Below are 72,089 nucleotides of genomic sequence, written 5' to 3'. Positions count from 1 at the left end.
TCATATATTCAATTTCTCGATCAAATCCAACCATCCATGATGATTGATTTTTCAATTTAACATTTTCTCCAACAAAAATAACAAAATTTCCGGCAGTTTATTGGTCAATTCAAACTTGTTTCCCTTGGAAGCAGAAAATCACCTCGGAAACGATTTTCGAAAGCTGCCATTTAGAAGGAATGTTACGTTACCTCTAGCTTAAAGGTGAAAAGTAATTTGCGACGAGTTGCAAGCACGTGTTTCCTGGATGTCGGATGTCAAATGTCAACAGACAGCCGAGGTCACCATCGATCGCAAGTAAACCGCGATACACCCTCAACGTGGTAGGACTTCAGCGAGCCACGTGTTTCTGCCGCAGTGGAATATAGAAATAAAAGGCCATCCACTGCAGTGCGATCCTGGGACTTAATAAGGAATTACCTTTTTTGAATGACGTTATTCTCTCCTTTAATTTTTTTTAACATCCCAATTTGTAAAATGCTTTTGCGGTTGGATCTAAAGTTAACATTAAAAAAAAAATGGGTTCTTTACCCCAGACAAATTAGATTCAGTTATTAAGTTACATTAAAGCCATGACGGTAACGAACTTGGTAATGTGAGACCGTTTTTCTGGCTATTTTCGCCTTCATTAAAATATTCAATTTTTTCCCCCCAGCACAGCCAGAAAATTCATTACACCACTTCATCTGCTCGATCTCGTTGCGTACCTCGTTTGTTCATTAAAAACTTTCTCCGGCACTTCAGTTTTTTTTTAGCCTTGCCTACAGCACCATCCATTTTGAAACATTTTTCATTCTTTCGTCACACTCGCATGAGCAATTTACAGCGTTTTCGAAGAAGTACGTGCGTTGCCGCGTAGTCATACGGGGAGAAAACGCGTGACTTGGATGTGTGTGTGAGGGAGAGAGCAGATATCATTTTCTTTCCGGGCGACAGAAAGTCACATTTTAGTCCCGAGATGAAAAGGCAAAAGTGTGTCGCGATGCGAGCGCGTAGAAAAAACCATGTATTACAAAATAAGGACCCATTTAAATGCTAATTAACGCATAAGCAAGGCGGGATGCTTTCGCCCACGGTTGCCATAATGGGCATAATTTAAGATAAGAGAAAATCAAAAATTTCTCCCCATGCCTCGGAGGAGAGCACATTTTTCCACGCGCCAGAGAAAAGGATGGGCAGGAAGAAGCCATTTGATCGAGAGTTCGGAGAGACAGATGCACGGCAGGGGGGGGGGGGGGGGGGCTGGGAGAGGAGTTCGGGCTGTTCGTTCTTCGTTGCTTCCTTTTGTTTCCCTGCGAGCAAAAATCTACGACTGTTTCCCCGAAAGCAAAACTCACAGAAGTGAACCGGCATGTTTAATTAATTAATATCATCAACCGTCCGTTTGTCCTTGGGTCTCTCACTCTCGGGAGCGTGTGTATTTTCTTTTCTTTTCCCATTTCCCCGTTTTTTTCTTCGTCCGCATCCCTCACCCCCCGAGACACCCAGTACCGCGGAGGGACTGAACTAATTGCTCGACAAATAGAACCGGGACGAAAATCGTTTGCAAACAATTGCCCCGACTCTAATGAGAAAAATTGTACCAAATTCGGGGTAAATATTCCGGCAGGTGAAAAAGGGACCATCGGCGGGGCAGGTGAGATACCGATTACGATCCGTTTTTCTTCGTTTCCCGTCGCTAACAATAGTGTCTTATGCAATCATGTCTCCGATTTCACCTCTGGCATTATGGGCGTTATCAACTTTGGGAAGGAAGCTTTCGTTTTTTTTTGTTGTTTTTCCGAGTTGCAAGCTGTTCCTAAACTACAAACAGTTGTGTAATATACCCCTTTGCCCCTTTGAATCGGTGTGTTTCGAATTCCACGAAAGTTTACGATTGCTTTTCTTCTTCAATACTTTTATTAAACATTGCTCTGTTTATCATATAAGTGACCGAGTCGCCGTCTATTGTGTGGTTATTTTAAGGTAAGGTAAAATGAAATTAAACTAACCAGATTTACCAAAAGGGCGAGCAAAACAGTAGGAAATGCAAAACAGAACTCTGGGAAGATTTTTTTTCTCTAGAGGAAAAAGCTGTTTTAAGCAGCTTTAAAGAAATGGAGCGCGAGTCAAACGAAAACATAATAAAAGGATCCACCACGCCTCGGTACCTCAAAAGCACGACGGCTAGATAGCAGGCAAACGGAGGAGGGACATGCATAAGAACGTCGTTTCGCCGACCGTTCCCGGGTCCAAATGTGCCTTATGCGCGCGGGCGTCATCATATTTTATCTTATCGCAACGTTGTCCTTTTCCTTCCTGAGCCACCGTTTAGCTTCTGGCTTCTGGATGCCGAAAAACGACGCCTTGCAATGGATGCCGTCTTGCCGAACAAAGGAGGCGAGGCTTAGATGTTCGGATCCTCGCTTTCCGCGATCGAATCCGTCCGTCGATCTCTCCAACCGTCAACAAGGTAACGTGATGCTCCTTTGGGGATCCTGGATAAAAGGAGCTTTAGAAAGTGTGTGACACGTAGGAAAAAAAAACACAGTGAAGCGTACACTCACAAATACGAGCCTTCAAAGTCAGCGAAGCAAACGTTTGTTTCGCCTTTGGTTCCTTATCCTTGCTTCCCTTTATGGAGCTTCTTCCGGACGCTTGTTCTTTCTGGTAGATTTAAGTGCGTTTTTTCCTTGCGCCGTTCTTTTTCCTTGCGATGCAACTGGGCTGTTTCTTCTCGTGTTTCACCCGTGCTTTGCAACACTTCTCAACACTTTCCATTCTTCGGCACCAGTCAAGCATAACGAGGCAAAGCAGGCAGCTTCTCGCAAAGTGTGTTTTCATACCGGGCTGGTTCGTTGCTTGTTGATGGCTGCAAAAATAAAACACCCTAAAATAAGAGCCAGCCAACTTTTTCCCTTTTTTTCTATTGTTTCGAAGCTAACTTTCTACGATTTTGGCAGCTGTATTTGTTCCATTTTATTCGGGCATTTTTTCGTGCCTTGCGAATGCTTCACAAGTTAAGCAGGTTTTTTGATAACCTCCTTCGGTACGTGTTGTTTGTGTCAAATTTTATTGTCCTATCGATTGAGCGGAAACGAAAAGGGGTTTGCAAAAAAAAAAAACAAACAAAGAAAAGTAGAGGAAAAGCGAGCAAACACAGCCACACAAACGAGGAAGCGTCTGACAATGGGAATGCAGCTACGAGATTCCATTGCACGGAACGACGATTTTGGGTCAAATTCTTTGTTTGCACCACCTTATTTTTTGCTTCCTTCCTCTTTCCACCTCGCAGGTCATTGTCTAGCGGAGCGAATTTTTCCATGCATCCGCCGGGACACGCTGCTAGGAGAAAAGGCTGCCTTTAGTTTTTCTCACGCGTTCCAAAAGTCGGTAGTCCTATTGTCCAAAACTGGCTGGTTGAGAGAATGCTCGAGGAGGAATATATTATTCGTTTTTTGGCATCTCTTATTAACCGTTTTTATGAAAAAAAAAATTGCGAACAGCATATCTTTCCTTGCGATAACATAATATAAGGATAAATGGTGCTTAGAGGGAAAAATAGAGAAACAGACAGATTAAGGATGAAGAGAGTCTAAAGAATGAAACATTTTAGAGTACGCTACAGATTGGCAAGCTTTTGCTATACGCTGCATCGTTGCATCAGAGGTCGTATTCGCGTGTATGTGTGCATGTAAGTGCTATCAAAGTTTTACTGAATGCATCCAACAACCAGACGGCACACGAGGGTGCAGAAGCGCGAGCGTGCTTCGGGCAAAGTAAAACTATCCTAGTTCTCCACACCAAAGGCAATGTTTCGCCAACGAAAGAAAATTCCACCCCCATGATTGCCCCCTCCTTTGTATCCTCTTCCTCGCGTTCGTTCCCGGTGCAGTGCAGTCTGTAAACATCGCGGTCGAACGGCACGACAAGGCGTCTCCATTCGCAGCGTACCGAGAATTGCATGTTTACGAAGCATTTTGACCCTTGAGCCCACGAGTGCCGCGTTTTCCCTTCTTCAATGGGCCCTCGATAGCGTACACTTGCCTTTTCCTTCCGTTCGGCCGTCTGTCTCTTGCTCGGTCCCTTTCTCCCTGCGCATCTCTTGGTGGGTCCTTGAGAAAACCACATCGTTCACACGAGTGTGTCACATTTTCGGTGGAGTTGGTGGGGCGCAAACATAATATTACTGTTGGGGCCGTCAAACCTGTACTTGGCCTACACTCGGGCGTTCCACGTGCCACTGCGCTTTGACTTTGGAGCTGACGGCTAAGCCGTTGATCCTACCTTTTGGGAAGACCGCGGGGTTTGAAGTGCTGGAAAGTAACTGCTTCCTTGCTTGAGTTGAAGAATACATTTGTCATGGGAAGTGGAAAATTGACCGCCTTCTATGTCTACCATTCGTCCTTTCGGTGAGGATTTTCCAGCTTCCCTTCATCAACAGTGACATTGCGACTGGTTCATCTCTCGCGGTTTCGACGATGCTGATTGTCACCGTGGTGGAAAACCGTCCACCATTTTACGTGCTCCGCGTGACGGACAAGCTAAATTAAGAAAACGCTGTCGGGCATCCTCCCTACCCACCTCCCCACGCTCTTCCCGTAGTTTACTCCGACCGTCGGGCGCCCTATTTGACGACTTCCTTGCAGCATGAGTGGCAAAGTTGTGTCTTTATTGTTTTTGGCTGCTGGGAAAATTTGATATAACATTTTTTTCGTTTCCTCTTACATTCTTCTTTTTCGCCACCAACACGTCAGCAGTCTCTTCCGCGACTTGTGTGGTTTTGCCTTTGGCGACCGCACACCCACAGGGTTCGTGAAAATCGTGTGGAAATTGCCACTCACGCCATGACGCTGCGTGCAGTTTGTGCTGTTGATTATCTGCCCATAACAAAAAAAACCGAAATGAAATCCCATACACAGACACACATACCCGGGGTGAGATTAGCGTCCGGTCCGAAATTGTCGCCCGACGTTGATGAACGCAATTAATCGTCACCGGAGGCTGTCCGAGCACGAAGTAATGTTGGCGAGTACTTTATTCGCGCGGCGGTTTAAGGGGTTTTGACTATGGTGACTATTTTTAGCACCGCACTATTTTGACGGACGGATTAGCCGCCCGGAAGGCTGTGCGTCAAACGCTTGGTGACTTGTTTTGCTGCTTTCTGCTAGTTTAGCACGCGCTTTCGAGTGCCGGAATGGTATTATGATTTTTTTGAATCAACGAAAGTGTGCAATTTCTTTCTCAAATTATATCGTATCTACAATAAGGGTAAATCTTGAGCCTCGGATTTCATTGTATTCATCGATTTTATACAACAATCAATCTGGTCTGGCAATATTACGAATGTTGTTTCCGATACAGGAAGCTACCGTTATCCAACTGACGTTTGGCATATTTGTCATTTTTGCTGAAGCAATTAATTATTTAATTAATTATTGGTACTTGTCCGCCACTTTGAACTTCACAAGACAAGATAAAAGCATATGCGCAGTATACAAATAGATTACATTCTAACGGTAAAATTATGACAAACTTTATGATGACAAAACGAAGAGCCTCGCTGATAATATGTGACGACACATTAAAATCAATTAAAGCGTATTGCTGATTGAAGCTACGAGCCATGGCAGCCTTCGGCCCATTGGCTGCATAGTGACTGTTGTATCTCTCAGTTTCTAATAAATTGTTGGATCTGCAGCTTAATCTAATAGTTATATGAAAACGTAACTTGGACAAGTTAATATTGAGTTAATTATTTAAAACAAGTTATTACTGTGTAATTATTGAGTTAATTTAATCGAATAAGTTAATCGAATTACGATCCTTGAAAAACCAGTTCATGAAAAATAATTAACTTTTCAAGACGTGAACATTCAACTTTAGTTTGAAAATATGAATAAATTTTAGCGGCAAAGAAAACTACTTTTCTTGCTATTGTGAAACTTTATTCTTAGAATTCTGTTCGGTGGGAAAACATCGGAAATCCATCCGGTGAAGGATAAAAACCACTTCAATAATATTAACTACTGTTAAGTAAGGTATGTGACTTTGGAAACTTTGCACACCATCGCACAAAACTTCGTAATGCTTTTGCAAACTAATCAAATTAATCATATTTTCCTAGAGAAACACACAACTGTCTTTGGCGGAACTAAACTCACGCCATTCCTTTTCCTGGACGTTTGATTAGCTGTGGCCCACGCCCGGGCCATGATTCATCGACGATCGTGTGCAGCGTGCACTTTTCCTTTCCCCAACCCCCACCCAGTGTCCCTTGTACGTCACGCATAGATGCTGTTGGTGGTGTTGGCGGTTGGGCTTCGACGTGCTTTCGACGATGATGGTGCCACTGCAAGATACTTCCACGTTCTGCCCACGATCTTTGATTTATAAACATGTTTATAAACAACTTCACAACGTCCGCTAGCGAGGTCCTCGCTATTTTGTTCGCTTCGGTTCGCGCAGAATGCTTCCTGGATGTGTTTGGTGCGTCGCCAGGCGGGCGTGTATGCTTTGCATTCAAAGAAAAGGCCCCAAGTAACAGAGCGATGCACCGCGTCCACGGGAAAACTGTTTGCCACCAGCGGAAAAGCACCCGAAGGGAAGCGTGTGGGTGGTTGGTGAGTGGCAGGGAAGTTGCGTGTCGTTCCCGCGTAGTAACAAATTGCACGACATTCGATCCATTTTCGCGCGCACTCGCGCCAACGCTCCTTGGAGCGCACGTGCCATCTTTTCCGTCGCATGTTTTCCACACTTAGTTCACTTTTATGTGTACCTCTTTTCTTGCTCATCACCGTCTTCGCGGGCTTCGTAACCTTCGTCACGGCAAAAGCCCTGCCCAACGATGAGGGCCACCCGCGCCCCACGATGAAATGTGAGCTGCTTTGCATACTGATGTTTAATTCATTAAACGATGCGCTTTCTGCAGCGAAGGGCGGAGGGAAAACTGGCGGGAAATAAAAATAACAACCGGTTCAACCATTTGCATGGTTATGGGCCGCTTCTGCCGATGGCTTTTTGATTTGTTTGTCGCCATTCCGGGCCCAGGCCGGTGGTCGGCCCCGTGCGCTGATGCTCCACCATTATTTTTAAGGCCTTTTTCCGACCGTTCCGGCCGTTCCCGGTGCAGTTCCGAGGGGGGAAGCGCTCATCCCGTGGGAGGGTGGAAAAAATGGGACTAGACCGGAACCGACCGGATGGGTCCTTGTTTCCCGGGCCGTTAAGCGTAAGCCCGCCGACACGCGAAAACCTCGAAGAAAAACTCGCGCTATCACACCCGGGCCAGTGTTATGTAAAATAAATACCGCACGATGCAGCTTTCCGCTTCTCGATTCGTTAAGTTTCGCTGAAACGGAGCGCGGTGTGTATAAAAAAAAGAAGGGCAAAACATCATACAAACAACAACAAATACAGCGGTCACATATTCCCGTGATCGAAGGTGGACTGGGACGGGATTAAACATCAGCTGCATGCAACATAAAACACAACGATCCGGTGGTGGCTAACAACAATAACGAGGTGCACCGGGATCTCACCCATTGTGTGTGTTTTTATTCGATCGTGTATGCTTCACACACTAGCGACCGGGCCAGCGTTGTGGTGAATGTTGTTGAAAAGTGGCTATTCATGCCATTTCTTTCGAGGTTCCGTGGTTGCAGTGATTGGGATTTTGGTTTTAATTTCACGCCCGGTTATTTTAAACATGTTTCACTAAATCATAAGGTAGCTTTTGAATTTTAGTTCGTGCATTTTGCTACGCGGTTTATTTTTTTACCTATTATTACCTACGTTGTTATGCATGGTTATATTACTTATGCCACCTCATGAACATTTTAAACTTAATTTCAAGGTAGTAATAAGATACTTCAGTACTTTTTATTGTTTTACCACGTGGTGCAAATTTAGTAATCCTAAATTCATGGAATTGCCCTATCATTGCAAAACAAACACAACCCACAATTCGGTCTCAAACTTTACTCCAACTTTGGCCCACTGCCTTTTGTTCAACATTCCATAGCTTGTCGAGCAGCTTAAAAATCGGTTCAAGTTTCCCTGCCCCGAGGGTTGCTTTTGTGGCGATGATCGAATTTGCGTTTACCACGCCTAGCACGTTGTGCCACACTTTTATAAGCTGTTAATTTGGAGCCATTGAATTGTGTATTGCATTACACGGTGCGAAAATTGAATTTGTTCTTGCAGGAAATTGTTCGTACCTTATTTTTTATTTTTGTTTGCTTGTTTGCGCAGGACAAGACATCAAACCGGAGGAGGGGGGGGGGGGGGGGTAGCGACCGTTCGAGAGGGTGATTCCGGTAAAAGGGAAAAGTTTTCGGTTGAATATTGTGCAATAAAAGCTGAATACCGAGCGGCGGACGGTGAAGGAAGATTGCCTGTGACGTCTGCATCAACTTTGTCGTACGTCTTTTTTGTACGGTCCTGCCTGCCAAAGGTGCCTCCGGGAAAAAGTATTGCGCGAATGCCTCGCATACGCCAGGCGAGGATGGGTGGAAAAATAAAAGCTAATACTCTTGCCCGAACTCGTGGGATATCGAGAGAAGCAGCGACGTTGTCTTCGCAACGCATCCCATCCATTGCAGTTTTCCCCGACATTTTGCATGCGGCTGACATCACCCGCGGGCTTCGAGGATGGCATTAATGCCAAGCTTTTCGCCGAGGCGGTGCCCACGCAAGCTGCGGTGACGGTGCATCCGTCCATCCGAGCTCGATGCAGTTCGGTGCCGCGTGCAGGGAATTTCTAACACCCGAGCCACACTCACGTCCTCATCGCCAGGCGGAAGAGCAATGCCTGCAGCAATTGAGCGATCCTATCGGTGACGCCATCGGCGGCGTTCCAAGGACTGCTAAGGGGGTGTGCGTATGGCATCTGGCTGTCAACTGCATCTGCATCTGCATCGGAAGATGCCGCAGAAGATCCCACCAGCAAGCCTGGACTGAAATGAAACTGGAAAGCGCTCGTAGTTAGTAGGAACGCGATTCGTTGGCGCTGTAATCGAATCCACTTTGGCGTTCGCCATTTGCGGGAAGCTGTTCTCTGTCTCCTTCAAGGTTTACTGGTTCAAGGACTAGAGCGCTCAGTTTGGGTTGGGTGTGATTGTTTTCTTCTGAGGATTGCGGAACGATTGACGTTCACTCTCAATGGGATTTTTGAAAAGAACTCCCTAGATTTCCCTTACTGCAATAAAGGATAGCTAGTCGCATTGTTCTTCAGTTGCGAAAATATTTTCCCCAGAGTGTCCGAACACTTTAAACACGCGTGCACATTGATCAGCGCCATATTTAAGCCTGGGACTAAACCCTTTCGGTTGCCGCCTCGCTGTCGTCCGGCGACCTTATTTGCATACAAATGAATTATACGCAACAAACATTAAATTAACTCTCGCGTATGTAGGAGTTTGTGTATGTGTGTGTGGGAGGGTGTGTGTTGGCCAAAATTGATGGCCACCTGCGGTCTGAAAACTTCGGCTCTACCCCCACTATCGATCGGGCCTTCGGCTCGTGTTACAAAGCTATCCCAAATGCTGAACGAAATTGTTCGGTTTTGGCCCCTTTGTCGTGTCACCTGGCCAATAATCTAATTTTATACCTCGGATATCCTCGAACCGAAACGAAACCTGTGGATGTTCAACACAGACGGTTTCTACACGCATTTCCTTGTTAGTTTCCTTCAGCAAATTCGAGTTTGCTTTTCATTTCCCTTCTGGAATGCGCGGGTTCATACTAATCTACAGATGTTACCCGGTTTGCATTTTCCATGTACCGTCATAAGGATAAAGAAGCACCATGTTGTTGCATAAAACATTACATAACGAGGGTTACAAAGGGGGCACGTTTTCGCGTTTTTATGCTACCTTTTCACCGGGGATTTCGGGTCAATTTTACAAGCACCACAAATGCTTTCACCGGAGTGGTTCAATCGAAACCAACCAAAAATCGCATCTGCTAGTTCAACTGGTGTTAGTTTTAGTTGTGAAAAACATACATCCAAATGTTTTTGGTTGTTATTATTTGGAATCCCCTTCCAAATGCACCCATATTGATCGGTGTGATAGCGTTAGACACAGTTTGTCCAGCGATTTGCTCGTTCTTCCTACACTCAAACACTCCCACCGAAACCCATTTTCTATGCTCCACCGGAGGTGTTGGTGGAACTTGAATAATTTTCCCATAAAACCAACACTTCGAATCATTGGCGTGTCGAATCACGGGTTGGGTCGAAGCTGGGAGAACTTATGCTAGTCCACCGAAGGATCATACTTTTTGCTGCATCCTCGATGGCTTTCTTTCCCGTTCTATCCTGCTTTCTAAACGTGATGCATACATACCCTGAAGCGGCTAGCAAAGGTCATAGTTATCCATACGTTCTATGGGTTGTAGTATTGTACGAGAACTGAAATCGATCAGCACCTTTTACCCTTGCATGCGTAAACATAGATGGCGCTCAAAGGAATAGAAGTCGGGAATGAAAATTACTTGCCGCTGTGAAATCATTCGAATTGCAATCAAAATCATCCACTGCTTGTACAATGTGTGTGTGTGTATGTACGAGTTCAATTGGTTTGGAATCACCCGGTACTCGAAATCGATTCGCCTCTGATTGCTTCGGTTTTGTGCAGATTTTATGACGGAGGATTTATCTGCGCAATCAACGGAGCCAACCGGGCCAAAAAGAAGCGACAGACAGACGGAAATAAATCGTCGGCAGCAAGTGGCAGATAGCACATAAAATGTGCCGAGCCTAAACCAGCCCGGGGCAGGAGCTCGGCTCAACAGTGTGTCACGTGGTGCGATGGAGGCGCCCGGTGGTTCATCCCCAGCGTTTCGTTTTATTTTATGTCGCAGCTTCTCCGTCGCCCCTCAGGGCCAGGTGGCCGTTTGTCTTGGCCCTCCTCACCCACACCGGGCTGATAAAGTTGCTATGAAAAATTCAATAAACGATTTTGATTACCTTCAAATCACCCGGAACGTGCAATCGTACCTTTCGATCTTGGAGGTCGCGGGAAGCATTTTTTTTCTCCCTCTCCATACGCCAAAATCGTGTTGAGGTGAGTACGGTGTGGTTAAAAATCGGTCCCTTTTGGCTGGGTTTTCGATGATGAAGGTGCTGGGATATGCTGTTTCACGCCCCTCTCTCAAGGAAGCGAGCGGTAGGATGTTTAGGACCTGATGCGTCAAAACGGTCGGCGAACCTGCGAAGCCGTAAAGCAGTAAACACTCTCTCCTTCGCCATCCAGTGAAAAGTGAGCCACGCGTTGACTCACCTCATTCCTCGGTTGCCTTGTTATGTCAGTCGACCGTGCAGTGGAGGTGGATGTTGGTAAACATAAATCACTCAACCGTTAAAATTATGGCAAAATTATTCCTCAATAATCTACGTTTCGTCGAGCTCGTCTGGCTCGATCCTATCGCGTCGGGAAAAGGATGGAAAAGGGTGATGATCCGTGGAGATGTCGCATGCACAACGTACGGACACGTACACTTTTCTTGTTTGCCCCGGGAAGCTCCCCAGGGGACCACCTGCTGGGTCAGTGTCGGGCCCATGCCGACGGCGAGCTGCTTTACATCGTCCTAATGATGATACCGCCGACCGCCATATACTCTCCCGTTCGATTTCGGGGGCTCGATAATCCCTAAGCTAAGCCAGCCGAAAGATACGAGAAGCTTATCCGTGCGACGAACTCGCCCACAGATGCCGGCATATTACGAGCATCCGAGTCCAAGATGGTTCGGGATAATGCTAATGCTTGAAGGTTGGAGCACAACCTTGAACGAGCCTCTTCCCAATGCCGCCAAAGTGCTTCCAGTGGCTTCAATCGGTTATTAATGTGCGTTGGTGCAGAGATTCCTGTGCTTGAGACACAGCTGCCGGCAAACAGTGGGGAAGCCCCAACGACGACAAAGTCGACGACGACGACGACAACGACGGAAATAATTGCTCATGCGGAAGCCACCGAAGGGATTCGTAAAATGCAAAACGCGCGTTACATGGCGCTGCCTGACTGTCGTAGGTTTCGATCGGCTCAATTATTTCACAATTTGTTACTCAATTGATTGCTCGTTTCGGTTCGCTTTAACAACAGGTCGGTGTGTTGTTGGAGAACGAGGGAAAATATGGCATCCTTGGAAAGTCGTGCCATTCTTTTATGAAGCTTTACGCCATGCGAGGGAAAAAATATTGACTGGCTTGAAACGAAATTGAAACTCGATTGTTCTCTTGTTCTACATTGTACTGACATTGGCATCAACATTATTATTGTTTACTTATTGAAATTGTGATTTATTCAACAAATGTGCTTCTCTTGTTATTTAATTAAATTACTAAATTTTCTTTTTTTTATTTTTGATAGCCGTGTAAAAGTCTGTATTAGTTGGAAATCATTGTTTTACGTCAATAAAAGCGCCATAATGAATATATATTTTTCGCTGTACTGTACACTTGATTAGGATCATGTTTGAAGTATGCTAAGAATATTTAACAAGGAATCTTTAATTTAAAAGAGAACATGTTCAAATAGCTCCATGTGTGGGAAAAGTCTTTTTACAGTTTTTTACTTACGCCAATCAATGCGAAAAATGTCATTTACATAACTTAGACAAAAAGAAATGGGAAATGTCTCATGGAGCGAAGCATCCTAGCGTGGCCATTTCAGCCGGAAGGACTACTCCACCTTCCCGGAATGCGAGTTGTCTTGCGTAACGCATCCCAATCGAGCCTTTCAATCAGGCCCTGGCCCGTACCTGTAACGATCAATGAACCGTGGTACCGTGGAATCAGCACCGCCTCCCCTTGCGGCACCCGCCACGCCCGAAGGCTATCGGTATAATCCGTTTTCCCGATTTCCGGCACTGCACTGGCATCATCCGGTAAATATCCGACCGGAAATGAATTGATCTGCCCGACGGGGGTTGCATATGTGTACGAGTCTGGAAAGTTTCGACCCAACGGTCGTTCGAATCGCATCCAATGATCGACCAAGCAGACGGACGGCTTCCTCCGGTGCGGATCTCGCGTGGGAAGAATATTTTTTGCTACTTGCTGTGTTTGTTGTTGTTGATTCCTTCCTTTCCGCTCGATAAGCGAAGAGAAATATGTGTCTATCAATCCCGTGCAGCGTGTCATGATATCATGCAGGAATTGTAGTCCTTGTGGGGTTATTTTTTAAAGGCGCAATTTCTCGGAATCGGAAGTGAGTGCAAGATAACATCGAATCGAATGTCACTCAAGCATCGAAATGGGTGAATATTATAGACTCATAAAGATACTTTTAAACTTCTTTTTTTTAGCGAATCATTTCAAGACTACTTTTGAAATTCATAAATTCACGCATATAATATCCTCTTAGATGATCCCAGATGAAATCCCCAAAAGGTTGTTTAACTAGCTATGTCTATTTTGTATAAAAAAAACTACCGCAAGTTGTATGGTGAAAATAAAAATTCACCCACAAAACACTGTTTTTTCAAAACGACGTTTTTTGCAGAAGCCACCATGTAACGATGTCGTTAAGAATCGTTTAAAAATTGGCAACAAACAGAATTTTTTATTAAACAACGCTCGATCAACACAAAAAGATCTCAAAATCCGCCGTCTGTTGACGTTTCCTATTATTTCTCGGTTTGCATTTTCCGCCGTCAGCCGTCCAGCGTTCGTTGTCGACAGGAAGTCAAGTTTATACGTATGTATAATAAAAATTACAAACAAAAATTTCCTGTGTCTTTTGTGTCGGGGTTAACTTGGGCCCGATTATACACGGTCTGGAAGCACTCGGATTGTGTTTTTTCGGAACGAGAGAATAAAATAAACATCCCCAACGGCCCGGTTCGCGGTTTGTGTTTGCGCAAATGGTTTCACCTTTTGGACGCTGAAATGTTCCTTCCTTGAGAGCGCCTAAAGTAAACGTCCCACGGGTTTGAGGCTGACCCGGACCCGAACGTCCACGATTGAGTGGAATAAAAATCAAAAGAATCGTGGTGTAAAAATATTACACCCCCCCTGGAAACCCCGACTGCGAAGGGGACGATGTTGTTTGGGACCATTTTAGTACACCCCAGCTGGATCCCATTCCGAACGGAACGGCCATCGGAATGATGATGATCGGTTATGGGCCCTCCCTGGGGGAGGAAAAACGGTCACACAAACCGGATATCACATCCGACCGGGATGAGCCCGCAAACAATGGCAAACGAAATGAGGACGAGCTTTTCCCGTGCTGAATTTTCAGTTTTTGTTTTTCATACTAGTGGCATACGAAAATCTGCAATGCTTTAACGGATCACTTCCCGTAAAAACAATTCCAAATGTTCCCTAACATGGCGATGAGATTGGCCACCAGATCATATGCGATGGCGTAAAAGCGAAAGCGACAAACAATCACCCGCGCAAGTAGTATTTTTTTTTGTTCTCCTCCAATTTTCCCCAACAGTTTTTCTCACCCATTCCTGTTTATTTTCTCTATTTTTTTTTTTTGCTTTTCGCTCGACATGTCGTTGGCGACATTCCAGCTCCGACGAGCATCCGCAAGATAGCAGCGATTAATTATTTTTGATAAAAAGCATAAAAACGCGATGCAGCGAAACTTTTCCGCTCCCATTACTGCGTATATGTGTATATCTTTGTGTGTACGTTTGTGTGTGCGCCAAGGAAGCAAATGGTGTGGAATTTGGGACACGTGGTTTTTTTTTACTCAACTACTTTTTGCTAAGCTCGAGCGAGCAAAACATATTTCACAATTGAATTGCAGGTCGTTAAGCGCCAGATGATGGATGATTTCGTTTGACGGGAAGTAGGGGAGAAAAACTTTTCACGACGGCATGCGAGCTGTTTTTGCGCAGTTATTACGCCAAAACAGGAAACCCATCCGGGGCTGTTTTACGACAGCGATTGCCAAAGTGTCCTAATTTTCAAAACAATTTCGAGCACGACGGCTACAAAAAACCCATCACTCGGAAAATCCTATTTATTTCAAACATCATCATGGCAGATTGATTGCTATTTAGTTGGTTTTTGATTGGTATTTTAACGTAATGCAACGAAAGTTCTAATCTTCTGTAATGACTCCGCTAACTGGATTCTAATTGACCTTAATTGGAATGCAAGTGAAATTATTTCAATCCGTGATAATGCAATCACTCGCCAAGCGTACCTCGATCCTCATTGTTCTCCTATTTTCATGCTGTGTAACCCACACGCATAAATTAGCATGCCCTAGCACACATCTCTGATGCTCGTTTTAATTTAATTCCCAACAATTAGGTCAATGGGTGTTACGGAGGTGGATAACAAAATGCAACATTAAAGTCCTGGAAACTGGTCGTTTTAAACACCGGTTCCGAGCCACTACAATCACTGGAGCAATAACTAATCAAATCACTTGAAAAACAAATACCTTCACAGAGAGATTAGTTCAACAGCTGAATCGGGTGCAGTTCGATAAAGGAGAAAGGCGACCGTAAACTATTTCTTCTCTTCGAAAGGAGAGGAATGAGGTGGGACGGAAACCAAGTGGGAGATCGAGGGGGAACACTTCTGCCACTGTCGCTGACAGTTTGAAGAATTGCCACGCCTTCCGACTGTGACCACACTAAGGTTCGGAGGGTGCTGAAAGTTTCACGTCACAAAGTGTTAAGTCGCTGTGAAACGGTCCCGCATGTGCTTTCAGGAGTAGAGGGAAAAGGCGGCGGGATTATGCACCACTTCGAACACGTTCACTCTCGATTAAGTTGGCTGCACTTTTGTTGAATTAATCTCTGCAAGAAGCCATTCTTCTCGAATGACCTGCCAATGGGTGAGGGAAAGTGATAAAACTTCTCGTCTGCTCCAGTTCATGCGGAAACTTTGCACTTTAAGCCATAGGCACTGATACTCTGCTACATTAGTATGTTGAAGTTTGCAAGAGTAAACCACATTTTATCACAGGAAGATTTTGTGTATGAGCAAAATGAGCGACTCGAACATTACATGGATTTCAACACAACTGTTTGGTGAATGAATAAATATATTTATACGGCTGATATGCGAGGTCACCGAAATTTTTTGGAATTAATTTCCATATTATCCAGATGCAAAACCGCGCCCCCAGCAGTACGGAAAGGGTTTCTCGAGAAATGAGGTAAAACATAAAAAAGCAACTCCCCTCCCTTCGAAAAGATACCCGAGCCCAAAGGAAAACGAAAACAACCCCTAATGCTTCCGTCGCACTGTCCGTTGAGAAAATGGCAGCTTCCACTGAGATGCCCCTGTTTGTTTTTTGCAAGCACACAATGAAAACAAAGCAGGCGCACACACGTACTCAAAGTGGTTGGTGTTGGTAACCCTTTTTTCTCTTCCGACTGGCGCCTCAAGAAAAACAAGATGGTCAACCAAAGTAGCCATATCTCTTTCGTCCCAGTTTTACGAGCCCGGCAAGTAGGAACATTTCACGACGGGGTAGTAAATAGTTAGCTGAATCCACCGGTTTTAGACCGCTCTTGGGTAAATTTTTATGCGTTCGGCAAAACGCGGAGGAAGGGGAGGAAAATAGGAATTTTCGTTCGTCCACAAATTCTCTACAAAGGGCGCGTTTTTATGCGCCAAGGGTGCGCGTAAATCGTTGAATATTAATGCTGACGCGAAGGCTGAGATTGCGCGGAATGTGAACATTCATCTGCTTAAAGCAGTGTTTGGTAAGCAAAAACATGTTCGTTCCCCTAGGACCTCTTCTGGTACCCCAGCGGGCCGTCCGTGTTCGTCCCATCTTAAAGTGGAAAGTTTAAAGTAAATCATCATTGCGGCTTATCGCCGGTCTATCGAAAAGCGGTTTTGCGTTGTGGCAGGCGCGTGCCCCGCTAGACAGGGACCTTAATCTTAACCACGGTTTAATCACGATCGTAAGATGTATTTATCCCGTTTCTTTTGGCAAAATGTGTATCAGGTTGAGAATGTTGTTCCAACAGGCGCGTGATGCTCGTTATCGCAGGTTGTTCCTTTCGGCAATTATCGCTTTCTCGGCACGTACCTTTCCTCGGGCTGCCGCCGGTGAAGTGCTTCCTTTCAAAACATCGAGTAGTCTCTGGAAAAAAAACAAGCGATACAACACTCCACATCAGCCACAGCGCAAATATTTCACCTCGCTGAGGATGGATTTATTTACAATTTCATTTTGGCGCTATATTTACGCGGGGTGATGAAAAAGATTTCTTTTTACCTGCGAAACCGATAAGGTGCTGCGAAACGGACGATGGTGAACCCCAAAGAGCTGCTCATCATTACACGCAACGTGCCAACCAGGTGTATCTAATCCCGTTTTCCACGAAATCGTGTTCCTTTCACCGGTTCGTGGGCTCCGTTTCAAAACTCTGGGCTGAGGGAGATCGGAGGTATCGCGAGAGAGGGAGGAAGGGCGAGGGGGTTTGTGTAACCATTTTTATTTTCCTGACCAGCGAGAGATTTTCACATCATCCTACTTTTTCCGGTTTTTTCCACTTCACCCACTCATCAACTCAATAACTTTGCGCTTCATTTGATATTTTGAACCTCCTTCATCTCTCTTTCTCTGTCTCTCTTTTGCTTCTTTCCACACTTTCCAGGACGAAACACGTTCGGATGAATATCCCGCGGCGACGGCATCGGTTGCTACAAATTGCCACGGTCCCGTGAATCGACACTCTCGTTCGGTTTTTCATCTGTACACGCGTGGCGCGTCTACAAGTTGTTGACAAATTGGAAACCCGCATTTCGGCGCTTGCGGTGGCCTCTTTTGCCCCTGCACTCCAAGGTCTAGTCCGGGTCTAGCGCGTATCGCCCGTAACGCCTTGACCCGGCTCGGAGTGCGTAGAAGCTTTATGCTAACACCGCGGGAGATGCTGGTGGTGACACGCACCGGAAAAGTGTACCATTAGGCCTTGAGGGTGTGCGCGCGTGAAAAATTGCTACCCTCAGCAAAGTCCGGGTTTCCATCGTCCCAGTCGGTCGGCAGCTGCCTCGACGAGCACGTGCGTTTCCGTTCAACAGTTGGTCTGGTCGCGTCTCCGGAGCGAACGGTTTTCCCGACCACACCAAGAGGAGCCCAGCTTCCCGTACGAGCGGAGGGGGAGAGACGGTGGCGACGGGACGCGTCTTTCTTGCCCACCGACCCGAAACCCGATGAAATGAGCCGCTATGTGGACCTACATGATGGCAGCGGCCCGAGGTGACCGGGCAATGTCATCGATATCGTCACGTCATCAGAGCAATCGGAATGAGTTTGATTCACCAAGGTAAGCCGGCCTAGTGGTTTTTATTTGTCGCTGCGTGAGTGCTGGGGCGAGTTGCGTTACCATGTTTCCTTTTATGTCCAGCACAACTGCTCACGCACGCCATGCTGATTGATCTCGCTACCGCCTCCCTCTCTTTCTCTCCATCTCGTGCTAACTCTATCTTGTACCGATTTTTGCAGCATTTACCACTTCAATCGAGTGCAACGACCACTGTACAACACGACGCACCGGGCACCACAGCTCTCCAATGGACCAGTCAGCATCAGTACGACTCCGTTCGGGAGCAACACGATCTACCAGAGCTACATGCCGCAGACCGCATCGCTCGACAGCTTCAACAGTGTGGCCACGAACCCCAGCTTCTCGACCACGGGCGAACCGACGCCACCGCCGACGGTCGGAGCGGCGGCCCCGGTCCCTCCCGGGCCCGCCACGGTCGCCGGGACGCTGCCGTTCACGACGCGCAACCGGCCCGAGGTAGCCACCGACCATCCGGCCGGCGCCACACCGAAGAACAACCATCTAAGTCAAGCTGTGATAGAAAGTGAGCGGAACGACTTTCAGGTGAGTGAAGTGCTTGTGTGTGTGTGAAGTTCTATGGCTCGTTGAATGTGTTCGGCAATTCAGCTTTTGTTTACTTCGTGATAAGAATCGATGTATCGATGAGGCTTACTTTCGTTTGCTATTCATCAACTTTGGGATTTCATTCGAATCTTTCAAAGTGATTTCGAAGTTTTCGATTTTCGAAACCAAAAAGTTGTTTAGTAATCTATTCGCTTAACATGCCTCTGTTAAGCTCATTAAAAGGCCTTCTCTGTTTGAGGGTTGGTATTACACTTTGAGTTTTAATATCAGGACTATCAGCATGTGAATTGTGTGACTTTTCGAAGTGCAAATGTAATCTTAATTTTCCCTGAAATTCTCGGCTGTGATGGTTTGCAAAAGTATAAGTAGCGCGTATCGTATCACTAAGGAGGCCCGTCCTAAAACTAAATGGTGTTTTGTCTAGGGAACCTTTCATGTATTTCATAGTGAAATGACATAGATCCTTTTAAAAAATGTTTCCAATCTGAGCTACATAAATTAATCTGACCTGTATAAATTAATCAGAAATTTTTCAAAAAACTTTCGTTTGCATCAGTGAGTTTTTGCTCCATTTAAGTTAAACACGTCATGTGATCTATTGATAAAGTGTTGAATTGATTGAACTGATGTATTCACGTACTCTGGTAATTAATCAGTAAATTAAGCTACTCGGATCGTTTATGTACGGTATGGCGATTCATTTGGTTAAGAATCACTGTTTCCACAAACGTTGTGTCGCAGAGTAATGACAGCAACGAAAATCCATTCATGGTAGTTAAAATGCTTTCTTATTTAATTTTCATATAAATACCGTAAAGCATTAAGTTGTCTTCTGTCATATGTACTTGGGAAAAGTTGAATTGATTTTGACGACGAAAATGTGTTAAGAAATATGTCTAAAATGTAAAAATAAGAAAATTTTTGAAGCATTTTTATTTCTTCGAGATAATCAATGCATTCAACGGGTCAACCGGGTGGCAATGTTTGTTGTTTCTTTGTATGTTTGTTAGTATGTTTTCTCCTATGTTTGTATGAAAAGGTTGATTGAAATCATGTTTGGGAATTTTCCCTTAGAAGTAAGTTTAGAACTTTAAAATGTTACCTGTTCAACCTGGATAGGAGTATGAGCTTTACAAATGCATATCAACAGACACTAGTTTACGACCTCATTACAGCTCAAATGGTTGATGTTTTTCTCAGATAAGGATGAGTAAACGCATGTTAAATTATATAATTTCTTGTAAACCCGTAACTGTCTACTTATTCAAAACACGAACACCATTATTTCGATCTCCTACCATATCGACTGCTTCGATTCACCTTCACCGTGACGCGTTGGCCGTTGCCGACCTTGCAGTGAAAGGTTAGGTAAAAGAAGTCCATCCACGCCATTACTGGCGCTACTCGACGCATTCTTCTAAGGCAAAACCAGTTGAACGCAGCGAGCTTCTACGGCCGCCTCCGTCGCCGCTAAGTAGCCTCATTGAAGCTCGAGCATCTTTGGTGTTGCTGTCAGCAGTACAGACGCACAAACCTTTAGTGCCAATAATTTACAACCAATTGACCCCCGCGTCGTCTTGAGCACGGGTTTCGTCTGGCAAGCCTAAAGCGATGCGTGCGATTGAAGGCTTTCGCGATGTGCGCTGTATGTTGATTAGTACGAGACCTCCGTGTCGGTTGCGCGAATCGGGTGTTACGCGAAGCGAATTTTGCGACAGTTTTCAGCCACACCGTGACCACACACCTTCGCGAAATGGTAGGCGAGGTTGGCCAGGGAGTGTCGGCGTAAAACACGCGCCTACCTTCGTAATAAATGCATTGATAAAAAATACATGCCCCATCAAATTCGGTCGAATCAATGCTACGGTTGTCCGTGATTCCCCACGGACGATGCATTTTGCAACCAAATGTGAGAAAAGACATAAAGAGTGAAGGAAAGAGAGAGAGGGAGGTGTGTGCAAAACTGAAGGAGTGGACAAACAACAGGCAGGTCCTGATTAGGTTTTGACCGCCGAGTAATTGGGCCCTGGCCCCTGACGGAACATGTGCGTGCGTATGCGTGTGTGTGTGTGTGTGTGTGTGTGTGTGTGTGTGTATGCATTCGCAACGGGGACAGGGTTACCGCGGGGACGGCAAGGGACGTGTTCGGCATTTGAAAATGTAAATCGTCTGATCATCATCATCATCATCACCATCGGCGGAAGCCCACCTCGTGTCGCGCGTTTGTCAAATGGTGGTTGAGTGGGTGGATGGGTGAATGGGTGCAGAAGGGGGTGGTGGGTGGTGGTAGGTGGTGTTAATTTGCAAAATGTCATTTGTGACCACACCACGCTTCGGGCGATCGGGCGAGGATAATGACCTTTTTTCGTTTTTTTTTGTTGGCACCTGAAAACGGGCGGTGTACAACGAAATGTCCCAATTAGTGCGCGTGTGTGTGTTTGTGCGGATGTTTTCGATTTCAAAGACTCTGAAAAACCATGGAAAACTAATCACAAATGTCACACGGATTATATAAAATCAATAATTCATTAAGGATGCGCTTCAGATACAGGAGGTTTGATGTAGCGCAGCATTAGAAATAAATAATGTCAAACATCGACATGAGTAATAAACAATTTATTTGAACAGTATCAATCCAAATGATACACTCTGATGTTATACTGACGTTTTATTTTAAGTCTTAAGTTCATAAAATATTAGCAACCAGCGTATTTCCCGAGCTCGAAACAACTCTCTCCTTTTTTTTATTGTGATACTAAGTTCCGCAGTCGGAAAGGATTTGTACTTTGCTTCATAAAACAAGATTCTTTCTTATTAACATCTCAACACCCGTCGTTCCTCAATGTACTCTATTGTTATCGCTCAATTTTAACCGTCATGCTGCGAGTTGTTCCGTCCTCCCTTTATCTCTCTCTCCTCCTATGTTCCTGCTCGAGCAGCACATTGAACCGAAGGTATTTATTACGCTGACGATTTTTCGTCGCTTTATCAGTGACCATAATGCATAATGAATGGTACATGCTAAGGGTGTTCGTCGCAATGGCGTAACGCTTTAACTGCTATCGCAGAAGCTGTAGAATGAAAGCCTGAGCGATATGTTTAAATAGAGGAGATGGGAAAGAGAGAAAAAGCAGTAGACAGAAAAAAAAACACTTGTCAACTGAGTCCAACAAGCGGCACCTACTTAATGGGCATAAATTACGGCAGCATAAATTGTAGCAAATTTTCATCATCATCATCATCAGCTTCATCCTGGTGGCACGTTGTCCTCGCGCCTTTTTTCCACCGCCATCGCCACAAAGAACCAACGAACATCAATTTGAAAATACCTGTAATCATCATTTGTATGGGTTTATGATAATTTTCCACTTCATGTTTTTGTATTTATATTTTTGCACCTTCTCCACCGTTCTGTACTTTTTTTTTGGCATGGTTCAGCTCTTCGGGAAACCTTTTTTTCCAAACATGACACGCATGACCTCACGGCACAAGGTGTTGATGTAAAGTGAAAAATAATGAAAGCCCACATCCACCCAGGCTGCGGACTGCTGCTTTCTTCCCGTGATCGATCGGTCCAATCCACAAACAAGAGAGAAAAACAACCAAACCAGAACCTTTGCTTCTGGTGGCATTGTGTTCGTACAATGGATGTGGTAATAAATTTTTATTATTTATGTTATGCCGATTTCCGATTTTTCGGGAGTTGTTTTTTTTCCTCACTATTACGGATCAATACATTGTTGTAACACTTGCTTCCCATTCCCGATCCTTCCTTCCGTTTGCAAATTTTACCATTCACAGTGAACTCGCCAGACAGCGAAATATGCTGGAAATCATCACCATAAACGGGGCGGAAAATAATGGCCAGCTTTTATTGGAAGCATCACATTAACAACTCGATTATCGAATATTTATGCTCCGCTGGATGGATTGGGCGTGTTGGCAAAAATGGTTGCGTAAGAACGCGTTTTCTCGAGTTGATGGCCAAACTGTATTAATGGTTTACATTATAAAAAAAAAGAATTAAAAGCGATGCTAAGTTAAGCTCATATCGCACGGTCCTCGATTGGCGTGTTCTGAACACCAGACGATCGCGAAAATTATTAATGAATCACGCGCTAATTGCGCATGCTCGTGACATCATCTCGCATCTGGTGATTTATTGTGCCCGTCCAACCCTCCCAAAAGCTGTCGTTACGGAAGGAGAAACGAAAGTGAATGAAGTGCCGAGACGATGAATGGCGAATGGTTTTTCTTTTTACCAATGTGCCACCTCTGTCGATTCCGGTGAACTGGGAAAGTCAGTTCGTTGTACGCATGATTGTTCGACAAAACAGTCACGCCGATCGAAAAGGAATTTCCCGAGTCAAATTTTCCTTCGCAGTGGCCATGATGTTGGCGGTCGGACTGATGGATACGGAATGACAGCTGCCATCAGCATTGATGAACTCGTTAACGTCTCTCGGAAGGAAGTCGAAAGCTTTCCCCTCGCCGGGATCGCTGGGAGTTGGAAAAACCCAAACGAGGGAGGAAAAATGGATCCAACTCATGGGCCTCTAGGATGCTGTTGGCTTAGAAACCGACGAGCTTTGCATGCTTTAAACGTGAAAAATAGTCAAGAAGCAATTTTCCAGAACGCGTTTATAAAACCATTTCGGGAACTCATCGATGTCATGGAATTTGGAAACTGGTTTGGTTTTTTTTCTCTTCTCCTTCTATCGTTTTAAAGAGGGAAACATTCAACTCTCAGGCCATGGACGGTGGGTTGTTTGTTTTATAGCTCTATACGCGCATAGAGAACGAGTCTGCGATAGCTAAGCTTTCGATACCGATTCGCACACCGTACTTTCCAGCGTTCAACCCGGCACTGTCCTTTTGTTTGACTTGACTTTGCAATCAAGTTTGGCGCTGGGATGGAAAAATCTTTTTCCATTCACGACCTGCATGAAGTCAACATGCCGGGAACCAATTTCCTCTCGGTGGTTTGAATGTTTTTCGAATGTATTAACAGAAGTAAAAAATAAATACCCAACAACGGTTAAGCATTCGAAAGGCTCTGTAAGAATTTGATCAAGATCTTAAGCCTCTTTCAGGAACATTTCACGATGAAGTTCAATTGGCTCGAAGTAAACATGACGAAAATAAGTCCTATATCCTGATGGAAAAGGCAATCGTATTGATCGATCGATATGAATTTGATATCACATCGCAGACATTGAGCTTAAAAACGGAGAAGTAATAGATTGAATTAACATCAGCTTCATACGATCTGCTTCAGCTTAAAAGTTGATTGTTCATTAGCAACGAATTACTTTGAATTCAATTATGTTTTACCTTTTCAGGGAGTTTGGATAGTTTGTTGTGATTGATAAGTTCTGTTTTATTTGAATTTATTGCGATTTACTAAATCGCATCATTGTGCGAAAAACTGTAAAAATTTACGACCTTTGAAAGACATGGGTTGATCTGTTGCAAAAGGTCGATGAAATCGGTAGCTTTTGAAAATGGTTTCAAATAGCCAACTTTTCCCACATTTCCACAATCTGTTTTGTTTACCTTTCAAGCCATAGCCGCCCCGGCTAAAAATAGTCATACTTTCGAAGGGTTTCTACACATTACTCCGGATATGGTTTCACGAAGACTAACCCGGCGGCGCTGCGAAGATGAGCTTTCAATAAATTTCTAAACATGTGGGAGGGATGTGTGTTTCCCGGAAAAGGCTGGAAAACTTTACACCCGCCCATGGCTTCTGGTGAAGTACCGGCGTGTAGGCAATTTGCACCCGGGGAAAAAGCTACATCCGGTCCTTCGTCGACGCCGAAGCGTTTCGCTGTTTTGCGTCCATCAGTGATGACGTGGGATAATACGTCACCTTCGTCAGTGTCCCCGCGTCTCTCCACCGTCGTACGTACGAGCAATACGCCCGCCTAACCTCTAACGACGCGTTCGAACATGGTTTGATTGAAAATGCGTCCGGAGTGTTTCTCGGGAAATTACAACCGATCGGCCTGGCGTCAAGCAGTTTGAGGCGATTGATTACCGTGCGGGCGGTATCGGCAGGAACCGAAACATGCCCGTTCCGTCACCCGTTACTCGACACCTCCCAAAGCCCCTCCAATGCAGCTGGGGAGCGGTGTTCGTTTATGTTTTTCCTACGCACCCTTTGCCACACGTGGTAGCTCTGCTGTCGAACGAGCGCTGAACGATTTCAATTTACGCGCCATTGGCAGTTTCATTCATCATATTGTTGTGGCTTCCAGCAATCCTGCTCAGCAGTACGGTGCAGACCGTCCGTGGGCGGCCGTCGGTTGTCCTTGTTCTCACTTCGAGCGACACTTTTCGCTAACCTCTCGACGGCGATCGATCGAACGTCGTGGATCGTCGTTGTGGGCGCGCTGGAAAATCGGTCGGGAAAATTGCACCAATCACGGCCATTGTTGTGTTTGGTTGTTGAAGTTGCGCCCCGCTTGAGTTTCCACATCTGTCGCATTGCCCTCGTATGAAATTAACTTTAATGATCATTTACATCTAGTGTAGTTAAATTTAAAGGAAGACATGAATAAGCATGTCATTTAACTAACCGTAAAAGTCATGCTAGTGTTTATATAAAATGTGTGTATGTTTATGAAGGCATAACAATCAACACACACTGGATGTGTTGGTACTTATCGTCCATTTGTGAAAACCTCCATCGTCAGAGCCTCGCCAGCATTAAGAAACATGGTCGTGCTCCCACAAATTGGACACAAACTAGGTTCCTTCAGTCATACTTATCGGTATGTTTATATTTGCCTTGCAACGGTATGCACTCCTACCATCCTCACTTGCACTTGGGCTCAAATTAACATCCCATTCAAAACTCATCGGGCGGAAATGCTTCCATCCCAACGAGCGACCCCATACAAAGGGAGGCATAAATTTGAGCACATCATATTCCTACACCTTTGTGTGAGGGTGTTTTTTGTTGGAATAGCACGTGGTTTATTAGGAATATTACCCTTCTAAATGCTTTCTATACATCGCACCGCAGTACGCCACCAATTGCACTTACCATTCATACGACCTGCAGATGGCAGATGTCTCAACGACGTTGCTGTCCTTGCCGGCCCTTGTGCCGTAGAAGTTCCCAACACTCGTCCCTAGTTATCGCCCACCCACCGTAATCTTTTGACATTTTCCAAACGGTCTAGGATGAGCTGAGATTTTGTAGAACCGCTTTGAAAAGGCGCTTTTGCCGACGGATGGAGGGCGGGGTAGGGTGAGGACTTTCCCAGACGAATTAGTTGCCACGGACACCAGCCCGTGTTATGTTTTCTATGGAACTCATTAACGGTTCACGTGGTTTGTGTTGGATTATTTTAATGCTCGGCTGGAGCCAGGATCTAGTTAAGTGTGTCCCCGTGGACGGTTGGCTTTTGGCCTTTGAAAGTGTAGATTCAATGGAAATCTCACGTTAATTACCGTATTTCACGAATACTGTTGTGCTGTTGTTCACCAAGATTATTTACATGGAATTGAGGATGTGCTCTACTTTATTTTAAATGAGAGCTAGAACGCAGTGATACATTTTTAAATTTTCATGCTACATGGTTTTATCTACCTTACTTTAATTTAAAGGGATTTTAGTTGTTTAAAATACTTTCCTTTTTCAACCTTCACCGCTTTTAGCATTCTTTGAAAGCTGTCATTGAATAAGAACAAAATTTAACTTAATTTGATTTAAGAAATAACACATCAAAAAAATCTACCATTAATGTTGGGAATTCGTTGGGTTCTCCAACCCTTAAAATGTAGAAAATTCTTAGTTTGAAGCATTCATCGGGTTTAGCCTTCAGTAACAAAAAACTCGAGGGAAACTTTGTTTTCGCTCATATTTCTGCAGAAACTTTCATGATAATCAATCCTTCAATCACTTGGGAATGTCCATCATATCAACTGAACCGACTTTCTGAATTCTTATTGCTATTTGTTTCCACTTCCGCCTGAATCCCCGTTGGTTAAGCATTCAACAAAAGATGAGTTATCGTTTCCGCTTTGCAAGACTGCACAATGCACCGGCACCGCCAATTACGAACAGGAGCCCGCAAACCATTGCTGCACGGAGATAATTTCCCATGCACACGCTCCAACCGACTCCAACGGTGGCTGCACTTGACGCCATTTGAGCCACGATAAGAAGCCACCGAATTTGGGACTCCTGGAGTTGGCTGACAGTATGCCGGAACGTCCCATTCCTTCACGGCGTGTCACGAGCCACCCAGGACCTAGGTTTGGGAAAGGATCCAGGAACTTCCTGCTACTCACTTCACAACTATACGTTGCCCGTCAAACGAGTGGTTTGCAAGCGACGGTCTCAATTTTCCGTGTCGCACTTTCTCGCTTTATCTTTGACTGTAGGCGAAACTGTACTTGATCCTAGCTGATGAAGATTAATGTTCCGCTGTTTGCGTTCGGTTTTGCGCCAACTGCTATCACCTTTTTTCATCCTACCCAGTAAGCTTTCCCCGTTCCGCTTCTTCGCCCGTCTACTTCTTCCGAGTGAGTGAGCGTGTGGGTGTTTTTTGCCGCAAATTGTTTGCAGGTGGTGACCATGCCATCGCAACCGAGCTGGCAAAATAAGAAAAGTGATCCGATGGCGAATGGTAAGACATTCTACGAAGGATGAACGAAGGAGAATATTGTCTTAAGGAAACGCTTTCGTTTCTTTTCCGTTTCTCTCAGCCGGCCGGTTTTCCACGAGCGCACTGTTTTCCGTCGGGCTTCGATAGTTCGTCACACTTGCGTCGCTAATCGATGAAATGTGATTGGAACGTGGAAGGAATTGGGAGCGACCGTGGCGTCACATTTTCGCGTGACGAATGCCTTACGCAAGGCGGAGGGTGGGTGCGAAAAACAACAGTAAAGCACCGGAAAAGCAAACCATGCTATTGACCGAACCAATCGATTCCGAAACGCGTCCTCAAGCGTTAATTGTGTGTGTCGTTCGACTCGGCTGGAAGCAAACAGTGGTGGATTTCCCGCGAGCTTCGGAGGGGGTTGGGAAAAATTGTCCAACCGAGTGGGGGGAGTGGAAAAGAATTGAACTGAACCGAATAACCGCCGGCCCATTACCGCGCCGTGGTTGTGCTTTCTTTTCGTCTCGATTTCCCCACCCGCACAAACGATCCTTTCAACGCACTCATCCGTTTTGGCGGTTGCTTTGCTTGGCTGTGTCCCCGTGTGTTTGTGCGCGATGGTGCGATTGTGTGATCGTTTGCGGTAAATAAACTCCCCTACCGAAAGGGCTCGGCCCAGCCGCGAGGTGCTGGTGGGTTTGTCATTGATTTTCCGGGCGCCAGAGCGGCGCGCACATTGTCGCTTTTCCGGCCGCGGTTCGCAAGGTTGGACGCGGCAGGACTTTCCCCAGACACAGGCCGTAAGCCGATTGATAGCCGGTTGAAGTGTGCGGCACTGAGTGATATAACATTCTCGCAATGCGAATGAATATTAGGAACTACTTTGCGAAGAATGAATGTTTAAACTTGACTTTGAATACATTTTATAAAAGGGTAATGAAAAATAAATCTCGAAATCAGAAATCATGATTGCTATATAAATATTTTAACCTCACAAAATAAACCCCTACTATTCAACAATCGCAAGCGAAATAAAACAAAAAGCAGCGAGCCAAAAGTTCAATCCGTTTTTAATCGATCGATTGTTTCCCGCCCATTGTCATTGAAAATTCGGTTGTCAAAGAAATAAACAAATTCAGCACTTTTTCAAACAACTGTCGGCTTTCCTCCCTACACACTTTACAATCCGCTGGCTGGCTGCCGCTGGCTTTTCTCCGGCTCAACAACGCTCCGGCACCGATCCGCCCAGTTTGATATGCTCTTGAGGTTGGGCCGAAACGCCGGTGAAAGTATTGTTCCGAGTCAGCTTCTTAACTTTCCAACGAAACCGAATCCGCTTTTCACCGCGTTGCGCCATCCTTTTATTCCCAGCCAACTGGCAAAACGGCAAAAGGAAAAGCCCCTCCAGCCAGCGGGAGTCCTGCTTGACCCAAAAAATCCTGGCAACCGGTTTTTGTGCTGCTTGCTGTTACCGAAAAGTCGCCCAAAAAGTCGCAAAGTTTCCGCCACTGTCACCGTTTATTTATCTGTCCGTCTGTCTCTTTCGGAGTTGAGTTCTTCGCCGGTTCGGGTTCTTCGGACTTCCACAAGCGCGACAAAATGCAGACCATCCTTTTCCAGGGAAAAGAAAACCCAGGCGTGAGTGAGGGAAGAAAAATTACTGAAGAAAAGTATAAAATATTATCCCATTCCGTTCGCGTTGGCCAGCGACCAGCATTTTGTGCAGTAGCCTCGACTTTCCCGAGCTGCTTCGCGCTCGTCCGTATGCGTTTCCATTCCCTCGACCGTAATCGTAAATCATTTCCAAATTTAACCGTTTCGTTCGGGCTCCGTACGCGATCGCCGATGGAAATCCTTTCGGATCGCAAGCGAGATATTTTGTTCGAACAAAATTCCCTGAAGAAGAACCGAGGGAAAATCTGCAAACTGACCTCACCACACCGACACGTGTGGGGCGTCCTGTTTCGACCTCACATCCCGTTCGGCAATGGATTCGTGAATCACTCACGAATTTCCTTCCCTACTCGCCAGCCAAGCGAACGGATCTCGCTGTTAGTTGGTCAACCTCATACGATGGAGCCGAGGTGCTTGCTCCCAAGAATGCGTCGGCTTGCTTTCCGACAACGATGTATGGGATCAATGCTACGCTCCTCTGTTTACCAGCAGTAAAGATGTCAACCGTCTCGACGTCCTTCCGGTGCCCACCGAACGCCCACGTCGACAAACCAAAGGAACGATGGTGCGCTAACAAAACTGTCCAAATTCCAATACCGTTGCTCGGTGGAATGTTTTCCCGAGCGAAGCGAAAAGAAGAGCAGAAATCCTGCCTTAAAAAGGCAGCTCAAAACCACATCGCTAAGCTCGCTAATCCCACGAAGGATCATAACCATAGAAAAAGGGGAGAGAGAGTGCGAAAGAAGGAGAGAAAAGCCACCGAAACCGATACCAAAACCAAACCCGAGGACCAACTGGGTGGAAAATTATGATCGCTACGGGTTGGAGTTGACTTGCAAACGGTTATTGCATTGGTAGGTTGGCATTAGGGACCGCTTTTCTTGCACAATCTTAAATGCATCTTAATTTAGCTCTAAGTGCCATCCACTACGCGGCGGGGAGATATCCGCGGATCAGTGTCGAAATTTCGCTCGTGATTGGACAACCGATGAGCTGTGGCATTCCTATCGGGCTTTTCCCCGAAAGGTGCCAAGCGTGAAATGGAAGGCGTTTCGAGATGATTCGAAAGCGTAAAACAAACAACCACATCAATCTAAGTTCTCCGTCGAACACTCGGAGTTTATTCGGGTTGATGAACTCCTGTAGCGAGATTCTTCGGTGTAATTAGTTTCGATGCTGTAGGTTAATCAATTTGCAGATTAATTGATGCTCCCGAAAAAGAGAAGCAGAACGGATGCCGATGCTGCCGACACGGAAGACGGAAGACGCATCCCGGGGCAAATAAATCGCACCAAAGGAAATCGGTCGGTGTCGGTGTAAATTAAACGGTTTTCACGCGTTCCTTTTTTGTCTCGCACGAGGGAAATGGTTGCCAAGCAGAAGCAGGCGAAGGCTTTTAATGAATAGAAAGCCCTGACGCTCTAACGCTGATGGAAGCCTGCAGCATGCCAGGGAAAATTACCCGTTGCTTCGGCCACCCAAACCACACACCACCCCCCGGGTAGGAAATAAAAGAAGCTCCCGTTTCTGGTGGTGATGGAAAGTTTCCTCTTATTTTGCTATTTGTTTTGGATCTGACTCTGGCTTTTACTGGGGTGTTTTTTTTTGTTTTTCCCTTTTGCTTTCCAACCCGAACCGGTTCCTAGGGCAACCGCAACCGCAAGTTGGGAGGAAAAAAAAACTTCTCGATTCAATTAGAAGTTTTGCTTCCTAACCTAAGTCACCACCTCTCCCTAGAGTGCTCGAGTAATGTTTGAAGGGGCTCCCACATGCACACACACACACATACCGAAGCGCTGACATAAGGGTCACATTTATTCAAATGGCGTCATGGGAAAGCTTTCGAAATTTTCCCACACAGACGGTTCCTGCTGGCGTCCGGTTTTGTTCGTGGTTCCCAGTTGCGATGACAGGACACGTTACGGAGGCACTTCGGTCTTGCACCATTTTACGATAACTACGCTTCGTGGGTTGCAGTTGCAGGGTGCCGGAGAAAACACGTGCACCGATATGGGCTTTGTAGATGGTTTTTGGTGGAAGTAGGGGCTGCAGGCAATGGGACATTTCATCCTCCATTGGCTACAATCAAGGATGATAAATATTAAGCCATCTCGTACGAGCCGTAATGGATTCCGATTTCTACCGACCGCTGACGATGGCGTGTGGTTTTTCGTTTCACATTTTATGCCCAACGTAGCGTCGTTACGAACCCGGAGCCCCAATTTCTTTACCTCATTTGATTGGTATTTGTTTAAAACATTTCTTAAGCAAGTCAAATCTGCTCCAAGAACAGTTGTGTGGTGTGTTTTTTGGCAATGAAGACAAAAATCAATGTTACGTTCAATCTGCCTGGAGCAAAATTGATGCCATTTTTCAATTTCAAACGTATATCAGCCCCGCTTGGTGTTTGTACCAGTCTTCTCACTTGCTCCAAATTGTTGCCAACCTCTACGCAAAGTCCTCTCATTGTGTGCATGCAATTTCGTCCCCGGTTGTGTTTCGAAAAGAGTGTTTCACCACGTTAAAACCGGGTCAGAAACCAAAGACGGCTGGGACATTCACCGGTCGATCCCGGTTTTGGACGAGTAGAATCTGGGCTGATGGATCGACCAAGTGGGCCGGCGGGAGGCTGCAGGTTTCCGGTCTCCGGCCTCGTCAAACACAAGGGCATGCATGTTTTGTTATCCTTTTTCCCGCCGACCGCCGTCCTACGGCGCAAAGGTTTCAAGGATAAACGTTAGTTGAAGGAATAAAAAAGAATACATACGCCCCTTCACCACCACTCCGGATGGAAAATTTCTCCTTGAGGGCCTGGAAGGATAAACCGGCGCGTTCGGAGTTTTGTCATTTCTGGTTCGCTTTTCATCGGCATGGCGTTGTTGTTTTTACAACCCTACGCCCTTTCTGTTCGCCATAACAAAAAAAAAAAAGACAACACCATCACACGGGCGGCCCAATGGGTAGACTCTTCCCAGTGTCAAGGCAACGGCTTTATTTGCATACACACTCCCACATACACACACAGGATGTCGCCCCGGTGACGACGCGAGACGCACACATTATTTCCATAATAATCGATGAGCACATTTTTCAGCTTCACGCGTAATAGGATTTTTCCGGTCGAGAGCCCTTTTTTCGCCGGTGAGATGCTCTGTTTTTCTTCCTACCGCGTGATCCTCTCGACTGCTGCCGGCTCCATCGTGCCAATTTGGTTCTCTTTCTTTTTATTGCCTTCCCGTCTCAGTATGAAATCAGTCGAAGCGGATAATGTTCGCTGCGGAGATAAGAAAAATCAGAAATTCAAATGATTACTGTTGGTGCTGGTGGATCTTTAAAAAGATGTGTGATATGTAACGATTTTTCACGATGGAATCAAACCTGGCGTTTTCTTTGAATGATTTTATTTTCGTTTCTGATATCAATGATTAAACCAATGTCTTTAATCAGAGTTTTTTTTTATGTTAAGCCTTAGGAATCTTGATTACCCTTCACGTGTGTCGATTTGTTTCTGTTGCTGTTTCCTTTTAAAGTTTTCTATCGTTTACATGTTTAAAGCACGAATGTGAGTATTAATACTAATGTTCCATTGTATTCTAAATTATGGATTGAATTTTAACTGTCCTGCTTCCTCCACGACCCAATCATAGCATCATGTGAACATAATGTTCTCTGAATATGGCGAGTATGTTGCTCTTTGTTATGTCACCATAAACTCATTACTAACGTTGTAGGGGAAAGTCGGGCGAAAATGAGCTACTGTGAGCAAACACATTTTTTATTTATTGGGGTATGAGCAAACACATTTTTATCGAAGAAATAAATCAAATTACATATCAGATTTAAATCTTTGATTTAAATAGTCGATACGAAGAATCACATCAATACAAATTTTCATCAAATTTCTTTGCCTCACACGTTACAATCAAACAGGTTATTATCAAGTATCGATATTTTTAGCAGCAAATAAGACAAATAAATGATTTCGCTAATTCTTGCATTCTACATAAAAATTGTTTTAACAGGCAACCACTGATGTGTTGCCAGATACCTTAATCTTCAAATCGAAATAAAGCGGCCAAACTAACAAAATAAGTTCAAGGTGACGCATTGTATGCCTCATGTAAATAATGTCGTGATCGGTATTAACGGTCGATTCCACCTCCTTTAATTTTAATCTTGCTTGTGTAATCTGTTTACTATTTTTTGTACGATATTTTGATGAGGTTGCGTGAATTTTAATATAACGTCAAAGGTTTATAATGGCTGATGAAACATCTATTTTTTTCATCATTTTTTGGATCGGGCGCACATTTGATTTATGAAATCATTGTTATTAAAATTAATCTGGATCGATTGTGCTTGGTTAATGTAACTGTGGGTCTTTAAAATTGGCTTAATCTTAAAAATATAAGATTGATTAATCAAACCGTTAGATTTCGGGGTGTTTTCGTGAATGAGCTAAAAATATTTTATTTACTTAGTGATGCATTTTACCTTATCTTCCCTTGCCTATTTTTCGTTTCGTGTCACTGTTCTTGTTGAACAAACCACTGTCCATCAGCTGCTGGTGAACGGACATCAAAACACGACGTCAAACACAACGTCCCCGGAACCAACGACCGGTTTTCGAGTGCAGTACCACGCATTGAAAATGCAACAAATTACCATTTGTTCATGTGACCCCCGTAGCATTGCACCGATCGTCAGCCGAAGCCTCGTTTTTCGCATGTCGCTTGCCGATTGGTACTATCATAAAATTTGCATCATCCCCCACCGGAGCATACCGACGCTCTGTGGCGAGCATAAATACACAAGAGCGAGGAAAAAAAGATCCCTGGTGGCCTCCGTGTTGCGCATGTTTCCTTCACGTTTTACATGACACGACGAGACACGTTTACGCCGGTCCGAGGCTGATTGGTGTGATGAATTTATCGTTGATTGCCAATCGACTACCGGGCCGGTATTATGTTGTTCCTTCACCGTGTACACTGCGTAGCAGTTGTAGGCCGATGGTCGAGGCCCGCTCGAAGGTCAACCGCGCGACCGAAAGGTAAATATTGACCATCCTGGGGAGTGGAGCGGGGGGGGGGAGGAGGTGGAACAAAAAAAAAGAAACAAAATACATAACCTTTCCCGCCCATCGAAGGGTGCGCCCGGACGCGGAGTTCGAGCGTTGGTTTCGATTTCGTCCAGTCGCCGACGGTTCTCGGTGACAATTTTCCTGATGGCACTGACACCAGCGACCGGCGCAGGTCATGCGGAAGATAATGGAAACTGTCCTTGCAGTGGTGAAAACGACAACATCACTAAACAAAACTCCTGCGAAAGATCCTTGACTTGGACGTTGGCAAGGAATAAAAAAATCCAAGTCCTTTCCGCGCCGTACATTTTCGGTTGCTGGAGGATAATTAACTTCCGGGGCCTGGTAATTTAACAGCACATTTTGTTTTATTTTGCTGCCCACCCGCACAGTTTGCATTTCCGCGGCACGCCTGACCGCAAAACCCCCCAATTAAGGACAACAAGAAAAGGATGCGACCGAACCGACGAGAGACAACGGTCAAAACACGAACGTGAACAGAGACCAGCAGTTCATTCTGTTTCCCCAGGAGTGTGTTTGAATGTGTATTTGTGTGTGTGTATTTGTGTACTACTGTAGTAGCGAAAGAGGCACCTTAGTGCACTCGGTAGCCTCTCCGGTCATTTGTGGTCATTAAAACGTCGAACTTTGCGACCAAAGCATGCTACAATATGGCGGCTACGCTGGCTCACCCGGACGAGTTGGCCGTTTGTGGCAGTAGCCGTGGTTAGGAAGGAAGAAACAGCGGGACAACAAACATAACCTTTGCCTCCTAACCTCCTTTCCGCCTCCCTAACTCTGGCTAATACCACCGTTGAAGTCGTTTGCTTTTAATTACTCCCCGGAACGTCCCTGTCCCTCGGAGCCCTGGCAGGACTTGCGTGACCATTTAGTGTTCCCTCTTCGGCCGCGCCGTGCCAAACATCGCGGTCGGTGTGGCCGAACCGATAGGGACCACCACACACAGAGCCGATTATTAATAGTTGCTGGTGCTTCATCGTATCGCCGCTAAATTGGTTCGTGCCGGTCGGAGGGAAAAGTGACCGAAGCTGACCTCAACGAAGCAGTATTTACATGTAGAAACCCTTCAACGGCATGTACTGGGATTATGGAAAAGTTAAATCAAAATGTCAAATATTATCGCAACAGCTGAAAATGTTTTAAAAAGTGCTTTCGTATAACAAAATGATTGTTTCGGATTATTTCACTCTTCGCCAGAAAGTTAAAAAAGTTATGGTTTCGTCGTGCGTACAATGTGTAGGATTTACGGAAATTATTGTTACTAAGCATTTATTTACAAATGGTTTATCGTATGATTTTTGTATCAGAGACCTCATACACACCTTAGTAGTATTTGACATAAAAAACTATGTATCTTTTTATCTATTTATAAATCTAAATAGAAAAGGAAAAGTGGTAAATAATAATTCAACAAAGTTTGTTCGTAAATTTGTTTCATTATTTGTGTTCAGTTTAGTTTATGGCATCGAAAAGACCGTGAAAATAAACCAAATTTACGGCTGACTGTTCCTCTCGATGTTTTCTGAGTAGTTTTTAGCAGATACTTTGAAAAGTTAATCTGAAGGGTTAATTTCATCACAAATATATGTGTAATATTCTGTTTCATTCGAAAATGAAGTGAAAAGTGTAAATCGTACATTAATATCGTATAACGATAATAAATCGTGGGCCATCCTGTGTAGAGCCACAACTTTCAAACCCCGTACTTTCCTTAGATTAAAAACTTATGCAGAATTTATTCATTGCAGCACATGTTTTGACTGCTTGCCAAAACAACCGTGACACCCAACAGATATGCGTGCAGTTGCGAATACATCGGAATTAATTAATTAATTAAAGCTCAATTTGTAAAAGCGTCAGCACACCGTGACGACACGGTGACACGCATGCACCAGCGAATGCAACGGCCCGATGCAACGGCGCATGATGCTCCTATCTTCCAATGCAAGTACTCGTTCACCCTCACCGAAATGTAAGACACCCGATGGATGGAAGGACCGAAATGATGTCTAATATTTTCTCTCCCCTTTCGGCGCCCCCCACCGGCCCGGTTTAATCCACCGTCTAACCATCATTTAATGGACTTATCTACCCGCATCGAGGCATCCCCTCTTTTTTTTTGTCGACGCACGGGGGAGTACGATCGACGTTAAGTTTTATTACAACTTACTGCCACCATCGCGTTATGGCGTCACATTGCGTCGCTGTTAATTATTGGACAACAACAATTCCACCTCTCGTTGGAACGCGGGTGTTCTGGCTTCTGTTGTTTTTCCCTCTCTTGGGGGGAAAGAGGGTGGGGGGATGGTGATAGAGACACCGCTACACTTAATCAATCCACAAAGCGAACGCCTAGGATCCACCTTCGTGGTAACCTTCGTCGTGTCCGTTTCATCATTACTCGATTGCTTTTTGATTTCGATCGAACTTTCTTCCCTTCTACTGTGTCCCTTCCGTCCCTTCCACCGTCGGTTTTGGGGGAAGCACATCGAACACTTCAATGGCGCACCGGGCTTCGGCAAGTCACGCGCCCCGTTCGCCATTGAACTTTTTCGCGCCCGCACTTAAGTAGGAGTGGGACAGGGGCCGGAGTGTTGTGTTCGGTACGACGGAATACAATAAACTGCGTGCCACCCCCCCACGAGGAAAAGGATGGTTTCCCGCGCTCGGAAGGCGGAGAATTCAATTTTCAGAACCTCGCTTTCGGAACGTTGAGGAGTACAGCTTTTCGCTTGCTGCTTTCGTTCTGTTAATTTGTATTTACCCCATTAACTCCCAGAAAGGAGGACATTAAAGGGGGGAAGAATAATGGAACTTCATCGCTTCGATTCGAGACCTCTATCCTTACCGACCACCTCCACCTCCACCCGAAACACCTGTTGGCGCCGACTAGCGCGACACGAATCGCGATCGTATCGTGACGAGGGGCATCCTTACCGACGGAACCTCACCCAACACCCACAAGGGCACCACTACCTAGCGTTGACCGGCGTCCATCCAAGTTCGTCGTCGTCGTCTTCAAGGAAGAATCGACTTTTGGTGGGAGATCCGTGCGTGGGCGTGGGGTGCTTCAAACAACATCCAAACATCTGAAGACGCCTCACGTCTCAGCCTTTGGTGGACGGTGGTGGGGTGGTGGCGGCGGCATCCGATGGCGTCCCACAACTACAACCGTCGAGAAACTAGTCGCTCAACCGCGGCCGAGATGCCGAGCCGGAGGTATTTGCTTAAACACCGCCGACGACGTCGGACGACGCGTTTGTTTTTCCCGGGCGACCGACGGAGCCAACTGCTTCCTCTGCCTGCGCGGAATGCAACTCATTAGTTTCACTTTCGGCGTGCACTTGACTGGATCGCTGCGGTTTTGGCGCGCATCCATTTTGTTTTGCGATTGTTAATGTTGATGTTGTAATGCGGTGAAGAGTCACATAAAAATACCAGTGCACGTCGTTCTGGGGCAGATGATTTAGTGAAGGATTAAACTCACCCACTTCGGATTAGTTCAAAATGCGCGTTAGTATCTGCTAGTGATGTGTATCGATTGGCGTGAAAGGAAGGTTTGATTTTTCATGCTTTGTCACGTGTTTATTTCCATTTGGCATTAGAAATATGTTTCATTACGAAAAGTAACTGTGTTTCAAATTTAAACATGTTTTTTTTCATGTCGCTAATCAATCGTAAAGTTGTTCAAACCTCGTGTGCTAGTTTGTTACATCCATATTTGATGAAGATGCAATCAAAAGAATGCCAACAATGTATTGCACCGGGTGTTTGAACCGGTTCGAATGAAATCACCTAAAGTGAAGTGGAAGAGCGCATCTTCAGGACCGAGCTGCAAACCGATACATGGCAAGTGGAATTAAAGAGTTTGTGGCTTTTGACAACAGATACTGCCTTTGTGCTAGCGAATGGGAATGGTTGTTTCTCATCCATTAGAACGCTCAGTGTGTATGTGTTTTTGTGTGCACATGTCAGTATCAGCTACGCTCACGTGTCCCGTTTTTTTGAAATATTGTGAAACTGGTGCAAAGTGGAAAGTGTTTTAGTGATGAAAAAAAAAGACGGAGCAAGGCGATCTAAAGCAAAAAAAGGGAAATAAAAGTCCGGCTTTGAATCAGTACACCACCCGACTGTCGAGGTTGATGGTGTTTGGGGATGCCTTCGGAAACATGCAATTTGGTAACCGGACATGGTAGGCGAGCGGCCGCAAATATATCGCGTATCGCAGCAGCCAGCGGGTTGCCTAAGTGATTGTGATTTATGGACTTTTTCTTTTGTTTTGTTTCCTCCTGGGGAGGAAATGAAAATTGAAACATTTTCCCGTTCGAGTGCCCGAAACGATCGCTTTCCGTGCCCAAAGGCTGGAGTGGGCGCGAAAAAAGTGGGTGTTAGAAACTGAAACAAAAAACAAAAAAGTGTAAATACATGAGTGCAGAGCGGAACAAATCATTTTCAAGTGAAAGCCAAACGCTGGGAAAAAGCTAAAGCACCGTTTGGTGCACCGGAAAATGTCCCGCGAAGAACATGATGTGGTAGAGCTTGTTCTTCGTTTCAGCAAATGTACGATGCAGGAAAATGATGGAGAAAATTTCATTCCGTGTTCCATTAAGTCCTCTTTCACGTAGTGTATGAGTGTGCGACTTAAAACGCAACACCGTAAGCTCGGCCAGTGTTTAAGCAAACTCGGTTAGAGGAAGGATACAATTGAAACCACAATCGTTCTACCCCATCGGATTGTGCGGAGGAAACAATACGGAGGGGAAAAAGCGCTAGTTAGCTTTTCCTGCCATTTTTCCGGGACAATTAAAATTTATGATCGTCCGTGACAGGATTTCACTCGCCGTGACAGATGTGGAAGCCATTGCTCTTCCTCGTCTCGGCGAAAGATGAAAGCAACGCGGAGTACGGTTGCGGGCTGGAAATGAGGAAGTTGTGGGTTGTGGCAAGATAGTTGCAAAATGTGACATTGCGAATGGTAGAGTTGGAGTTGAAGTTGGAATTTTCATGCGAAAAACACTCTCCCTCACACTTTCTCCTCCAAGCAACAGAAATTATTTGTTGCTAATGAATTCTATCGGAAGAAGGATTGGACTGCCTGTCGGAGCATTCCCCTTCCGGGCGGAAGCGAATGACCTGCAGCCCATAAGTCGCAAAGTGCAGCAAACAAAGTCAACTGGAGCTTCTACAGTTCCGGTAAATTTAGCCCCGTCGAGCAGAGATTCGAGCAATGTTTAATGACGATAGTTTTGCGGGCCAAGTGCAGGGATACGATTATGCGCTTAGGTAAACTTTGTTATGGCAAGTGGATTCGGTGCATAAAGTTCATCATTTTCTCAAGTGTCTCTTGGTTCACTCGCACGAGCCTTCGCCAAGCACGCTCTGCCCACTTCAGGCTCGATTTTAATCAGTTTAAACTCCAATCACGACCGTATCGTGACATAAATGGTACACGTACGTCGGCAAACATCTCACAAACGTGGTTAGACAGTCACACGTGTTTGGCAAGCGCACACACGCTAATGTGCTTCGGTTGTTGCACGCGTGCGAACGCAATGTTTGTCCGGAGACGGTCAAATGTTGGGTAAATATTAATCATTTGCAGAAGGTGTGAGTTGTTAGGGTCATCTATTTAGTTACCGCTGATAAATGATAGTGTTAAATTAGGAACACATCTTATTAGCTTGTTGTTTGAAAGGTTTTTCTACGTTGAGAAAATAGGATTTTCATAACTAAATTGATTTTTAGGTGGTACTGACTTTTGTAAGCTAGTATTTGTTATGTAAATACTAGAATTTCGTTTAAGTCAACTGCTTTCAATGGAATCATCCTGTAATGCTCGTCTACTTCTCCATTGCTCTGTCTATTTGACTTTCAAAGCTTCCAACTAATCGCACCGCAAACGAACGATGATGTCCTTTCGATGCTAAGCTACCCCAGCAGGGATCCACTTTCTTAGATTGTTTTCACTCTCACGAAATGAAAATCATAATCACCACTCCTCACTGATTACCCGGGGCCCTCTCCGGCCCCTATGTAATTATGTGCGTGAAATCAATCACCAAACGCTTGACGCACTTGTCAAATATTTGCACCTCCGGCGTGTTTATCATTTCGGCTCGGAGACGCAGCCTTATCGTGAAAAGAAAGCTTTTTCTGCCTGTGGATAAGCGTTTGCTCGCGAAATGATTTATTACAAATCGATCCGGCGGAATCAGATTCGACGAGGTGTTTCGAAAAGAAGCCGACATTGCGAGGCATGCGTGAGGAAGGCGGTGGCAAAAGTGACGTGCAAATTTGCTCAATTCGCAAGGATTAGCAAAGTAATTAATCAACCAGAGAGCCAGCAGCTCGGTACCTCCCTGTGCCGGTGCACCTTTTTACCTTCCGAAAACATCCCGCACGAACGTTATCGATGCCATCGAGAAACACCTTCGCGTATCTCCGACGGACGACGGCGCCGAGAGGTGCGGGTGGAAAAGCGCCGGGAAATCCATCTTCTCGATCTCGGCAAATAGCCCGTCGAAAGACGGATTGGCTAGTTTTCGGTGAATATGATTGTGTCAACAGTCGGCCACGGGACCAAGGTCGAAGGGGTTCCTTTCGGTGGAGATCGTTTCAATCACCTCCTTGTCGTTCTTTTCTTTCCTTTCGATGAACATTTTCCCATCGGACCTGCCAGGCTCCAGACGAACGGTTTACAGATAATCTGCTAGATTGATTGCATCGGTGTTGTGATGTAGGAAAAAGGTGGAGCACAGAAAATATTTGTGACAAACATTCGTCTTGAATACGTGTTATTTGCGGGGGTTACCGATAATGTATGATATGATCACGATTGATCATTTGATCACCAAAATTACGGAAAAATCAATCTATAAAAAAGATAAAAAAAATGTCAAAGAATTGCTATCGTCGTCCCTAATTCATGATTTCAAACATAAATATTTTTTATGATTTGAACATTTCCTAAACTCTTTCTGTTCACTATTCTCTGTATCGCTTCTTTAACCATTCAAGCGAAGAATATCATGAAGCTTAATAAGCTCCTGCATTTCAATATTGCTAGTATTTCTACAAATTGTGCCACCAACCATAAACAAAACTCGTGGGAAAAAGTTCTTTTTACTTCTTTAATAGTTTGTAGTTCCTTTCTGTGTTACCCCATTGCCTGAAGCTCGTTAGTGTTCCAGTTTGTCTTTCCATTTCCATTCCTAATCGAATTGCGAGATTCTATTCATTCTACCATCAATTGCTAGGATTTTTGTCTTCTCTTCTTCGTCTTTATTTTTGTCATTTCCTTTTCATTCATCCTTGTCGGTGGCGCCAGAACAAACTGAAACGACATGGTGTCACACTGATGACTAGAAATAACCGGACGCGCGAGAGAAAAGCATGAAAAACCCAGATATAAACAGCATCAACCACCCCCGTCTGGTCGGGTTGTACACATAATGCAACATAAATTGACAATCTCACCTTGTCGCCAACGACGACGTGCCTTGTGCTGTTTCCAATGGCAAGGACAACTGTGTGACTGCGGATTGGGGAGAAACAAGCCGTTGGAGGGCCATCGTTTCCCGGAGAATTTTTCCCCGGTAGCGCTGGGAGAAAAGGCTAATGTTGTTCGGAAGTATCCGTCTGTAGATCACCTGAATGTCTTGCGGAACCATCGAACAAGTTTTCCTCGTGGACTTGATGTACCTGGTCGTTCTTATAATTTCCATCGCAAGGAAATATTTAACCTTTGAAGAAAATCACATGGGAAAATATGATGCAAAATATTATTAATATCATGAGAAAAATATCCTTTTATCAGATGATTTTTAATTTCTTAAATCGTTCAAGTTAATCAAAAAAATTAAATAATTGCCACAATTTTTCTGATGAGTCCAAACTGTACAACACACAAATCATTCTATAAAATGTGAACATCTTTCTGACCACAATGTGTTTCCGCTATTACCCACCGCCAACCAGGTAAAACCTCGACGGTGCAATGCGCTTGATGCCGCTTATCTCTGGCCGCTCGATAAAATATGATTGAAAATGAAAAATGCAATAAAATAAAATTTTACGACCGTTTGAATCCACGCAAAACGTCAATGATGGCGTTTGATGGCGCGTCGAGCGACGTTACCCTGATGCTGCAGCACCTAGTTCTGTCCCGCGCTCCTCTCCGCACACCAGGTTCGCGCAACCCGGCCAACCATTTCCATCGGTAACCGTCACTACCGAACCGATTGAACATCGTGCGGATTGTTGCGCGGTTACTGCGAGACATTGAGCGAGTTCCCATTTTCGTTATGTCCAGCGAGATGATTTTTATGAACCGCGGATTAAGGTCGCGGATGGACGCCAACCAGTTGCATGGTTTTTGTTTGTTTCGTTATCGTGCTCCTTCACGACTCGGAGTCGGAAGCTTGTGCAAATTCATATTGTTACCTCTTTTTTTCCAATAAAACCCTCCATCAAGTGCACTGGAAAGGAAAAGAGTAACGGGGGCGGTTAAAGGGTGTGTAATAAATAAATAGATAGCCTCAAAGCGGGTGCGTTCGATTGCGGCAATCTTTGTGGTTGAGATTTCCATAGCTATGCATTTTGAATTACTTTTTTTCAAGGTTGACTCTAGCAGGGCAGGACAGTTGATGGCCAGCGCTACAAAGAGATACAAAACATCGATTTATGAGAATCTTAATGCTTATTGGCTTTTTGAAGCAGTATTTCGTTCCGCCGCATAATGTCCTGTTTAATGTTGCGTTGTGAAACGGAGCTATTACATTGTGCTCTCGATGCCGATCTATTATTATAACATGTAAAAATAAATCGATTTCAAGATCAACCTTCTTTATGTTGATGTCTGAAGTTGGTAACCAGTTGGTATCTGTTTAAAACGCAAATAAAGCACTTTAATTTGGATTGCTTGCTTCAAACAACTTATGCATATTAAAGTCTGTACACAGTTTACATATCAGAGCCTTTGATCTTCGTAGAAGCATCACTTAACGTCATCATTAGCCCGAAGGAATGTGCCGCTGGTTTTTTTCTCTGACACGCTATGCAAATTCGAACTAATGTATCACTTTTCATGTGCATTACTGAGCCTGTGGGATGTTTCTTCCTTTGGAAAGCACGAATCGTAGAGAAGAGAAATAATGCCTTCGCTGGAAAACTAGCCTTGAGGCGCACATTCAAAGGTCAATCACGCAAATTGATTAGATTTGGGTGAACCATCTAATAGCCTTATTTAAAGTCACCCGTGGTTGGTAGCGGCAGCAAGATGAAAAATGTTTTAACCTGACGTGAACCACCGAAAGTGATTTGAATTGTATTGTGCTTTAACGCATGCTACATTAATGAAAAATAGATACTTTTCCGGACAAATATATCTCATATTGAAAGAAAAATCTCCCGATTGCGGAGCGCTCCTCCACAAGTTTCTATTCAAGCTTCAACCTGTTCTTATCGTCCTACAAATACAGCGAAGGTTTGCCCTTCCTGTGACCGGGTTCATTCCATCATCAATCAGAGACGCTTTTCCCGGGGATTGCTCGGCATGTAATTAGTGTCCCTGAAAATCACCAGGGCGTTGACCGTGCTTTTGAACCCTCGTCGAATTTTTCTCCTTACGGACCTGTTTACCCGATGCCATCTGCGTCGGCCGGCCGGAGACAATTATTTTCTTTTGCGTTTCGCTTTTCACGACGCCCCGGCGTGACTGCGTCCTGCCGGGGAATTTCCTTTAAATGTTTGGGACTTTTCGTTGGATGGTTTATTTTTTATCCTGGAAGGGGTTTCCGGTGTAAACTCATTTTGGATTTTTCAAATGAACCACAGAAAAACTGTGCCGTCTTGAATGGTTGTCAGAACTCTCGGCAACTGTCGCTAGGCAACGGGCTACTGTGGATAACCTTCTCATAATTTTACTTCACGCCCAATCCATCGGTTTCAGTCGCCAAACCTCTTGGCAACCGCTGTGCTCTTCTCTTTCGTCACGTCGGACAAAAATCCCACTGCATCACTCCACAGTTTTAATAAACCATCATCATCCGAACGGACTGCCCAGCCTGGAGTGATCCTTCGAATGAAGTGAACCATTTTCTACTTCGCTTGACGTCAGTCGGCTTTTATCGTCCGGCCCGCACGAAAGCCAAATCCGTGCGCCGCACGCGAAGAAACCCACCCTTGGTGCCTTTTTTTCCGGCAGCATCCGCCCCGCAGGACCGTGGACAAGGTGGCGATGGACCGATGGTGGCATAAGCGTTCGGTTGAAATTAAACGCAAAGCGCCCGTTAGCCGTATGGTTAAGGGGTTTTTACTTTTCATCTTCTCGTCTACGGCACTTTTCCGCGAAAAAAGCGGATGATGAAAATATTTCAACATAATTACCTAATTCAACCGCGCCCGCGGTTGGGTGTAGCAAGGGGGGAAGGGTGAAAATGGACGCTTTCCTAATGGATGGCGGAATGTGTCTTGACAGCTGGAAGTACATTCTTCATTGCCGCCAGTCAGGTCCGGGTTTGAGTCAGATTTACATTATCCCGTCTGCGGCTTCTCTTTCGTCCTCTGGAAAGGAAAAACGAACATTAGAGTCCGTTTCTCTCTCTCTCTACCGTAGTCAACTTGACACAACAACTGTCAACCTGTCTGCCGAATCTTTCCGGGTTTGATTTGAATCAAATTCTTTGATCTTCTCTTCAAATGGTTGTTGTAATGATTGTTTCCCCTTGTGGCGTAAAGGAAGGAGTGCAAAGAGTGCTTGGAGTGCTTTTCCCAGTGGTTGATGTAACCTCCCTATCGACATGTTTCATGGGCAAACATTAGCACCACACCCGAAAACACGGACTCGAACGATGAAAAAAGGCAACTGTGGACACGTGTACATTAATTAGTTTTCCAATCAACACTCGCCCGTCAACATAACCAGGTTTAGTGTGTGTGTGTATGTGTGCCGTGTTCGGTGACCGCCTACCGGAAGCACAGGTAACATCAACCACCCACGCTCAGTGTGTGACCACAAAAGTGCCAAAAACAAACGCCAAGCCCGCGACGGAACGTGTGAACGGAACAAAATGGTGCAGCGGATCGACATCTCGACCATCTCGGGCGGGGAGAAAATAATGGTAGGCAAATTATCATCGTCAACAGAACGTCATCCGATCAAGGATTCTAATTAATGTGCTGTTTATTTTGTAGCTTGTGTGCATAATTTTCAAAGCACATTTTGTGATATTGAATAATGGTGGAAGGTTGGTTTTTGTAACATTTTATAGTCCTATTTAGATTTGGACCTTCACATCGTTTTCTATAAATTACTTTCGCACTAGTTTCCGACAATAAGATGTCGTGCTATAATTTATTGGAACTGTCAATAATATTGATTACTCTATTTACTCTTTTATTTATAGTACTCATTTTGCTAACAATTACTAATATTGGAAGTGTGGTTTTGTGGTCTAATTTATGTATTCATGAATATTACCTGGTTGACCATTCACCGCTTTATTTATATTATGTGCCACGACATCCCCTAGTGGGACTAAGCCTCTCTTCGAAGAGAGTTTCTATTCCCGAAAAACGATATTATATTATAAATCGGACCGCATTAGTCGTTTTAATTAACAAGTGGAATTGTGGTATTAATTTCCTTTGATCCCAGCGATGATCTAGAAAAGCTAAGCTTTGATGAATTCATTTGAAAATATGGTTAATGAGCAAATAAGGCCCCGGCAGTCGTTTTATTTAAAGTATTACATTCTAAAACAACCACTTCTTCTGAATGCCAAACTTAGAAATTTGCAATTATTACGAAGGAATAACAGAAACTTTGCAGAATTTTGAGCTGAGTTTATTTATTGATAGAAAAATAGATTTACGAAGAGTGGTAAAGCGTTCCAGGAAAACAAGTTTGCTCTTTGGGGAGCTTACGAAAAACTTATCACACCAAACACAATGTTTTCTCTACTATGTTATATTGTTTACCACCCACATTCGAATGGCAATAGAAAGACAATATTATTTAATTCATTTCCATCAAACGCTCAAATTGATCGTTTTCTCCACCTTAAGTCGCTTGAATGGGTCTACTAGCGACATCAACATAATTATGACATGCTTACATCAAAGTCCAGGTTTCGATTAGCATCGATTGAGGGAATGTTATTAAGAAAATTAGCCAACGAGCCGGAGACGACGCCCAGAGGAGGTACGATGTTATTGTTGGCCGTCCTTTTTTTTCGGGAAGGGACGGTTTATCTCGACATGAAGATGAGGGCCAATCAGTCCGTTGCGGTCTCCATTTAGCTTTCCCAGCCCACGGACTTAGTAAGGCATGGGTGGGTTGTAATCAAACGTAATTGAGCGGGCCCTAATCAGGTGGGCTGCAATTAGGAGTTATTATCCCGAGCTCAAGGAGCTCTATGAACAGATAATTAGCGGCAAGCCGGAATGTTGCCAAAAGTTAATGCGTTTCAGAAGAATCAAACAGTTGGCATGCTTTGTGTTGGTTTTAATCTATGAGCCCTTATTCGTTTAGACAATGATAAGCGAATTGGCGGAGTCGAAATAGTAAATTTCTATGAAATCATCCAAGTTTTTATGTGTTTAATGTTGAATATTTATTTACGCACTTTTACCAAACTACAATTGATGATCTAGAAAATTGTATTTGATGTGAAATAAACGACAAACCACATGCCAAATTCCGTTGACTCACCGAAGAACATACGGTGCCAGGCAAGACGTCACGAATAGTGCCAGTGTCACTCGAAGGTAATAACCTACCGGAAGCAACCATTCGATTTTAAGGGTCATCGAATAAGGCTTGTTCGCCCCTTCGCACGTGCCAAGACGTCGCCGGCGACGACGACGACGACGACGACAATGGAACAGGTGGCAGGTTTCGTCACTTCGCGTGTGGTTTGGTGAAGTTCAAGAGCACTTATTCCGAACACGTCCATCACACGGCACACCCGGCGCAGCAATGTGCGAGCGGAAGGTTCTCCGTGAAGCACCGAACGGCGGCGAACCTTTTCCACGGGACACGTACCGCGGTCGAGGAGAAATTTATGACAACCTCAGGACGCTTTCGTGTCTTCTCGACGCGCCAGGTTCGGGCGGAAGGTTCTTGAAGGACCTCGCGGGGCGGAGGATAGAATGATCGATTCGTTTTAAAAGCGAAAATGTTCGTTTGAATGAAGATGGAAATTCCAGAAGGGTTACTTAACGACGAGTCGGGTCAAGGAGTATGCGCGCCTACATTCCAGTGGAAGGTACTTCAGCTCCGTAGCTCGTCATATCAATAATAATCTTACATAAAATAGAGAAATAGAACGATTCTTTAAAAAACATTTATTGTGCCGTTCCGGACTTTCGAAGTGGTCTATTGAACAGGGAAGAACTTTCGAGGCATTGTAATGACGCAAGCGCTTCTAACTCTGAACCATGAATTTTTAAACGCATCGAAATTGTTCACCAGAAATCGGACTTAGTTTTCCGCCAAATAAAGTGTAGCGGCTGTAGAAAAGCCTATCGGACCGCCTCCATGACCGAACGTCCCAACCGCATGCTGTGCATCTTCAAACGCTTCCTTTTCCATTATGAAGCACCATAATAGCGACTCGTAGCCATCAGAAGCGATATTTTATTCAGTACGCTCGAGTGAAAACTCACCCGCCGGGGAAAACAAAAGTACACACTCACACACAAACAAGTGTCCGGAGGCGAGTTTTACGAGTGAACTGTCCGGCGGAAGTAGTAGTGGAGCGATAAATTTCATCGCCGTGCCCATTGGCCGTTCAGTTTTCCATCGACGCGATTAAATAACCACCTCCGGGAAGGGAAGGCAAACTTTTCTCCCCGCCCCATTTTCCCACCTTGGTCGTCCTTCGAAATGGGACGGAAGCCATCGATTCCTGTTTTTTTTCCTGTTCCCCATCCTCTGCGTTTTCCACGGCATTTGATATTTTATTCCGTTCGCTCTCTTTCTCTCTTCTCCACACTTCCAGGAACCGTCGTCCGGACGGCGGAGCAAACTGTCCTCCCTGCGCCGCTCGCTGAACGCGCTCCGCTGTAGGATATCGAAACGGGGCCGCTCGAAGCCGCCCGACCAATTCCTGGACAAATTTTCCGCCGCCTCCGCCACCTCCGACACCCGCTTGCACCAGGCCGGCTGCGTCGCGCCGCAGGCCGTCCCCTCCGATGGCGTCTGCAGCCGCCTGTCGGTCGATCCGTCCCTGCCGTCGCACTATCGGGTAAGTAGTAACAGAAGCCGCAGTAACTGGCACGGTTTCCTCGGTGCTAAAAGGTGATGAAAAATGGAGCAATAGAGTAGGGAAGCAATTGCTGACCCAGTCGCTCATTATTCTTCCCGTTAGGTCAGCGGTCGTTTGATTGCGATAATTTCCATTGCAGACCATCTGCGTAATTGATTTACAATTCCAGCGATTGAACTAATTTAAATTCCAATACAAACAGTTGGCGGGTTAGTAACAGCTCGATTGGTTTACGTTGCGACTTGTCTGCACCTTCAAGATTCGCTTCAAGATGAAATCGTGACTATTCCCTACGAAAAGCCGCGTTCCTGTGATCGTGAAACCCTGAAACGCTTCGATTGCGCCTCAATCTATGCAATTTGCAATTCCTCAGGGCATATGATGAAGCGTTTCGCATTTACATTTGAATCCGAATTTTCCTCGCATTTGCAATCTAAATTTCGATCATATTACGGCGGATGGAAGCAAGTGGTATTTAAGCTTGAAACATTTATTCAGGATTTCCTTCAACAATCTTAGCGACATGTTCCCGCGGGGGCACCAAAGCTCGGCCCACGCGGAAGTATTCCTCCGGCGGAACATATCAATCTTGCTCGTCCTCATAAGGTCCGTGAGCAGAAAAAAAGGACAGTAGGACAAAAAATGATGGCCATTTTTCTCCCCGTCCCACTGCACCGCACCGGATGCAATTCCACCTTCGCCAGCCTCCATCGACCGTCGCAAACAAATCACTATTAATTTTGCTGCTGGAACAGTGAAGGAAAGAAAAAGAAAAGACCCGGGAAGCTGTGGAAAAACTACCACAACCCCGTGGAGGGGATGATGTATACCGCGGATACTTTTTTGCAAGGACCATCGGCCCCGGTGGGAACACACACACACACACATAAATACACGTACGGTGAGCGGATGTTCGTCGTCGTTATGCTTACCATCGTGTACGATCCGGTACATGATTTTGATTTTCCTTGCTTTCCTTTTTTTTTCCTCGGCTCTCTTTGATCGAGCGGAACACCTTTCCGGTGCGTCCTCCAGGCGGACGTGCCGTTTCTTGTGTCATTCCAGTGTTTTCTTTTCTTTTTTGTTTTTGTTTTTCGGCCTCGGCCTTCGTCCAACTATCCGTAAAATCTCGATTTCCGGACTTCGGCAACGATGGCAATGAAAGCAAATGATGCCTTTGTATCAATTTCATGCTCGCTTGGCTGGATTGTTGGCAAGCCAACCTTTGGTGCGATCCTAGAGAGGACCGCCTTCAAGAACGTTCTCGAAATAAAAAATGACGCAAAACCTAATAAACGACAACAAAAAAAATGTGCTCCCATTAGCCCCCCGAAATGGGTGGCGAATGCTTAAAGGGGCGGGAAAGTGTAGCAAAACAAAGGACTTAAAATAAGTGAGGCAATAAATGACATAGCATTGTTGAAAGAGCAAATCGGTATATCTTTATCATAACAATCGTAAGATTATGGGCATGAGTGAATAGGAATAATATTTCTTCGCACAATTGAAATGTCTAAAACATTGTCATTGTTTGCTTATAAACATTTTCTTTTCAAAAACTGGAATCGATTTTCAATCCAACCATTTTTGATGTAATTTTCAACAAATAAAGTAAGGGAACATGAAAGTTTCTCCCAAAAAGAGTAAATGATCTTTCAAAATTCTAAGGAATTGACCTCAAAGAAGGAAAAAGCAAAGTGTCGAAGCAATGAAATAATTACAAACGCGATAAACGATTCCCACCTCGGCCCGATAAGGCTTTTCGATGGTAATGGTAATGATGATTACATCTATAAAGAGGCCACCGTTTCTTTCGGATACTGATTTCGTTAGATAACGGAGAAAAATAAATTAATAAAAACCCAAGCCCGCGTAGCAACGTACCAAACACCAAGGAAAATGAATATTTGACTCCCATCCGCTCAGCATCGCCTGGCGTGTGCTTGTTGGTTCCCATAGACAACGGATAGGCAAGACTATTAAGGCGTTTCCGTGGTATCCTTCGCCGCGAGGGCTTCGTCCGCGGGCCCGAAGATGATAACGCACCGGAACGCCGTCAGGCAGGCAATCCGCTAGATTCAAGCGAAAAGCCACCCTAGCCAAAGGGAACCACTCTCGTCCCAGCGCTGGAACGCGTTGCTGCCGGTGAGTTTGACTGTGGAGCAAATAATGAGCGAATTAAGTACCCCGAGGCTTAGTCGGTTTGTTTCCAAGGCTCCGGCGAGGGATCGTGGGAGGCTCGTACGCCAGAAGAGAACTCAGTGGTTTGCGGTTTGCTTGCCCTGGGAAGTAGGAATTCCTAGCACACGAACATCTTGTCCGTGCCATGCCACGGTGGAAGCACCGGCAAGTCAAAACATGGGTACGTTTCGGTCCGTCTTAACCAACTCCTTCGGCACGTGCAGCAACGCAAGCCCGACACCATTTGCGTAATAACGCTATATCCCGCAGACACTTGAGGTTGCAGGAGGCCGAACAACCTTGGGCCGGAAGTGGGAAAAGTATGGAAGGACGGACGGATGGCCGGATGCGGATGAATAAAGATTGATGTTAATTCCGCCGATGGAGGAGCGCGATGATTGGGAGGCTTGCCTTTATTGATTAATAATTCGGTACTCGTCGTTTGATGGCAGCCGAAATTACTCAATCACACGACTTCATAGTGCCGCGGTCGAAGTTCATTAAACATCCGAACCGAAATGGGGTGCATCCTTGGCATCTCGTGTCGACCGCATTATCATGAAAGCACTAATGAAGGAGTTAACCTACGTTGAAGGGTTTATGTGGGTTCGCACTTCCATAAGAGGTGGGTTTGAAATAATATAAGTTTCAACTTTATGTCACAATTTAACAAACATTTACGACATTGAGTTTAAATTTTAAACTTAATAAAGACTCCCATTCCCTTCCGTTTGGATGTCCAACACAGGATACTTTTGCATCGCCGTGTCAGATAGACATCACTTATTTTCCAAAGCTTCAAACACTCTTCATTAATTCCAGTGCCGGGGAAACGTTCTACAGAAGAATGGAGTGCTGGAATGGTGTTGCGGGAAAACATCTTCACAACGTTCTATTTTATGCCTTACATATTGACGATCGTCAGAGCTTCGGAGCTCCGTAAAATACGGCTCCACTCGTTCTCTAGCTTGGCTGGTCATTTTAATTGCAACGTGTTGGAAATGTTAGCGCATCTGTCGCCAGCTCAAAACCGATAGTACCGATTTGCATGCAGACCTATCTAGGCGAGATGTTGGCATGCCTCATCTGAATCGAGATACTCAGAAAATGTAGTCCTAGAGATGGAATGGCAAGTTCTTGGGAAGATTGTACAATTTTTCCACATCTCTAATATCTGCCTTAATGAGAACGAGACTTTGATTTTGCATTAACATTGACTATCGAATACGTTTTGCAATATGCTTCCAGTGGCTCTCCCTCGTTTCGTTGGCTGTACTGTACAATATCGTGTTTGTGATAGGACGGGCGGTCTTCTGGGAGCTGAACAAGCAAGCATCGGTGCTCTGGTGGATCCTAGACTATCTGTGTGATTTCATCTACTTGGCCGACACGCTGGTGCATTGCCACGAGGGTAAGTATCCACTCTATTATTCTTGAGTTTTTCAGCGTGTTTTAACGGGTCTACCTCCATATTTTATATAATGAAATTTATTTAAAAAATCAAAAATTGTATCGTAGTTTTTAGTTTGTATTGTATCTGTTTATAAAGTTGGCTTAAGGTTATTTTCAAACGGTAACTATTTTCTTCAAACGGAACAAATCTCTAGTTTGTTCTTCAAATCTCTTGTGTGCTCTTATTTAAACAAATCTCTTGTGTGTTCTATAAACCCATTGCAAATTGTAACACAAATTTTACTCTTTCCACAATGCACGTAATGTATTCCACACCCCAAAGATAATTTGTGGCTGCAAAGAACAATCTCTCCGACAACCTACACCGGCCGTCTTTGGCACCGATTCAATCTCCACCACCATGTTCATTTGTTAATAGCTGCAGGTCTTTTCGATCGCATAAACAACACCCTGCGCCCCTGTTTTGCAACAACCCTCCCCCCCACCAAAGAGTTTATCCCGAGTTTAGTCGAGGGACGGTAACAAACGAGCAAGAAACTTCTGCCAACCGCACACAAACACACACACACACACACAAGAACTTGGCCTAAGCCTTGATTGAAGCATGTACGAATGAAGACACTGAAGCACAGGCCCAGTAAGGGCACTGCAATGTCCCGCCAACATGCCGATCGACCGCAGGATTGTGGTATAACTCACAAATTATCCGTAATCTCGATGGATCTTGCTTTAATTACCATTGCAACCAACGACCGAGACGTAGGACGTGGGGCCCAAGGGGCATCGGGTCTAGGGTGCCGCACCTTCCGGTGCGAAGGACACACGAACTTCGACGAAAACGGAAGCCAAATCCCGGATCGGGAGTCCGTGCCTAGTCGCGTTACGCTCCATCTCGCTTCCGGACGGCATCCAGTGACAATGCGTTACCGGAAACGCAGTTTTAGGTCCTCTCATTTCCCGGGGATTCACATTGGGAACTTTTTTGTCTTTTCTTCCCCTTCCCCGGATGAGGGACCGTTCCCCGTTCGTGGCACGACCCTGCACGGAGTTTTGTCCCCCGCAGGCAGTTTCCGAAAGGACGATCCAAAGCTGGCAAGCTGAAATGGTGTGAAGGGAAGCGAAAAAACCGGGCACGCCTGGCTTGAAAGTTATACGAAAACTTCTCCAGTTCTGGCCACAATCCCAGAGCAACCTTCCCATAGCGCTTCCGGTGACCTTCAACATAGCGTCCTTTCCCCCCGCTCCTCAACCTCGCTGAGATGTCCTTTGCAAGCTCCGGGAACCGAGCGAATTGGCTGCCAGTCTGAACGCCATTCCCGAGCATGGGCCAAGAATTTGTTGCCTAAGCTAGAAAATAGGTTAATCGATTGCTGGGCAGATAATTTATTTCCTGCTGCTGTCGCAGCAATGTTCCCGCCCGGTTTGCGCCAATCGCTTGCCACCGAGTCGAACCTCCGACGAAAGGCTCGTCTCCGTCGTCGAGCGGCGGACTCGAGACGGCGCTGGGAGGTCCTTCAGCGTGGAGCAACTACTCCGCTTTTCTCCCAGCGGCGCTAGCGTTGGCTTTTCCTGACCTTCCATAGCGCGCACCAGCGTGATCCCCCTGGGGCAGCTTTCTTCGGAGATTAGGAAAATGATATTGAGATCGTAGACAGGCCTGGGCTGGGCGTCGACGTTCGGTTTCAGCGCAAAAGGCCGTATCCGTACCGCCCGAAGGAAGGGTGGCTCGTAACATAACCATACCCCCAACTCCTTTCCTCCCAGTTCTAATGTTTGCGTTTTCTCTTTGCCATCGCGTTTATTTGCTCGCAAGCTGTTTTCCCATCGGTCACGGGAGAAAATCCTGTGCCGACGCAAGTGATTCATTAAAAGTGCCCCTACCGGCGCTGCTTTTCCTGACATACAGGTCGGTTTCGCTCGACCAAGCTTCGAGTGCGCCGACCGAAGCGTTTCGTACAGGGGGGGAAAGCTAGCTTTTCCTTCGATGGCCCGGTGATGCCGTCGATCGGATGCTTTTTATCCCGAGGCCTTTTCGACGAACGAGGATGACAGTAACGATGAGGCAAAAGAGAGAACTGAGAATATTCCGTCCACTGAAACGGAACGAAGGCCACCCCCGAAGGGCCTTTTCTAAGTGAACGAATCGGAGGATATAGTTTTACTAGCCATCAAACGACATCTCCAGCGGCTTACCGTAAACACTTGCTTATGGGCTTGTGTAATTGTTTTCCTGATTGCTTTCACCGATAGTTTTCCGGTGATTGTTTTGCAATCGCTGAATCTTACGCGCTATGATAGTTTAAAGAATTAAAAAAGAAGGTTATTGGACAAATGTTTTGCTGTCCATTTCAGCACAAGTGCAAGATTTAATCATAATTAAATCATAAACCAAACACAATGTAGACTTTCGGCTCATACCGTACACCAAAACTCATACACGGTTTGGCTTGTTGTAATTGAATTGAATTTTTAATGGCAACGTAATACCGATACATTTCGCCCCAGAAAAAGAAGCCCAACTGTGCGGGAATCTGATCGCAACATTTTAATGTTTTCCTTCAAATTTCCACCACCATGCAAAAGCAATCGATCTCTCATGGCTCAGCGTATTCCAGCGTCAAGCCTGAGGACGTCAAAAGCTCTCTTCCGTGCTGTTTTACAACGAATTGGAACGTAAATAATGGAATCGGAACTTCATCAAACCGTCCGGTTTGGGAAAGGTTTCCCAGCTCGAAATTAAAATCTTCGTCACGGCCTCCCGAAGGGATGGCCATGTTCGCGAGCAGGAGGGAAACAGTAAAATCAATCAATTTATGGTAAATGTCACCCAATACGCAACAACCTCGGCATGCCTCAGTCCTTGTCCCAACAGAGGTGATCGTACAAGGAACAGATTTTGTGACGCACGAGATATATATTTCATTGATTATCCTATCGAGTGCCGTTGATTCCGTTCCTTCGTCGAATCGTAGCGAGCTCCATCGTTAGTCGAGGTGAAATGGAAAGTCAACTCTATCTGCCCTGGCAAGCGACGGAAGCAAGGGAAAATCTCAACCAAAACCGAAAGAAGGAATGAGGCTGATGAACTTCAACAAAACCACAAGGGGCGCAGGAGAGAGAAGAAAAAGCACACGCACTCACGCACAGAAGTAAACGTGTAAAACACAATCTGCCATAATCTCGTCATTTCCCCCCCAAAAGTGGCAGAGGCAGAAATAGCACAAACTCAATCAGTCCCGAAATTCAATTCTCGCTCGCTGCTTCAAAATTTAAACCTGAACATTCAAATTGTGAACGTGTTAGCAACAAATGAAGATTTATGTAGGTGCTGTCGAATAAGAGAGAGGGCTGTCCAAAAATGGGGATCCTTTCGTTTTTCTCCGGATCTACATTTACACGGATCAAACTCGAAAACCGGAGCCGATGGCGGAGTGCTATTAATAAATGACCTTTCGACCATCATTTGATCCGGACTAAGAAAAAAGCATCCATTGTTGGTTGTGAAATTAATCGACATTTATGAAATTCTTTCAAAACCGCTAAGAGTGATTGAATTGGGGCGGATGTAGCAATATGCCAAGTAAACTATTTTTAAATATTTATGCCATTTAATGCTGTAATGAAACTAAGTGTGTTTTTCGATTCGTTGTTTTTTTTGACGAGTTACTCTTTTTTCTATTTACTAATTATCACATAATGATTTTCTATTGTTGTTGTTAAGGCTGAATAAAGGTTCCATAAATTCAACGACCTGTTTAAGGAATTCGAAAGTTATTAAAGTTTTCAGTTGGTTTTACTAGGGAAAAAAAGAAGATTTTCTTGGTATGCGCTATGTTAAACTAGTAGTGTGCAGAATTCTTGAAAATATCAATTGCAATCAAAATAATGCGGAGAAAAAGTTTTGTAAATGTATTTTTGATAAATTTAATAGAGTTAAACAACCTACCAAAAGATATTACTGCTGAATTGGAAACGCTTAAAAGTGAGATCTTCCTGTAGCTTTATCATACAAGTTCTAACATAACTTGTAACAATGCCGAACAATAGTTCAAATCAAATGCAGCCGTTTGTTGTTCCAAAGTTCATGCTAAATACACTTCTGCCAATGAAGAGGCTACCGTTTGTTAGTTTCTAGCTGGGTATTCTGGAAAATGGAAAGCCTATAATTAGGTAGAGATATGAAAACAATCGTGATGGTTATTCAGATCTGTTTTTGATACGCTACAATCAAAGGGCATTTTATCATTCCATTCACATTCTATTTCCACCGTTCAACCGCCCTATGAAATAAACCTCCTAGCTGAACGTTACTTTTCCATTTTCCACCAGGCTACCTGGAACAGGGACTGCTGGTGCGCGATGCGTCCAAGTTGCGGAAGCACTACTTCTCCAAGCAGCGCTGGTGGCTCGACGTCGTCTCGATGCTGCCGACCGATCTGGCCTACATCTGGTGGGCCCCGAGTTCCTGCGCCGCCACCCGGCTACCGTGTCCAATTATAGTTAGAATTAATAGGTTACTGCGTCTTCCAAGAATGTGGGAATGGTTCGATCGGACGGAAACGGCCACCGGCTACCCGAACGCCTTTAGGATATGTAAAGTAAGCGCTATCGATAGAATGTCCCACGTCTGGACCAACGCACCGGTTTTCCTTACCCTCTTTTCTCTCCGTCGGCACCCGGCAGGTTGTTTTAGCTATACTAGTACTCATCCACTGGAACGCGTGTCTGTACTTTGCGATCAGCTACGCGCTCGGCTTCAGCACCGACAACTGGGTGTACAACATCAACGGGCCGAAGAATCTGACCCTGTCGCGGCAGTACATCTACAGTTTCTACTGGTCGACGCTGACGCTGACCACGATTGGTGAGACGCCAACGCCGGAGAACGACGCCGAGTATCTGTTCGTCGTCGCGGACTTCCTGGCCGGTGTGCTCATCTTCGCCACCATCGTCGGTGAGTAATTCGAACCGTGCGTTGCTATAGCAACGAGAAGTAAAATGGTTTCGACAATTGTTGCCTACTTCGGTTGTGTCATCTCTGTGAACAGTTTAGCAGTAATATTTTGTTTTATTTTCTTCGCCAAAAGTCTATCAGTATCGTGGCGTTTGATTTTGTTGTCACTCCATTTAACAAACTCGCCATTCCCATTCGCGAGCAAACAGTTTATCTAGAACTGTCAGCGAGGAAACATGAAAACGATTGCGAAACGGCATCGTAATCCCAAGCGGTCAAGATTCATCATCAGCTCCAACACTCGAGAACATGTCACTCGACCTGTCTGTGTCCATTTCTCACCAACTTGTTCGCGTATCGGTAAACTAACATGGGCCATACATTCTCCTATGGGGGTTTGTCTTTTCTTTTTTTTTTGTTTCACCCACCCGCAGGAAACATCGGTTCGATGATATCGAACATGAACGTAACACGGGTCGAATTCCAGAACCGGATGGACGGTGTCAAGCAATACATGGCCTTTCGAAAGGTTGGCGGTGAGCTGGAGGCGAGGGTAAGTGTCGTGTAGTTGGATGGCGTGTGCGATAAGCTATCATGTTTGATTTTCCTTCACTCGTTCGGGGTTTTTCGTCTGTTTCGCTCCTCCTGGCTCGTTAATCCTTTCCGGCTGGCGGCTCGTATTCCACCGACTCATACACACACCGACGGCAGGTCATCCGATGGTTCGCGTACACCTGGGCCCAGAGTGGGGCGCTGGACGAGGAGCGCGTGCTGGCGGCGCTGCCCGACAAGCTGAAGGCCGAGATTGCGATACGGGTTCATATGGACACGCTGCGGCAGGTCCGCATCTTCCAGGACTGCGAGCCGGGGCTGCTGGAGGCGCTTGTACTAAAGCTCAAACTTCAGGTACGAACGCGTGCAATGTGTGTTCGGATGGTCGGTGCAGGATGTTGACCCACTCCGCGATCGAACCGAAACCGACCCGAAATGAAGTGACACGATGCTGAACCGAAATCCAACGCTCCGTCCCCTTGCAGGTGTTCAGCCCGGGCGACTACATCTGCCGCAAGGGCGATGTCGGCAAAGAGATGTACATCGTGAAGCGGGGGAGCCTTTCGGTGGTGGCTGACGATGGCATCACCGTGTTGGCTACGCTCGGGGCCGGCTCGGTGTTTGGCGAGGTGTCCGTTCTGGAAATTGCTGGCAACCGTACCGGAAACCGCCGTACGGCCAACGTACGTTCGATCGGTAAGTGGTTGGAAAGCTTTAGGCTTTATTAATTGATGTAAGCTACATAAAAGAAAGGATTTCAAACTAGTCTAGAACAGTTAAACAAGAGGCAGAACACAGTACCCGGATAATCCGGGAGTATTTATTTTATATTGTGCTATATTTATTGATCTCAACCGTGGACCACCATTTTGAGAAATTGGTTTCCATCCCGACGGCAACCCCCATTCGTCATTTAATTACACTAAGTGTAGAAAACCATTTTCCAATCCGGCGACAGCGCTTGAGTTTCGGTCAATGGCAAAGAAAATCCGTACATTTAATTGTTCGTTTCGTGCTGAGCGGATAACTTCAAAAGGCGTCTCGCATCGATATGAGTCTACATTTTTTGTTTCATCCCTCGTCCCGGCGGCGAATGTTGCCGCTTTGCTTTCCCCATCATACCCTCGTGAATTATTCATAAGCATCGCCCCGGCACCCTGGAGCATAAATTCCGAATAGCCAAAGGACGGGCTCGTTGGAGAAATTCATCGACTGAAGGCGGATTTGCTTATCCAGCGAATCCGGGGCAAACTCGGCAACTTTTCGCTTTTTGCTTCGGAAAATCAGTGCAACTTGAACTCGTTAGCGGAGGGTAGAAAGAAGCATATCAAAACAAAAAAAAAATCATTCGAATCGTTTTTCTTTTTATCTGTTCAAATTCACTCAAGCCCAACCAATCGCCGATGAAACAAATACAGTGGAGCACAAATGAAGGCCGTTGAAAAGTTTACTTAATTTAGAAGTTCTTCAAGGTTTCTGTTGACCTTTCTTGAGACGATTTCTGTATGTCTGTTTTGATTAATGTGGATTTTGCCAGCCTTTTCGTGTTGCGCAGTTTTAGCCAAGTTTAACCTTTCCTTTACAAATATGTTTAAGGTCATTGTGTCGTACGTAACATGAGCCCGCTTGATGGTTGTGATATTATTGTGACTCTGGACTAAAAATAAATTGTTCATTAATTCTTCGCTAGCGCAGCATCAGCTATTCTTAGCATATTGTTGTGTCGTTTACGCATCACAAATTGCCAATTAAAGCAATCGACCCGATCGCCCAACGCTACTGCGTTCAAATAATTGAACTCTCATATTTTCCTCCATTCATTTTCCACTCTCCATCACATTAATTTCCCTCGATACGCACAGGCTACTCGGATCTGTTCTGCCTGGCGAAACGTGACCTCTGGGAAACGCTCGCCGACTATCCGGAGGCCCGGGCCTCGCTAACCGAGCGGGGATGTCAATTACTGCGGAAGGATGGTCTGCTGGATGAGGCGGTGTTTGCCAGTAAGTATCACCACCGAACGTCCACCGTGTCCTATCGGCCCAGCATCAGGGTCAGAGCCTGGCGACAATTTTCCATCAACATCCGTCCGCTGAAACCTCAAACGAGTCACCTTATGTTCCACCGTCATTTCCCGCATTCGCCCAACAGATGCTCAGCAGACGCAGGACTCGCTCGAAAGTGGCGTCGCCCGATTGGAGCAGACGGTGGAAAACCTAAACCTTCGGCTGGCCCGCCTCCTGGCCGAGTACTCCGCGAGCCAGGCCAAACTGAAGCAGCGCATCTCGAAGTTGGAGGACAGGTAAGGTTTTGCTCCCATCGAGTAAATCTCGTCCAGCGCACGGTGGTTCGACATTCATTAGCATTAATTACACGCTTCCCGAGCCAGGGCATTCCTGACGCCCTCCCCAAAAACGAACTGTGAACTCTGTCAAGTGGGAGTCAAAACTAAATCGAAAAGGCCATCATTATCCAGAGTATCGGCATCCCGTGGGAAGAGGCAAACATCGTTGGTCGTTTGTGTCGAGCACGTGGATCGAGGGCATCGACATTTTACTTTTACCGGTTCATCACCCCCAGTGACACGGAAACATTCGCAATGATACTCCGAAGTGGCCGGTGGAATAAAAGCACCCACTCTGGAGCATTCTGTCCCAAGGCGGTCAACGAACTTTGATGGATAAGGAAAAGGGATAAAGGATTTTAATGCCTTGCCGTCCGAAAAAGCACGGCTGGAATCGGTATGAAGGTCACAGAACCTTTTAATCGCCACCACAATGGTCAGAGGTGATCCAAGCGGTAAACGACTGTTAAGTCATGTTGAGGTTTTTCCAGCAGAATCACGCTTCAACTGAGTGGCCATGCCAGCATTAAACCCAGGCTGCACAAATGCATTAAAACGTAACCCATTTCGATGCTCGGGGATTTGGTAGGGAGCTAGCGAAATCCCACTACCGGATTCGTAAGAAGTTGGCTACCGTAAAAGGCTGTAAAGCTTGAGGTAAAGAAACCCTGGTGAACGTGATTTTAGATACTTTTAGAAACTGGTGCTCTCTCGTGCCCGTGCTTGAACCCGTGCTCGTGTTGTAGTTCTGTGGAAGGATTCTTCCGAGTTTTGTACTATTTTTCCATTCGTTAGCTTTCCCTCGCACATGAAAGCCATCTGGAGGTAGTTCCAAGGAGAACTTCCTTTCTTCCACTCTTAATTCTAGTGTTCCACTCCGTCGCAAGTCGTGCTCCAAGGGGTTGGAAAATTTTACTTGAAAGTAGTTGCACCTTCGACGCAATGGGTGACAACAGTGGGCTAAATAATCCCTTCAATCTCCCCGCACGGCGCGTGTTCGCCTGCGGTGATCCTGCGTAGGAAGTGGGTTATTTTAGTCAGTTCACCATAAAGTGACGCCTGCCCGGCACATCCAGCCACTCCGACACATCCGACCAACCAGGATCTCGCGTGCAGGTCACGTTCCATTCGCAAGACGGGAAGCGTGCTCGTGCAGCGCTCTGCTTCTATTTCTTTTCTTTTTTTTATGAGAACATTCCACCGAATGTAATCGCTTTCGAAATCGGACCAAAGAGTTCTACTAACGACCCCAAACGTTCCACGAGAGTTGGACAGCAGATCCCCCGAGATGAAGGAAAGGAAAACTGATGGAGATTGCATGGTGCATGTGCAAGCAGAAATCCTGATCCTTCACTCCAGCTTCCTTCGAGCGGCGTCCGTTCACAACTTTCCTTCGTTTATGACACATTTGCAAAGGAGCCGGTTCGGAATGGTGAAGGAAAACTGAGCTCAACCGAAGAAGAACCGTGCTAACCGACTCCGAGTGAGTTGGGCTTCCCCGTGCGGGAAAATAACCATCTTACATAAACTGCGAAACGATTGTTTCAATTTTGTTCGACAATCCCATTAAACACAGTTGCAAGATTGTAACCCGCTGCTAACTTTTAACCCTCCCCCCGCCGTTTTCCGACGCGCCCTCCCCGCGCAGCATGCAACTTTTTTCGGGCACCAGGATTGAATAACAGTTTTTAACATCCCCTCGAACGAAATCAAACTTTTGCGGTCAACAGCGACGCACCGCAAACGACCCGACGACAATGTGTTTTACGAGAATGTTTTACAATTTACCCGGTTATTACATTCGGCGCGCGGGTTGAATCGAATGGTTCTTTCCTGTTTTCGAAGACTCCCCGAAGAATGCAAGTTGATAGAATGGCAACTAACGTTCTGTTATGGTGAAAGTAGTTTTTTTGAAGAACGTTCCTTTTTATTTGTTTCAACTGTACCAATGTTACTCATCACAAGAATGTTAAATGTTACTTTCAGTTTTCCGTCTGTTTCCTGCCCATTAAAAAAGTTGTAATGAAAAGTCCGCATGTTTACCAAGTGGAAAACTAATTTGCTGACGGTCCATTAGAGGATATTAAAACATAATTTCTCATCCACCCGATACCCACCGAGCGTCCTTCAGCGGTAAGCGGCGAGTGACAAGACGTTTCCCATCAATCATAAAATTACGCTTACTAATTAAATCTAAAATATATCACACCATCGGTGCCCGCAAACGCAGAAGGAACGATATCGAACACCATCGAAGAGGCAGAGAATACTCTCTGAAAACTTCCGCAACACGTTCAAGTATTTCGTCGAGCCCGAACACATTTTTATTCAATTTTCATACTCCAATAAAATCATGACCTACGCGAATCGAAACTAATTAACTTTCGAAGGACCGACAGCGCCCCCGGGTGGGTGGAAACATCCGGGAAAATTCAATACGCTCTTTGCTGAATAAGAGTTTTGATTGTATATACATCCCGCAGCAATGGAACCGGCCAGCCTCCCGGGAGGAGGGCAGCTGGAAAGCTAAGCTAATTTTCCGACGAAAGGAGGCGACGCTGCGGTAGGAAGGAAGACACAGGGAGCTGACAGGAAGACCGATGACCATTTGCTACTATCGCTGAGCCAGCAAGCCCGACCCTCCCCATGCGGTGGGTGGTAGGCGGGAGCTAATCAACGGGAGAATTTATTCGCTTCCGTTCGTTCGAATCTTTAAACAACCAGCTTACCGCTTCTTTACCACCACTCGGGGGAGTGGACGGAGGGAGGAAGGGAGTGGCACTAAATTAAGACAGTCTGCTGCTACCCGCGCCACCGCCGCCTTCCGCCTTCATCAAACCCAATCCAGGCGCTGGTCTCCTAAGGGGCGGGCATGTAAACTTGCCATAAAATCCAACACCAAGTCCCCGCACGGGAATAAAGCACGGGCTCCTTCGGTTATAGATTTGATTTTCGCTCGTTTTCTTTTCCCCCCGAACAATATGGTGCGGGGGAACGAGAGGCGTTTGGGGAACAGGTGGGAAAATGCGTCTGGTTCCAGCTGGCGGGCAATATTTCATTCGTGTCCTCCCGGCAGAAAGCGGCGGCACACGCAAAAAAGCTCGAACAAGAGCTTGATACGACAACGGGGGAGAGCGCACGGGAACGAGAAGATTAAATCGGAAAACGAGCTTCGAATTCAAAATATCTCACTCCGGGAGGAAAATCTTTCCCGTTGGGGAAAGTTGCAGAAAAACGGGGAATGCGAACATTTACTGGTCTAAAATCTACTAGTCTATATAAAAAAAAAACCCGTAGACGTGGACATTTTCATCAACGGAAGGCATTTGATTAAATATGGTCCTTGTGGTTATGAAGCATTCCAGTTTATATTGTTTCGGTAGTTAAATATTTCCTTCATTAAAAAAAAACCTGGTTTTCTTCCAGCGGGATTGAAAAGTTTTTAAAAAAGTGATCGGTAAAGTCCGACCGTAAGAATACATATGTTGACACTAGAACAACCGCGATTTTGACGCTTTACCGCTATTTATGTTTAAAATTAAAAAAAAAAATATTTTTGAGTACATTATAACTAACACTCCATTCTATGTGTGAAAACCATGCATTAATATTTGGTAGAATTGTTTAACCTCAAGAAATAAATATGATTGAAAGATGATCGAAACGCATCTCAATTCTTATCGGATTTGCACACGATATCATACCTGTTTTTTGCAACGATGTAAGTTTAATCTGTCGAACGCGGTGTTCAATACCAGGTGACTTTCTCGTGTACTTTTATTAGATTTTTCCGATCACATTATTACTATTGATTGTTCTTAAATTTCCCAGTCTCGCCAATCTTGTGAACAATCCAACAGCAAAATAAAATGCTTTCTTTGTGTCCACAAGAACTGTATTCAAGAAGTACGATTTTCAACAAATTAGTAGTTGTTGAAGTATAAATATTATATAATATTATGTAAATGTAAACTATGAAATATTTTATGTCATGTTTATACTGTTCTTCAAATTTGGAAATTATTGTAATAATTGTTCCAGATAATTGTGTACAGTACATTTTAAAATATTTTCCAATATTCTTGAGACCGTTAAAAAGATAAAATAGTAACTTGATATGATAGTGACGGCTTAAAGTTGATTTGATGTTATTTGGTTTTAAATGGTGGAGATTTCATCAAAATGGTAATACTCTTTAATGAAAGAGCTGTTATGAAAGTTCCTTGAGCTCGAAGAGGCAAAAACAGAGTGCTCGCAAATGATCACCGGGCCAAGGAGTTGGAATTGAAATGCATTTGAAATCTCGCTGGCTCTTTTTAAAATGCTTTCCCGCATTCCACGTTACCAGAGCTCCAGCAGCTCTGCTCTGTAGTAAAAGAAAACTTGTGCTGCTTGAAAAACTCGACCCGACCATCCTCCGACAACCCTTCGCTGAACCGGGATAACCGTGCACCCAGACCCAGAGGGAAACCTAAAGAACGGGCGTCACGCAAAAGGAAAACGTGAGCAAAATAATATGCGAATACACACTTCAGTATGCAATGCCGCGCAGTAGGGTGGCCACCATTCGGTGGGGGAAAAAACAAAAGAACGACCCGACGACACCAAACTAAGATTGTAATCATTCCTAACCTACATTTGGAGATGGCGAACTGCGGCGCTTCTTTCTCACAGTCTAACGCTTTTGTCCTCTCTTTTTTTTCCTCTCATTTTCTTCAACTCTATTGCCCTTTCACGCGTCGATGGGACATCGGTGGACATTGAAATACGCGGGATTGACCCATTGTGATGGATTAACTCGACATCCCGACTAAACCCCCTTTCCGGGGCTTATGCTATTGGGAATGTTCGTTTTTCGTTCCCTGCGGGTGATTTTGCAATCGGAAAAACTCCACTCCGCTAGAGTGCAAAAGTCACCGACAAGAAGGGGGGAAGCAAGAAACAACCAAAACCATCAACAGCAGCAACAGCAACAGCAGCAGCAGCAGCAGGAACATCCTGGATCTTCGTCGTCATCAGCTGCGGCACGACTTCGATCGCATCGACGCAAATCGCATTCATCAACGACCACGACATCGGCGGAAGCGGCAGCAGCGGCGGCATCGGCGACGACGGCGACGGCGACAGCAGATGAATCCCTAACGGGTGCTCGGACGGGGTTGGGTGGGACCACTGGAAGCGTCGGGAATGGAGTACCAGGACGTCAGAATACGTTATGAATATGCATTCGCCAGTCACATTTTCGCCTAACGCCGTCGACGAAGGACGACGCGAGTGGTGGAGGGGAGAGCGCTAGAAGAAAAAATAAACAAAAAAAGATCCTCCCCCACCTACACACACCCACGCTACACTGGGTTGATTAAATAAAGATTCCACCATGTCCGCATCCGAGTGGACACGAGATGCTGGGGAGATACAAAACGGGTTACACAACACAACAAGCGGCAGTGGCTTAGTGGAAGTGACGTTAGATAGGACATCTAGCTCGAAGCAAGGACGTCAAGGGGAAGGGACACCATTAGCAGTCACCGATCGGTCGGAGGACAAGGAGCCGAACGAACCGGACCGGCTGCTGCAACCGAGGAATTTCCATCGATTTCGGTTTGGTTACGGATACGCGCGTCCGCGGCTCCGGAAACCGGCAACGGCTTAAAGGATGCATCCTCAAGTGAACTAAATTGAAGGAAGGAAATAATCATTCCATTCCCGTTGTGCCAGAATGATGCAATTCAAGTTGGATCAGGTTCGTTCTTTTCTAATTTTTTTTTCCACTCCAGATCAGTTTATTTCCTTGCGTGTGCGTTATAGGAAAACATTTTTCATTTGACCTTCCGCAGGGAAGAAAGATCCCAGTATGATAAACATAGGTTAACGTATTGCATTATCTTAGACAGAAACATGAAAGCAACTGTTTTGGAGTTTAATAACATTTTTAATCCTCTTCTCGATTTCGTGAACATTTATATTATTATTTTTTTAAGAATGTGTTTAATTCTATCTAGAATTACACAAGCATAAATTAACCGTAAGAACATTGTCAACACGCACAAATTCGATAATGAGTAGCTACAGCACATTAATTGTAATGATTATGTGGACTCTTTTATCCATAAGTGGTTTCATTTTAACGATTTCAGTATCAGCTTTCTACTTGTATATTGATTGTGTCTTAGATTTACTTTCTGTTTTTTGTTTTCATTTTGAATCTCACCAAATATGTTTATATCTATCTTTTGTTTGATATCATGAATCTTAATCCAGTGGAAGTGCTAAGTAGTTTATTTTTCCATTATACTTAAGTCAATTTAAGCTTCGCTCAAAACCTTTCGCTGAGAACAATTGAAACCACTTACATGACGGTGCTTTGCATACCAACAATATCTCGTACGAAGGTTGCAAACCACATCCCACTTGAATGTCGTTTTAATTTGTACTAAACGCACTTTAAACGCCAGACCGTGAATATGTAATGTTTGCAAAGCTAGTGCAAAACTTACTGTGGCATATACGACATAAAGTAGAACCCGATTTAGGAAAAAAAGAAAATAGTGAAAATGGTAGAAAGAAAAAAAAAACAAAATGAAACAAAACATTTAACGTGCCTCGAAACGAATATTTAATTTTTTTACTTACTGATTGTGATAAGAGAAATAAATTAATAAACAAATTGAAAGAGAATGGTAAAGTCACACCATGTGTAGTTTAATGTGACCGGCGAAGACCGTAGAGTGTTTGTAGGAACGTGATGGGGAAACGTTTATTAATCACACATATTTGACAGAGTTATGCAGATTAACCGAAAGCGAAGTCAAAAACAAATTAAAGAGCATAATAAAAATCTTAAAGAAGAAGCGCAGTAACTGTAGGATACAACTTAACTGTTTAACAGTCAAGGACAGATTAAACAAAAACTGTTAAACTAAAAAGCAAAACGTTGATGCATAGACTATTAAAGGGAAAGAGATGCACGGAAAGATACGACCGTCTTTGTTAGGAGTAGGCAAACGTCAACACCTGATGGACAACTGTACATTTGTCTTTTGACGGAGTTTTGCCGAAGCGGAATTTTCTAGAAACATTTAATTGTTATCAACCACAGCATGCAATAGCAAAATATTACATTATTGTACAACCGTTTTTAAAAATGCATTATGTATCTTGACCTTGACCTTTACAACATTCGACCTACAACAAATATCGTTTGATAACCTGTCACGCTCTCTTTCCCTGGCAAATCTTCACATATTACCAGTTGTTCTAGTTCGATTAGCCCTAATACTAAGCTAGTGAGAAAACTTTTACACTCGAGGTGATGCAACATTTCTCTCAAAAACACTCACACAAAACACTGTAAGAAAAAACAACAAACAAACTCAAGTTGAAAGACGTTATAAAAAGACGCTCCACTGAACGCTGTCTAACGGCCGTCGATGGTGGATAGTTGTTAGTAACCTAGCAACAGCAATCACGTGGGGGTGCTAGTGTTCGCGTGGAAACACGTTGTGATAAACAGAAAGGATAAAACTGATACCGTTTCTAGTGGAAAAAAAGAAAGTTTCAAGTGAAAAGCAAATTCCCTTGTGAGGAAAGAACCTTTCCCGAAGGGCTCCCTTTTCGACGAACCATGTTACATAAAATCAATTGGTAACCATTTTCTAATACGTCATAATCGGTTGTGATGGGGGACGAAGTCGATCTTCGGAAAGTGATGAACAATCGGGCAAAGGTTTGACACCGGATTTGACTTAAGGTTCCGTAAGAAAATGGTTGAGCCTTCTCGGGTTTACATAACAACTCCTGGGAATCTATTTTTACCGCATTTCGTGTTCCTTTTTCTCTTGCAAAAGTACCAAAATTCACGTAACACGGATGAACATAAGAAGATGATGGTGCAGAAACATTTCAACAAAAGCCCAACAATGGAGCCCACGGTGGAAATCGAAGCCGATGTAAATCCGGCTCGCCAAAGGCTCTCCCGGGGTGATGAGTTGTACATTTTTTCATCTTCATGGCTTTTTCATTGACCTTCCAACACCCCACCCACTGCTTCGCCTACACGACACGCGGGCCCCCATCCTACCCTTTTCGCAGGGAAATGGAAACTTTTGGCGAATGCAAAATTTTAATAATAAATGCCTTATCACCGCTGGCAATGCGGAATGCTTCGGAAAAGTGACGTCAACGATTGACGTTGGAAGATGATTAAAATCTCGTAGCCTACTTTGCAATCATCAACAATAAGAATCCGCTGAATAGCATCCTCTGGAAAGGTAAGCACATTCGGAGCAACGGTATTTCCTCTCGATTGGTCAATTTTTTCTATTATTGTGGGTTTTCCACGAATCATATGAGCGCGGGAGTGAAACGAATGGTGATTGCTGTTGTAGTTTTTAGTTGTAAGAACGACGATGGCGAAGGTGAATGCCATTTCCCTAGGGATGATAGATTAGTTTTCCTTGGGATAAACGACGGATTTAGCTTTACAACCTCGACGTGAGTTTCTACTTGCCTTTTCCTTTACGTTTTCAACCCTCTCCTTTTTCATCACATTTTTTAAATATTCTTTTGTAACTGCAGCACCGGGCAATGTTGTGTACTAGATAGTTTCTTTTGTCTGCGTGGTAGAACATATTTTCTTTCTCTATGTTTCACCGAAGGTTTTAATCCAAGCGTTGAAGGACATATCTGTTAGTGGTGCAGTGTAGCGAACAAAAATTCAAATGCAATCGATAGGTGTTGTCTAATTATTTTCAGGACATTAAGTTTGTTTTTATTCCCACAACAATAGGCTTAATTAGTTTGGGACAATTTACGTCCAGGACCCGATTTTGAATGTTATCCTATCAAATACTATAACCTACATCTAAGGTTTGAGTCAAAGCTAACCTTTCTGAGACATTACGAAAAGGGGTTCACTAAAGGAATTCAACGAAGGCAAAGAAAGGCACAAAACCTTCATACCGCACCTTCAAATGTACCGCATTAGAGTCGGTGACCAACGTTTAACGGATAAGCCTATATCCAGTGCAAAACAAAAAAGAAATTAAAACATGAAACAACACTAGCGTCTACTAACGAAAGTAACTCGTTAACCTATCACTAAGACAACAACCAACACTTTTCCTAAACTTAAACTTAAGCCCAACGGTAATAATCGCGATACGGAGAGGTGAGTTATAAACAATATAAAGTTGACAAAAGGTATCTAACTACTCCAACGTACCATTTCCATCCTAAGGGTTTATGAAACACTTCAAAACGTTCTATTGTAATGGATATGGTTTCGATTTTTTGTTAAAATGAAATTAATTCTATTGAAAATGAACAAAAACACGCGCATTCCTACAAGCAAATATAAATAACCTTTTTCTAAAAAAAAGGATTTCATCAGCCGGTAAATGTTTCGAAAGGTTTCCGTTTTCAACAGCTCTAATGGGGTGAATAATTTAAAAGAGAAGCCAAAACGTCTTAAACGATACTAGTTACTAAGGAAGCGACTACTTAACGAAACCCTTCGCTTGAAGTAAGCAGCATAAAACAGAAATCTCATGTACATTTTTCACCAAACAGCAGCAAACATCCTAAACGAAATGTGTAGATGAATGTGTGTGTACTTCGGTGGGCCATCTGTGCGGTGGCACCGGCGCGTGGTCGAAGGGTAACAATTACTGTTAGGATAATTTAATGCGTAAGAATTTACACACAAGAGTAGCAGCATACTACTATGCTACACAACTATGTGCGGAGGTACAGCAAGGGGAAAACATTGGAGTAAGTACGACAAGTACATTTGTGTGCGGAACGGGCGAATGTGTGTTATATTTTTTAGCAGTTGCTTTAAAAAAAACAATGAAGCACTAGGGAAGCAAACTAATTTAAAATAACAACAAACAGAGGGTCCGTGATTGGCCGTTGGCACTGAGGGAAAATTGTTAAAGATTGTAAAGATAGTTTAGAAGACGGGAAAGTGAAAACGAAAGGTAAATTTCATTTGTAGTTGAGAGGAACTGAGATCAGAATCGCATTTGCAAATTGCATTTCCACGAGTGGCTGGGGAGCTGAAATTCAAAGCTCTTCAATGTCGTCGAAAAAAAAACGCACCCTCTGAAGGAAAGATTAAAGAAAATGTTAGTAAAATGTTCCGCAAACGTTGGATAATAAAAATCGTGTTATCGAAAACAGAACCCATACTGGCAGCGATAGCATAGTTGTATATCCGATTGATTGAGCTCGTGCGGTAAAATAATGAGTTAAGGTAAGCATGAAGATAATTATTCCCTGAAACATGGCCGGGAAATTAATATTTAAGGTATCGTTTTCGCACTAATGAATGCAAAATCGTAGCCCTTTGCAGTTGCTTTTCAAACGGTCGCATCCCATCCCAAAAATGCCAATTAGAGCTCGCATCATTACTTCAGTTGGAATCATAGCAACCGCAAAAATAATTCTTCCGCTACTAAGATGTCAAAGTCTGAAAGGAAGCACTCACGACGGAAGATGTAAAGAAAGCAGATTATGAGCCTAATTGCGACCTGTGTTCTGTGTCATGAAAAGTTACCATACTGTGCATCGAATAGTGGAACATTGATACAACATCTGCGCTGCAAACATCCAGAGGAGGTTTTCGGCTATCCTAAGATATTCTCACGGGACATGATGCCACAGAGAAACATTCAGAGTGCTGGTCCGAAAAAAACAAATACTACGGAATCCCCGAACGCAAAATCCACCAATGTTGACAGTTTCGGTGAAGTAACGGCGACGGTTCATCAAACGAATGCAAAAGTTCATCAACGACAGGAAAGAAAAGTTGTCTACAAAACAACTGGTAGGTAAAACGTTCTTCGTGAAGCTCCTTTAGTTCTCCAACCTATCAAACATTATTTCCTTTCAGTAGCGGAATGGCATCCGGCCCGGTTTCGAGTGCACTGCCGGAACTGCAATGGACGCTTCTTTCCCACCGTTCGCATGGCCACTTCACGCGTTTCGCACAGCGCCTTCGCGGCTGCCTGCGTCCTGTCCTGCTGGCCGTTGTGCTTTCTGCCCTGTCTCTTCAACAGACCGACCAAGCACCATCTGCACTGCGCCAACTGTCACGCCTATCTTGGCCTGTACGATGCCCGCCGAGACTGTCTGGATGAAAAATCTCGTCCACGAACGAATTAATCCACCGGCGTATAACAGTGTAACGGAAGCACAGGTTTAAATTTGATTGGTTTGTATCTAGGGAGTACTAGCGCCATCTTTCGGAACTTTGGGGAAACTAAAATTTTAAGAATTGAAAATGTGGCAGTTGTGCTGCTTAGTCACTTTAGTATTTTGGTCTTTGCATAGATAAGCACTAATTTGAAGAAACAAATGTTATTAATCAAATCAACTAGACCTATTTCATCCTTTGTATACATTGTTTGAATTGCACCGGTATTTTCGCATCATAACCTTTATACTAGAGTTTAGTAACTAGGCCAAACGATTTAAATCAATAAAAAATCGAGGTTTTTATACCGATTTTTAATTTAAAAATATAGCCTAAACCAAATATAAAAAACAACTCTTATTGTTTAACATCATTAACAAATGTTAAGAGATGTAATTTGTTTTTATGTTTTTTTAGTCGAAGTCAAGTTTCTTGTAGGAGTTTTTAAATACCTAGATGAAGTTAAAATGTAAAATTTTATCACTATCCGGTCATCCGATATCGTTAATCTAATGAGAACTTTTTTTTTTTTTTTGTAAAATATAAACTATTTATTTTATAAATAGATAAGGTGTACAAACAAAACTTTCTTATACTCTATAATCACAAATACAGTGCACACTTAAGGACATTTACATCGATCGCAGCATCATTGTTTCCAATGATGTGGATGATGTAGTTTGCAAACAAACGAAGGACAACCTTCCGCTGCGCAATGCTTATATTCCCAAGCACTGGGAATCGGAGACACTCGAAGGACGACTGACACCCTGGAGCTTCATTCCTGATGCACTGCTGCAGCAGGTCCCAGGCGGCAATAACGCGAGTGCAGGAGGTGAACATGTGTTCCAGGGTGTCACACTCAACACAGAACATGCAGGAAGCCGAAGGCGTGCGTCCCATACGCATAAGCAGCTCTCCGTGCGGGATCTTGCCATTCGCAAGCAAATATAAGGTGGATCTTTGCTC

General features: G+C 44.7%; 2 protein-coding genes across 2 annotated transcripts; both read left to right on the top strand.

The window, feature by feature from the left end:
- Positions 1-18,136: 18,136 nt before the first annotated feature.
- On the top strand, positions 18,137-65,142 carry LOC131293348 (cyclic nucleotide-gated cation channel subunit A). The gene is made up of 12 exons (XM_058321428.1): positions 18,137-18,234; positions 18,414-18,798; positions 48,213-48,458; positions 51,909-52,071; positions 56,403-56,671; positions 56,757-57,027; positions 57,462-57,580; positions 57,739-57,933; positions 58,065-58,275; positions 59,442-59,582; positions 59,731-59,881; positions 64,827-65,142. The coding sequence occupies exons 1-12, from the start codon at positions 18,137-18,139 to the stop codon at positions 65,140-65,142; spliced, it is 2,565 nt and encodes an 854-aa protein (XP_058177411.1).
- Positions 65,143-70,438: 5,296 nt separating this feature from the next.
- On the top strand, positions 70,439-71,089 carry LOC131293347 (uncharacterized). The gene is made up of 2 exons (XM_058321427.1): positions 70,439-70,751; positions 70,818-71,089. The coding sequence occupies exons 1-2, from the start codon at positions 70,439-70,441 to the stop codon at positions 71,087-71,089; spliced, it is 585 nt and encodes a 194-aa protein (XP_058177410.1).
- The last annotated feature ends 1,000 nt before the right edge of the window (positions 71,090-72,089 follow it).

Source organism: Anopheles ziemanni, chromosome 2 (assembly GCF_943734765.1).
Source record: "Anopheles ziemanni chromosome 2, idAnoZiCoDA_A2_x.2, whole genome shotgun sequence".
NCBI classification, from domain to species: domain Eukaryota; kingdom Metazoa; phylum Arthropoda; class Insecta; order Diptera; family Culicidae; genus Anopheles; species Anopheles ziemanni.
This window is presented reverse-complemented; position numbering and strand designations above follow the sequence as displayed.

Coding starts and splice junctions, on each gene's coding strand:
- LOC131293347 (XM_058321427.1), top strand. CDS start 70,439: ATGAGCCTAATTGCGACCTGTGTTCTGTGTCATGAAAAGTTACCATAC. Junction 70,752..70,817: donor AGTTGTCTACAAAACAACTG/GTAGGTAAAACG, acceptor ATTTCCTTTCAG/TAGCGGAATGGCATCCGGCC.
- LOC131293348 (XM_058321428.1), top strand. CDS start 18,137: ATGTGGACCTACATGATGGCAGCGGCCCGAGGTGACCGGGCAATGTCA. Junction 57,581..57,738: donor GCGGTGAGCTGGAGGCGAGG/GTAAGTGTCGTG, acceptor CACCGACGGCAG/GTCATCCGATGGTTCGCGTA. Junction 59,583..59,730: donor GGATGAGGCGGTGTTTGCCA/GTAAGTATCACC, acceptor TTCGCCCAACAG/ATGCTCAGCAGACGCAGGAC.